This window comes from Micropterus salmoides, unplaced genomic scaffold, assembly GCF_014851395.1.
Source record: "Micropterus salmoides isolate LMB-PRFRI ecotype aquatic unplaced genomic scaffold, ASM1485139v1 Ms_hic_scaffold_9, whole genome shotgun sequence".
Lineage (NCBI taxonomy): Eukaryota > Metazoa > Chordata > Actinopteri > Centrarchiformes > Centrarchidae > Micropterus > Micropterus salmoides.
Window position 1 is genome coordinate 17270824 of NW_024044681.1, and position 72089 is coordinate 17342912.

The 72089-nt window shown below is 39.9% G+C and overlaps 1 protein-coding gene across 6 annotated transcripts; it reads left to right on the plus strand.

Moving 5' to 3' along the window:
• The first annotated feature begins 26019 nt into the window (after window positions 1-26019).
• Window positions 26020-56342, plus strand: gabra1 (gamma-aminobutyric acid type A receptor subunit alpha1). 6 transcript variants are annotated; one of them, XM_038709293.1, is made up of 10 exons: window positions 26020-26173; window positions 28478-28583; window positions 32497-32609; window positions 33677-33744; window positions 35798-36018; window positions 37682-37764; window positions 38918-39061; window positions 39826-39978; window positions 50445-50647; window positions 51237-56342. In XM_038709293.1, the coding sequence occupies exons 2-10, from the start codon at window positions 28504-28506 to the stop codon at window positions 51555-51557; spliced, it is 1386 nt and encodes a 461-aa protein (XP_038565221.1). In that variant the 5' UTR covers window positions 26020-26173; window positions 28478-28503; the 3' UTR covers window positions 51558-56342. The 6 variants fall into 6 exon arrangements, with proteins under 6 accessions (XP_038565221.1, XP_038565226.1, XP_038565225.1 ...); XM_038709298.1 differs by having other exon boundaries at window positions 26043-26173; window positions 28481-28583; XM_038709297.1 differs by lacking the exon at window positions 26020-26173 and adding an exon at window positions 26188-26227.
• The last annotated feature ends 15747 nt before the right edge of the window (window positions 56343-72089 follow it).

Genomic DNA, 72089 nt, shown 5'->3' on the forward strand with positions numbered 1-72089 from the left:
GAGCACCAGTTCATCTTCATTGATGAGGTTGGGTTCAACCTCACAAAAAAACGAAAGAGGGGAAGGAATGTCATCGGCCAGCGTGCCATTGTTGAAGTCCCTGGCCAGCGCGGAGCGAACATCACAAGGTGTGCAGCGATTACCCACCACGTCGTCATCCATCACCATGCTACCCTTGGCCCCTACAATACCGCCCATCTGATCACATTCCTGGACACCCTACACAACACACTCATTCCACCAGATCAGGTAGACGGCCCAGAGCAGCTGAGGTACGTTGTCATTTGGGACAACGTAAGTTTCCACAGGGCTGCTCTGGTTCGTAACTGGTTCACTGCCCACCCACACTTTTTAGTTGTTTATCTACCTCCATATTCTCCATTCCTCAATCCTATTGAGGAATTTTTTTCTGCCTGGAGGTGGAAAGTGTATGACCGAAATCCACAAACGCATACCTCTTCTCCAAGCTATGGAGGATGCATGTGGAGATATAGCAGCTGATGCTTTTTATGGCTGGAATCGCCATGCTAGGTGATATTTCCCCCGCCGCTTGGCCAGGGAAAACATTGCTTGTGATGTAGATGAGGTGCTGTGGCCAGACCGCAACAGAAGAGAGGATGCAGCATTGTTTGTTTTTAGGTTTTTCTTTTTACTGTAACTGTGTACAGTAAATTCTTCTGTTGTTGTATGTAGTGTATGTGCAACTTTGTGTTGGTTGGGAATGGGATGTACACTGTGTACATTGTTTTTGTGGGACAAAAAAATATATTTGTTACCGTGTATTTGTGTGGTCTAGTATAAAAACAATATTCATACAATATTTTACAACACACTTATGTATGTACTGTCTGTAGTAAGTGTAACACTGAACAAAAAAAAGGCCCAAGTCATTATGATGAATGGAGAAGTGTTTTCCATTGAGCACATCAGTGTTCAACTGGTTCTTATGAATGTCTATTCATATGACGGTTTGTGTGTGTCATTTGAAAACAAAATACCATTTTGAGAAGAAATAACCTTGTTTTGAATGTAAAGTTTCATTTTGCAGGAGAATTGAGGGGTTTTGCCCTTTGTGTGTTTTTTGATTTGTGTGTAGAGTTCTGAGAATATGAGGCATTCTTTCAGAAAATGTGTGTAAACAATCGAGGAAAAACTGTAAGTTAGATTAGTAAGTCATGTGACGTAACAAAGGTTATGATATGGTAACCCTAGTTCTATAAGCACAGGTGGAGCCCTCTACTGGACTACTCCTTCTACCACACGCACTTGCCCACTGAAATTTTTATTGTGCACGTAGCCGACCAATAGGATGTCGCTATCGATACGTGAATGATAAGCCAAAGTTTACCACACCCACCCAGTCGGCCACAGGCTGGCCAAAGCCCCGACCACCACACCACCTTAGTGACAGAATGGAGGACCACCACTGAGAAGGTCGCTGGACCGATAGGGGCTCGGCCTGACCATTAATACCTGGACTTCCCTGACTTCTCACCGGAACGTCAGGCACCGCCAGTGTATTTTTCCCCTCTACACCCAGCAATCACTGGATCCTAGGGTTGCCACCTTCAATAGAGAAAAATAAGGGACGCCTGCCGGAGCGGGGGCCACACCCCGCAGCGGTGGTATATCATAACATGAAACATGTTTTCAGGAAAGTATTAAGACTGTTATCAGTGGACATTATAATAAGCTATCTGCTATTGAAATCAGTGTGAACAGATGCACTCAGTCTCTCTCTATCACAACTTAACAGACTAGTGGTCATATTGTTATAGCTGAATACACGGCTATTTGTTTTGGTGTGGTGCAACTGAGTACAATGTTGGTTTCGGTTTCGATTGGCTTCCTCATTAACAAGCCTCCTCTGCGCACCCGTGGGTGAAAACGGTATCCCGGGTGAAAATCGCGAGTCCTGTGTCATTTCGGCCACTTTATAAAACAGCCCACTGCTGATGGAGAAAGTCAACAGGGCTGACAAATACAGGGAGAGAGAAACAGAAAGAGGTAGGGCAAGCTGCTGTGTTTGCAGAGATGTATGTTCCTTGCTTGTGTGGAAATACTAGAAGTGAAGGCAAGGAGAGCAGAATTAAGTAGGCTACTATCCTACTTAATTCTGCTCTCATAAATAAATAAATAAATGTGTGCATTAATGTTTTTATTCATGTGTATTCCAATGTTGAGAGCAGTGTGTGAGAAAACATTTTTCTGCAATGTTTAAATCGGCTACTGTGTTTATTAACATGAACAAAACAGGCTTACGTATGATGTATGAGTCCAAACATAGGTTAAATTCAACAAAAGGCATGGTAATACGATACAAGGGAACAATCCAGAAATCCAGGGAAACAGAGCACAAGGCAGAACACTCAACATACGAAGCTGACACCACAAAGGCTGAACACAACTGGGGGCAATATATACAGGGACACACACAAGCAGGCAGGTGAGACCATAGATATCCATAATAAAGGCTAGATGTCTTACGGCAGAGTCTCTATCGTCATCACCGGCGGCCATCTTGTCACAGGCAAGCTTTCTGGCGTTCTCTGTGGCAACCAATGTAAGGTGAGTGATCAGCACGAACACAAACACTCTTATCTCGTTTGAACGGTTTGGTTTCTTATAAACATTATTAACGTGGATATAATTCTGGATGCTTGAACATGTTGAAATTGCAGACTTTCTTTTCGAAAAACGACTTAATTGTGCAGAATAGTTGTTTATCTCGGCTACTTGCGCAAGTTATCATGGCTGAGACCACAATCGAGCTGTTCAATTATATAGGTTTTACTGACACCAATAATGATTTTATGACAACTAATCTTTTGTCTGAATTACAATCTTTGTGGTGTGGTTGTAGTTATTAGCTGGCTAATAACAAGAAGCTGTGAGTGTGGTTGTAGTTATTAGCCTAGCTGGCTAATAACAAGAAGCTTTGATTGAGACCTAGTAGTAGCTAACGTGCAAGCAAACCTTGTTGTGCTTGCAGAAAAAAAAAACAATATTCTAGCCTCTATAACTCTGTGCCAGTACTTCACACAATTATTCTGAAACTACAGGGTCTCAGCTTTCTAAAGAGGTCAGGCATTTGATGGTATGCAAAAATAGGAGGGAACAGTGATCTCTTAAGTAGGCATAGTGCAATGTCGGGGAGAAAAGCCTAGAAAATGGCCCAACCCTGAAAAAGTTACAATAAACATGTAATTCAAATTATTCATATTCATATTATAAAAGTGTGTATATATATATATATATATATATATATATATAATATATATATATTAATTAGGGCTGTTAAACGATTAATCGCATCCAAAATAAAAGTTTGTGTTTACATTATATATGTGTGTGTATTGTGTATAATTATTTTGTATATAAATGCACACATTTATTTATTTATGAAAAATGTGTTATTTTTATATAAAATGTTTATATTTATATAAAATAGACATATACATGCAATACATGCAAACATTTCTTAAATACACATGCATGTGTGTGTATTTATATATTAAAAATAATTATACACTGTACACCACATATATTATGTAAACACAAACTTTTTTTGGATGCGATTGGTAGAAAATTGAGGAAGTTAGGGTTATTTAAAAAGTACATGCACCATTAAAACAGAATGTTACGAGTGAGCGAGCTGCCTGTGACAAGATGGCCGCCATGTGCTGACGTCGCCCTCTATTGGCCAGCAGCGCAGACGAGACATCTAGCCTTTATTATGGATATCTATGGGTGAGACGCATTAAGAATCAAGGCAGACAGGAAGCAAAGCTAGACAAAAACACCAATCACCAAAACTACAAAATAAAACAGGAAGTAAAGCTACAGACAATACACATGGATAAATGTAACTAAGGCTGCGTCCGAAAAGTCTTTTTTGCTTAGGTTCCTAACTGAGTGAAGTGACCCGGAAGTATTTCAGTGGACGTTGCTGGAATCGGTACAGATAGAGACCCCCGGTCTTCTTGTAGGCTGAATGAAAATGCTTTGAGAAAGGTTTACTTGAACAATAAGAAACATGCGATGCAATTTGAATACACAAGAAACAAATGTGCGTTGTCCAAGAAAGTTACTTAAGCAAAAAAAAGCTACTGATCAATGCATTATATTCCATTTTATTGTTATATTTTGAATTGTCACCTGCTGAATTTTGTGCTGCCATTCATATAAATAAAGACATTTACTCCATAAATTGGTGCAGAAAATGTCTCTAGAATGCAGGAATTAAGAGATTAAATTCATCCCCCCTCTCATTTTATCATCGAATATTTCTTCAAAATAGTGTAAAATATCTTTCGTCTTATTCTCATGACCAAAGTCACACACCCCTAATCTCAGATCTCACCAACTCTTTACAACACAAAGTGACACTGTTCTGCCCTTCAGGTATTTAAGTCTTTTTGGAAATCATGGGACAAGAAATGTACAGAGACTCTACAAACAACTGGGTTGCCCCTCTCCCCTTTAGACTTCCCCGGCAATGTTTATTGAACAACCGTGAACAGGTGTTCACTCGCTTCACCTCCCAGGAGAAAACGCTGCCGAGGAAACCAGAGATGAGAGACCAGTTCCTGGAGTTCATGAAGAAAATGTTGGACAACAGACATGCAGAAGTTGCTCCACCACTAGAGGAGGATGAAAAGTGTTGGTACTTACCAACCTTCGGCATTTACCACCTGCAAAAGCCTGGAAACATCCGTGTGGTGTTTGACTCCAGTGCGAAGTACCTTGGCACATCTCTAAATGATGTTCTCTTACCAGGCCCAGACCTCAATAACTCACTTATTGGGGTGCTGGTCCGCTTTCACAAGAAACAGGCTGCAGTGATCGCCAATATACAGCAGATGTTCCACTGCTTTCTCGTCCGCACAGACCACAGGAACTACCTGAGGTTTTTGTGGTGCAGAGATAATGACATGTCTAAGGACATCATTGACTACAGGATGAGGATCCACGTTTTCGGCAACAGTCCATCCCCATGTGTGGCCATCTATGGACTAAGGAGAGCCATCCATGAGGGTGCACACAATATGGAGAAGACACAGTCCAGTTTGTCAAACGTCATTTTATTTAGATGATGGTCTCATCAGTGTGCCCACCAAAGCGCAAGCCATCAGTCTCCTGCAGATAACGCAGATGTCTCTCAGCGAATCAAACCTGAGGCTACACAAGTTTGCCTCCAACAGTGAAGCCACCCTGCAGGTGTTCCGACCAGAAGACAGAGCAGTCCTGAAAGACCTTGACCTTAGCGGAGAGGCTACACCAGTGCAACGCAGTTTGGGACTGTTGTGGGAGACAACAACAGACACTTTCACATTCGCAGCTTCAGAGAACAAGAAACTCTTCACGCACAGGGGGGTTCTGTCGACTGTGAACAGCATTTTCGATTCAGTAACCATTGAAGGCAAAAGTCTCTTGAGGGAACTCAGCGTTGACACATGCAACTGGGACGCTCCTCTTCCAGAACAAAAGCTGAAGCAATGGGAAGCGTGGTGAGAGTCACTGCACAATTTAAGCAAGCTTCACATCCCACATGCATACACCGCAATATCACTTTCCAATGCTTTATACACAGAGCTTTGTGTATTCTCTGACGTGTCCACGAAGGCCATTGGAGTTGTGACATATGTCAGGACCATTCAGGCTGAGGGGCAGGTCAAAGTAGGATTTGTCCTAGGGAAGGCTAAGCTGGCCCCACAATCTGAATTTACCATCCCTCGGTTGGAATTGTGTGCCGCAGTATTAGCTGTGGAAGTTGCTGAACTCATCCAAGATGAATTGGACATGAAGCTGGGCGCAATCAAGTTATATTGTATATCTATTGTATTATATTCACAATTAGACCAAATGCTTCTATGTCTATGTTCATAATCGAGTTCGACGAATTCGTCAGTCAACAAGACCTGACCAATGGTTTTACGTCAACACAGAGGGCAACCCAGCTGACCACGCATCCAGGTTAGTTCCTGCATCCCAACTGACACAGACTACGTGGTTCACTGGACCTGCTTTTCTGTACAAACCAAGAACACCCGACGAAAATACAAGTCAAACGTTTGAACTTGTAACCCCAGAATTAGACATGGAAATACGCCCTGAAGTGAGCAGTTTCCTGAATCAGACTCAAAACCAAGGCCTTACTGTTTCCTGCATTTTTCATCCATGTGCTCTCTCACCAGGGCAATTGCTCTACTCATCCACATAGACAGAGATTACAGACGTGACAGGTGCAGTGAATGTAAAGGCTAGCATCACTGTAACCTCTCACGTACTCCAGATGAGCTGGCCCAGGCGAGAGACATAATCATCAGAGCAGCGCAGGAAGAGGTCTTCGCAAAAGAGCTTACAGCTCTTGAGCACGCACAGGCTGTGACTAAAGACAGTTCCCTTCAGAAGCTCAGACCTGTTCTTGAAGGTGTCTTGATTTGCGATGGTGGCAGATTGAAACATGCTGACTTGAGCACTCTGGAAAAGAACCCTGTCATCTTGCCCAAGAACAGCCACGTTTCGCTGCTGCTGGTGCGGCAGTACCATGAAGAAGTCAAGCATCAAGGCCACCACTTCACTGAAGGGGCCCTGAGAGCGGCGGGTTTCTGGGTCATAGGTGGAAAAAGACTTCTTGTCTCAGTCTTGTACAAATGTGTTGTGTGCCGGAAATTGCGCAGAAGAACAGAGGAACAAGTTATGGCCGACTTACCCCTAGAACGTTTACTCACATACCCACCCTTCACCTACGTTGGAGTGGACATGTTTGGACACTGGCAAGTCATCTCCAGGCGCACGCAGGGTGGACAGGCCCAAATCAAGAGATGGGCAATACTTTTCTGTTGCATGAGCTCCCGAGGCGTGCACATCGAGATCATTGACTCCTTGGACACGTGCAGTTGCATTAATGCACGTTTCTTTGCCATACGGGGACCTGCGAAGCAGATAAGGTCGGACTGTGGCACAAACTACGTAGCTGCTGCAAAGCAACTAGGATTGAGTCAACAACAACCGGACTTCACAGTGCAGAACTTCTTGAGCCAGGAGGGGTGCTCATGGGTGTTCAACCCTCCTCATGTGTCCAATATAGGAGGTCTATCAAGACGGATCCTGGATGCAATCCTTCTTAAAGAGAACATTCAGCTGTCTTTCCTGGGAGAGACAGCAAGGTGAGGAAGGTGGAGCTCAGGACCTGAGATCAAGGTTCCACAAAGATGTTCATGAGACCAGTGTTGGAAGTAGTTCTTCTTCTGCCTGAAGACTGATGATTAAGAGATATATTTAATAGTTAATAGTGAACTTTAAGGTCAGACGGGGAGTGTTCTGCCCTTCAGGTATTTAAGTATAATTTTCATGCATTTATTTTGGTACAACTTAAGTTTCACATGCTTTTATTTTGGCATCTGTAATTTCGGCTAAAACAGGAAGTAGGAAGGAAAATCGATAGTAATCACGTTTGAAGCACGTTAGAAACGGCAGACTGGTTAACAATGCAGATGTTGATTACACCAGAGAAAGGACATCGTACCTGTTGATTCCTCAGCAGAAGCATCGCTTGTATGTATTTCATCTTTGTTCTAACTAAGTCAACTGATTAGTATGTTGATTTTATGTTGTAACAACGAAGTTATAAGGCTAAAAACAATGTGACGTTGTTAAAGACTATTGATGCTAATTTTAGCACAAGGAAATGTCAGCATTACAGCATTAGTTTACAAGTAATTTGCATAGTTTAAAGTAATGTTCATGAAACTAGGTGGCTAACTAATTGCAGTATTTGTTTTATTGTTTTTCTCCTAGTTTCACTCTCAATCTCCCTTTTGCTTATCAATGTGGATTCAGTACAATGTGAAGAGTGAAAATAAATCAACAAGAATTCTGGCATTATTCGTTCTTGAATATAAAGAGTTTAGCTCACTGTCTAGTTGGAGTTACCACACCTCAGCGAGGACAGTACAGATGCCCTTGCTGTTATATACAGTAGGCCTACTGCTTATATTATCTCACCATTTGTATACAAATGTAGCCTAAGTAGTGAATGCGTGTTCGTGGGGATGCGTGGTTAGGTGGGCTGGCGTGGCTACAGTGCCAGGGCTGAATTTTTGTCCCAGTCCGCCCCTGCATAGGCACTATAATTTGATAATTAAATGTGTATTAAACAGCCTGTATCTCTCTCTTATCTTTTATTAAATTAATGCTTATGTGTCTGACTGTATACCTCAATCTTAAAAAACAAATCATACCATAATGTTTGCATGTGCTTCATTTACATTGTCATAGTATTTCTTAACAAATAGGCAGCATATGAAATCCAGAGTAATCAATCAGAAAATTAGTAAGTTTTATTAAGTCATTACACTGCTTTGGCATGCTGTCACATGTCTGACAGGCCACCATGCACCACGCAGGACACTGGCCGACAAATTGTGTGGTTTGGCTTGATGCTCATCAGGTAGGCTATTTGATTTCTCCCACTCTCATCGTTGTCAGTACAGAGGTGATGTGGGGGTTTCTCAAGCTGCCACCGCTATTGTACCAACTTGACTCCTTGACTAGAGACCCGCCCTTAACTGACTACAATTGGCCCTGAACCTGACGGTTCCCTTGGATTGGACTCTGCCCTCTCTGTTGATGTACGCGCTGAAGGAAACACACACTAGAAACCACCATGCATCGCTTTTGCCTCTTGAGGTCCTGATGCAGGCTGGCAAACCAACATTGTAGCCGTCACATGTGCAGCAAGCCCAGAGGGACAATGTGATGGATTGCTGCCCTGAGGCCCAACAGCAGCATCACTGACAGTGATGTCACAACTTTCCCCTGCTGCAGCCTGTGGACCACCAGGGGAAGCGTCTGTCCAAACAGATACGCTTTCAGGGTGGTGGCGTTAAGCACAATCCCCTGATACTCCAGTTTCTTGATCGTCAGCATGTGGAAACGCCTTTTGTCCATTATGCTGGTTCAGGTGGCGGAGATCCAAGGTGGCTCAGAAGCCTCTCGTCTTTTTGGGGAACAAAAAGTACATGGAGTAAGACCTCTGTGCATGTTGGCTCACTGCTCCGTTGACGGCCCAATGTGCAACAGTGTCAGCGTCCCAGTTTGGCGTCATGCTGTGTGTATGTATGAAAATTGCATTACTTACTTAAAATCAGAAAGTAATGAAAATAGACTTATTAGTATGTTATATCCCATAGCATAACAACTTTTTCTCCCTCGGCTACTAAATCCCCCCCAAAAAGCACAATATTGGGACGGATAATAAACCAATAACCTTTTTTTTTATAATTAGCAATGTTTCCAAAGTCGAGGAATGCACATGTGCACACATACAAATAAACACACATCTGTTCTTTTGCTATGAGTCATGTACTGCTGCTATACACCCAAACACTAGAATTACCATTACCACAACCATATATTTAATTGCAATCAAAACACAGATTAATTGATTCTTATTTCCTAACCCTAATCTTGAAATTATCAGGCAGGCTGAGTAAAGTGGCAGCAGGAAGAGGTGTGGACCCAAAATGCAGACTGTGGCAAGGTGGATGCAGTTCAAAAAGGTTTATTAACATGAACAAAACAGGCTTACGTATGAGCACGAGGCAAGAGTCCAAACATTAAACATTAAATTCAACAAAAGCCAAGGTAATACGACACAAGGGAACAATCCAAAAATCCAGGGAAACCGAGCACAAGGCAGAACACTCAACATACGAAGATGACACCACAAAGGCTGAACACAACTGGGGGCAATATATACAGGGACACACACAAGCAGGCAGGTGAGACTATTAAGAGTCAAGGCAGACAGGAAGCAAAGCTAGACAAAAACACCAATCACCAAAATTACAAAATAAAACAGGAAGTAAAGCTACAGACAATACACATGGATAAATGTAACTAAGGCTGGGTCTTTTTTGCTAAGGAAGGTTCCTAACTGATTGAAGTGACCCGGAAGTATTTCAGTGGCAGCCATGATATAAATAACAAAATAACAAACAGCAGCAGGTGTAATATAACATTATTTGATGTTGATTTACCTATGAATTTTTGTGATGACATGGTGGCGAAATGCATTTTGACCACATTGAGGGGATGCAGTTTGGCACTGAGAAGTGATATGAAAATAGGCGAATAGAGCATTTATGTGAAGGAAGGGTTAGTGACATGTGAGGCCGCAACGGGGAGCTGGTGCGGTGGGAGGAGAAGAAGACTTAAGGGATGATGAGGGAGCTCGCGGTTTGGCGGGGCTCGGGTGTTACTGCGGACTCGTGCGGTCAGGGCTGTTGAGCCAGTTGTGTCTGAGCTGGAAGCCGGGTCCGAGCAAGGTGGTCTGCCGGAGTGTCGGAGCACGGCCTCCTTTAGAATCCTTCACCGGGCGGAAAAGATCAAGGTTGAGGAGGAAGGCCGCTGGGTTTGTTCTCTGGTGGGATCCCTAGCCACCCGTTCAGTGTCAGAGCTCTCAGCCGCTGGCGGGGAGGAGGCTGCAGGTTTGGCAGACGGTGCGGATGGGACTTGGCCTGGGGCAGGGGGATGCACAGGGGGTCAGCTGGATGGTCTGGGTTGGAAACAGCCAGTGGAGCATAGCGGTTGGAGAGGTTCAAGCAAGGGAGGGAGTCGGACCTTTCCGTACTTTTCTTATGGTCCTTGATCACCACCTCAGCCCATGTTGACCCTTGGTTTGGGGTTGAGCAGGAGGGCTGATGACTGGTGGATGGATACCATAGGATGATGTCCCGATTGGTTGAGCTCAGTTGTTTTTTTGAGTGCTCTGCTATCATTAAGCTGGAAAAGAGTGGGAGACGGGCCGAGAAGCTGGTCAGCACGGAGTCCTTCCTCTGCAGTTCATCTGGGAGCAGATGAATGTCCTCCTTAAGGTCAGAGATCTTTTTATTTGCCTTTCTCAGCAATTCGCTTTCCTGGCAGGTCACATTAGACATCATTGTCATGTCTTGTCTTCAGCAGATGTAGGTGGTAGCTGATGAACAGAGATAAGAGAAGGCCAGTACAGGGCGGAGGGAGGCAGTTGTAGAAAGGTGATCTATTTATTAGCTGTCGCTACAAAGCGAAGTGCATGGACACTTACAAACTGGAGCCCACTGTGCTGGTATGGCTTTGATGGGGGGTCGAAGAAAGTTGGATATAAAACTTACACGAAGTGGACCCGCTGTTTGGCTTTGTTTGATCCAGGCATCCAATTTTTAAAACAAGTGGACCGGAATGTGTTACTTTAAAACAAATCAGTAATAAAACTGTATCCTAAAACTATGGTGTAAGCTAAGTTAAAATCACTTTGGGAGAGGAGTAGTCAGTGCATAAACAAAATGCTGTGCTTCCGTAAGTTTCGCCGTTGTCCTGAAAAAATTATGATACCTGAATAAGACTCTCACAATTTCCTTCTTTCTTTTGGTTTGTTTTCTTTTGGCTTTGCTGTAACCTGATGCTGTTTCAACACCATTTTATGTTTCGGGTTGTTGAAATAAGCTAAAACGTGTTTTCTACAAGAATAAAAAAGAGAAATCATCGACCATGACGGATAAACGATGTTGATCACTATGTAGGTTACCATTGGCTATTAAGCCTTTTCTCTCTTATGCCATAACTCCCTTATATGCATATGTCTTGAACTGTCAGCAATAACTGAGACCCATGCGAGCTGTTACTAGTCTTGATAATGTTGCAGCATGTAGGTTCACGTTATGTATTTCCAGCCTTCAGCGATATATGATTAATTGATTTTACCTCAATCACAGATGCCGACAACCTTGCCTTAATAGAGGCAATGATCAAGCTGGATGACCTCTACAGTAAACGTAATGTATGATTTCAGTGTTTCCCACACAATGATTTGACGACCGTTTCTTAATATCAAAAATGGGCAGCGCATGTATTCGCACAGCACCTCCTCTCACTCAGTCGCCCCCTCTCTCTCTCTCTCCACAGTTATGCTGTCATTCTGTGGGATACATTGTGTTTACAAACAATAATTGGGATTCATGTTGATAAATATGGGTGGGCAGGAGGCTGAGTGTGAGCCAGCATTCTCAAGCAAGACACTTAACCCCTACTTGCTCCAGAGGCGTGCGACCTCTGACATATATAATTGTAAGTCACTTTGGATAAAAGGGTCAGTAAATGAATAAATGATTTAGATGGCCTGCATTAAAACAACACTGGATGCAGTGTCAGAGATGCACTTTTTGTAGTCCATCTTCAGAACATTATAGTTTCATCACAGCAGGTCACGTCAGTAACATCCGCCGTCGCATAATTACATTGCCTAGAAAAGAGCAGTCGGATTCTCTGAGCCCCGCGGTCCTCTTTTCCTAAGTCCTTATGGATTCTCCTTCATATCTTTTCTTGATCTCATGACGTTTTCCATCGAGGTCAAGGAAAGGTTGTTAGCAAAGGAGATTTTTGGACACAGCCCCAGTACAACAAAAAACAAGGATGCAACGCTCAACTAACAAAACATAAACAAGAACACAGAGCCAATGGGTAAAACAGAAAGGTTATTTAACAAAATAACACTCGAATCCAAGGTCGTGACAGAAACTGATAGTAAAACACATGTTTCTTGTGCTTGACTTAATCCTGAACAATGCCACTGCAGTAATCAAGTGATTTCATCTTTTACTGTTTACCAGTTCATTCACAATATCTTTGGCAAATATAAATAAAATATAAATATAAAATTTGACCTCTCAGTCTTAATAGTAGATTTTTTTAAAAACATCTACAAAAATGGGATTGCTTGGCCCAGGTGTTTAATATTTTGCCATTTTGCACACATACCCAGATATGTCAATACGGCCAGTTAGAATCTTGATGAAAATGGCTTTGATGATTTACATGGGCTGATAGATGTGACGAGATGTGAGGAGCTCTCTGAACACATTAAAGGCACAAGACTAACTCTCAAACTGCCATAAATGGTAAGGTCTTTTCAGCCAGAGCGCTTTATCCAAAATGGGATTGATGCTTAAGAGAATGTGAACCTACAGTACATTCTACTGTATGTGGCACTAATACATCCACTGCAGCCATCTCAACCACCATCCCACTTTATTACCTCTGTACGCTCCACCAGGCACCTCTCCCTCACCAATGTGGTCTAGTGACTTTCATCAATCATGGCCAACTAGATATAGAGGCTGAATGGAGGCTTGGTGGGGGTTTAAAAGCATCTGGGGCAAGTTAATGTTACCTAAACATAACATACACTGTAAGCACTGTTTACAGATTTATGACATCTGATCTGAATTTTTTTTAGTATTCGGTAGGGTGTAAAAACTCATAAGGGCTATATTACAAACGTTTGTCCATTCTCACTCAAGATTTTCCTCATGCATGTTTACACTCAAACACACACAAACACACGCTCAATGCCGCACAGCCAGTGCTGTCAATTTAGGTCCACATCACACTAACATCAATCTTCATTAAGCACTTGACCTTGAAATTGACCGGCAAAGTATAGATGGTATCACCTAGAACAAAGCAAGAGGGAAATTTTGCAGTTGGGTGTGTGTGTTGGTGAGGGTGTGTGTGTGTTAACACATTATTGTAGAAGTGTGTGAGTAAAGGAAGAGTCTAGATGCTGTTGTGTTCATGTGTGTTCATATAGAGTTTGAGCGTTTACTGTGCAGCACTGCATTTTTATGTCAACTTATTTCCATTTTATTTGCATCTTTCTTACAGAACAGCAAAAACAATAAAAAAAAAATCTAGTTTACAAGACTATTACGGTGGTAATGCATGTCAACACAGAAATAGGCGCTGCAGTGTGCGCATACAATCAGGAAATCATTCATAGCATTATGATGAGTTTTTGTGTGTTTATTTAACAGTCTCAATTTATTTTGGATTCCTCTATGTAACTGGTATAAGCAAACACATTTGTGCGGAGACTGGATGTTTGTATATTATGATCACATATGCCAGCCACTGGGTGGGCAGCAGGTCGACCCTGCGTTTCTCATAAATTCAAATTAGGGAGTGAATATTTCTATTTATATGCCAGCACTGGGTGTACAATCATCTCAATTATTACTTATTACAACTTTTCCTTTATGGAACACATGTACTTTAGTGTACCTCACAGTACACAGTACATTCCACAACACACACAGTTACATCACTCTTTCTCCTGCTCTTCAAAACAGTTGCATGGCTGAAGGTCATGGATGATGGCAGCTCTTTCTGACAGGAGGCGACGGGGCTCATGCTAATCTCTAAGGTTTTTGTCCACAAAATAAGCTAAGAGAGCTGGCTAAAAGTAAAAGTCTGAGTCCGATTTTCATTTCTCCTGAATTACAGGCTGCACTCTTTATTATTGATTCATGGACAGGGCCTGGTGAGCTGAGCCTTATCAACACTACAGCTTTTGATTTGTTAGTTATTGGACTTAAATCCTATCAAAACATTTCACCAGAGAAATTTTGTTGATGGTTTGTCCCATGCTGTAATGGAATCCCTGGTAAGTTTGTTCACCATCCAATGAGACATCTCACACTTACAGCAGTCTTTCTAAATCACAAGCGGGAAAGTCCAGTCTGGTCTGGTAAAGTGCTTCAGAATCCCAATTACAGGAACAGATTGCTATAGATGGGGCTGGATTCAGGCTACCTCATTGTGACTTAGACTTAGATCAACTTTTTGATCAACTATAGGGGCCAGTGTTAATCTCACTGTCAAACACATTGCATTTCCTGTGATTAATTCATAATAAAACTCAACTTGTGTCTCACCAGTTAAATACTTAGTTAAATGTGAATGTTCAATAGCAGTAACTTCATACAGCATTTTTTCCAGGAATGTTGCCACCAACACAGAGTTTGTAAAACTGCAAATACATAAATTTTGCAATACTTTCACCAAAGGCTCAATCACCATTGAGTTACCCCATTCAGTGATAGTGACTCAACATACATTTATTTAAATGAAAATCTTCAAGATTGTTAGTTTAATGTAAGTGGTGCTGCTATAGACCAGCAGCTGCATTTTACAGTGACAAGCTTAGAGGCAAACATACAAGCAGACACTTGTTTTGCTCTTACCCTTAATATGACCCTCTCTCTTTATCTTGTTTCTCTTTCACTTCCTCTGATGTATTCCGAGTGGCAGCAGCTTACCCTAAACGTGTGCTAAAAGAGCGAAGACAAAAATAGCCATCATGTCCACTTTTTTCCACTTCTGTTCCTGCAAGACTCTGATCAAGAGGGGGTAATTGTTGGTCATCTGTGTCTGTTTGATTTGCTCATACCTGCTACAAGAGTAACAATGTCTGTAATGTGGCAAAACAGAAGACAGAAAATAGATAATAAAGATTTCTGAAGTTTTGTGTTTGTGGACGTCTCATTCTATAGCTGCGTGACTCTCTTGCCCTTCATTTTCTTCACTATAACTCTGTGTTAACCCGGCCGTTGGATGTTTTTCAGGCCATTTGGTAACCGCTGTTCAACATCAGACAATAATAACTCAAAATGCCTTAAAGGTGTTTCTATTACAGTGCTGTTAATATGTCATTATACACCTTACAGTTTTCTTAATTTATATTGTAGGAAGGTTGTTACATTATCAGTTTTTATAAATGTTTTAATTATATTATCCACAGTTATTACATTATCAGTTATACATTTGCATAGTTATAAGTAGGTTTCTTTTTCTACAGAGACCTAATGGCAAGGGTAACTTCAAATCATAGTGCAATGCACAACAGCAAAAGCACCACCAGAGAGTCAATGAGGGAGGAAATCTGTGCTTGTTTCAAAGCAATGAAGCACAATACTTCAGGTCTTCAGAAAGAAGTACATAAGTTAATTTCAGAAATTAACATTTTTGCAGCTGCTTTCTCCATTTGATATAAGAGTGTGTACAGCAGGTCATTATTCGCATATCATACCATTTGACATGTTGAGGTATGCTAAGAACAACTCTTAAGGCATTAATCATAATGAAACGAGTCAAAAGAAATATCCTCAGTCGTGGCTGCATGGTGGGAATTGAAGAGTAACTTTTTGTGGCTGCAACCAAGAATAGCACCTCCGTGAAAATTCACAGTTTTGCTGAATGACTGAATGATGGGCTCTAATGAGGTAGGAGATGTGTGAAAAATCTTTCTTTTCCCTCCATTCCCTCCCTCTATGACTGTTTTTTTAGTCACCTTTTCTATTTCACACACATGCATGCACACATTGACACCATCGGTTTCTCTCTCCCTAACACGGACACATACAAATGCACACACATACACATGCATACACAAATACTCCTACACCTCCAGAAATAGAGGCAGCAACAGTCTCACTGAATCTCTCAGCCCACATGTTGATAATGTCACCTTTTCCGTGTTTCATTACCTTGTGCTAACAATCAGAGAATATCTCTCCTTCTCTCTCCTTTTTTCTCTCCCTATCCCTCTCTCTCCTGCTCTGTCTTTATTTTGGGATCAGTGGGATGTTTGAGAGGAACTGCCATTCCATATAATTGCCATAGCTACTGTAATGGTGCTACACTGCAATTTCTCCATCACATCTGGAGAGGGTAGAGAGTTTATGATTCATTAATGTCTGTACTTTAACTTGTTGTTGCTCAGAGGAAACCATCAGACAAAGGGAGGACGGTATGGCAGAGGTTGCGGATTTACAGATGTAGGGGACTACTCGACTACAACAATTGGTTAATATTCATAACACAAAAGACCACTGACATATCCACAGATTAGTTCTCAGAGAAGCACAATCCGATAGGACTGCAGCTGAAGCAGTAACGTTATAGTCGTGACACTTGCAACAGTTTGATTGCATGTCAGCTAAGTGTCACCTTATGTCTAAAAGAGACATAAAAAGGTAGATAAACTGAATGTCGATGGATTATCCCCTTGACTGTATCCCTGTCCACAATTTCTCATTGACCTCAGGAAGACAAATGGTCACTGAAGGGTCAGGTAACATTAGCAGAATTAAGGAACAATGTACAAAAATGAATTAGGTTGATGCTGGAACAGCATTTTACAAGATCTGCAGTTGTGTTTTGTTGTATTGCAGAGCTGGCTGGGATAACATTCACGGATCTTGAGAAATCTTTGGAGGAATATGGAGTGTAATAACTTGTCAGAATCTAATAAATATGTCCTGCTAAATGGAATTAATATGTAACTGTCACTGTAATAAATTACTAAATAATACCTGTTTACACATTAGCACAACACATTCCAACATTTGTGTTATGGTTTATGTTAACTACTAAGAGAAATTTTGTAAGATACAGGGATACAGATGTAGGAGCAAGCATTATAAAAGTATGCCAAATGCACTTATGAATGAAGAGAGGTGAAGAAGATTATCTAGTCTAATGAAAATGTGTCATCACAAGCTCTAATAATGATTACATACAAAAGGAAAATAACATACATATAAAGACAATATAAACTATTGAGTTTTTCCCATTCTCAAAATACATGACATACATCTGTCATCAATCAGTCAATCAGTCTGCAAGGCTGTACATTTAAATGGCCAACACTTTTTAAAATTTCCTGAAAGTTGGGACATTTTACTCTTGAAGTCAAAGCATTTATTCTTTTTATTTAATATCTCATTATCAACAACATGTAACTTTCTTATTGGTTTGTGAACACAAACCTGGTAATTGCAGGCGCACAGTAATGATAAGAGCAAGCTTTTTTTGGTCTCGTCAGCTCATAAAGTTCCTGATATATTGATTATCTGTCCTGCAAATCAACTTTTGATATTAAAAACAGTGATCCCTTTGTAGAACATTTCTTCCTTAGGTTATGTCAAAACTGCACTGATAGCTTGTGTCAAATCTGGTTTGCAAATTTCTTTCCATCCACATATATTTTCTTGAAAATGAAGTTGCTTTAATCTCTAAGACTAATAGATCTGCCCATAGCATAGTATGACAGTGTTAACATTGATAACTTACCAAGTGCATAAGAATAGAATAATTTTAAATGTGTAGCTACACATAAGATCAGGCCCACCATTAGGAATTATGGACAGGAGGACAGCATTTTTCAAACTGGGCCCCTCATCGACACCTACTCCACCACCATCTTAACCCACCCAACCTTAGTTCTAATATACACATGGGCAATTTCAAAGAAGCTCTTGTCCGTTAGCCTTATAGTGACACAGATGGAGTCCCTAACAGCCTTTTCCAAATTCAGTGTTTTAGACTCATGCTCGCATTCAATTACTCAACATAAAGCACAAAAGGTCAATACGGTTATTTTTAATCTTTCAAATTAGACTGTGACAATAATGTTCCTCCCTTTAACTTAAAACAAGACAAGGACAGAAAAAATGCCCTTTAATGCTGGAGTGATTAGAGAAAAGTAAAATCAAACTTTGAAAAATTTACTGCAAAGAATTAAATCATAAAATCAAATTATGAGAAAACAAATAAACATACTTCATCTATCATATTCAATCTTGAGAGCTAGATTAATCAAAGTATTGGTCAAATTGTGTGCAGAAATGAAATACTGTATAGCAAATATGGCTGAAATGAAGATAATGATAATATAAACAGAGGTTTACCACAAGTATAGCTTAATATACCATATTTGCAGCTGTGTCAGACTTGTGATGTGCTGCTGACTAGTGTTTACTGTACAATTTTCTTGAGTCTGTTACAGGGGAACTTGTGGGTGTTAGTAATCTTTAGAAGTTTGTAGTCGCTTCATGCCAAACACAGAACTTAACAGATTGATATATTAATATTTGAATACACATTAAATGTGTATTAAAATATTTTCTCATGTAATATCATCCCTGCTGAGTCAGCACACATTTAGTCTTCCTTCCTCTTTTGTCTTTGTCTAAAGTAACCTCTTATGACTGTGGCACCTTTTCTCTCTGCAATGATAAACAAATTCTGCCCATGTTCAAAACTTTCTGCACATTCAGAATCTCTCCAACATATCTGTGTTCTCTGGCATGTCCAGAAAAAAAAGCCATTATATAGTATTTCGAGAATAACATCATCATTTAATGAGAATTCATAATATTTTTAAACAGTCTACCTGCTCTATACCCTGCTGTGCATAAGCTTGCGTTGTTGCTCTGCTGATTTGGCCCCTCAGACCATCAGCAGACACGGAACCGTTTGTGACTGTACTACTGGATGAGAGGAGGTAGATAAACGAAACTAACTGAAAACACTTTTGATCAGGCAGAAATCTCACCACAAATGTTCACCTCAGCACCTCAGATAAAGTGCAGCTCACAGTCTCAAACAGAGGATGTTTGTGCTTCAGATTTTAGATGGTTATTTTGCAAAACTCTTTCAGTTATTTACCGCGACTGACAGCGCGAGACGCATCAGCTGGGTGACAGGCTATAGTGTTCACTTAAAGCGTCTTGCTTTAGCTACATTTGCGGATCCTGCACATCTGTATGGCCGAATGTTTCAACCATACCATCGACAACATCAGGGGGGTGGGTTATCAGATGACAAGTATGAAAGAGGTTTTAATGATAATACATTTATCGTGTAAATACATCTAAAAACGTTGGTATTCATATAAGACTGTAAAGTGTTGTACTTGATCACATTTAAGGGTCAAGGAGAAAATTTGAAAAACATGAGCAAAAACAAATCAGTCACTGCTCTCTGATGCTAGAGTGGCAGTAGGGTACAGTTCCACTGGGTTGAATCAGTGTCCAGGAAAAGTATTTGAAGGAAAGCAACTAAGCAGTCGAACAGATGGTCACTGAGATTTTAATGCCCAGGCCAAACTAAAATGTTGCGCGTCGGTTGACTAAATCTCAGGGTTATAATCAGTGTTATGTAAACTGACAAGTAAGAGTGCTGCTGCTGTGCAGTCTGCCTCTGCTCCGCGGCCCTACTCGCTCGCATCCACAGACATACACACAGACGGCACTGTTTTTGAAAGGGAAAGGGAGACATGAGCCAGTACGGACATAAACCAAGAAAGATGAGACAGAAAAACCAAGACAGAGGTTAAGGCCAATATACACTGAAAAATGCAGCATTCATTGGAGATCAAATACGTTTTCTATAGCAGAGCCATTTGAGTGACATCAACAAATCTAAAGAGGACGTCGGTTCATCACAGTATGCGGCAACCACCACAGCTGAATGCTGAAGCCAATGCGGGAATTTCCAGATGAAGTACTAAGGAAGTACTTCCTCTAGTGGCCACTAGAGGCTAGCTCCATTAAGTTGTATTGAAGTCACACGGAGAAATCCAACATATCTAAAGGTACAAAGCCACTGCACAGGAGAAAAGTTTATTTGGGGACAAAATGAAGGAATCCAAAATAAACCACAAAAACAGCTCTTTGAGAACTTAAATGAAATTAAAAAAGAAAGTGGGTCTAAACATGGGCGGGTTAAGAAACTATTGAATGTGGGGGCCAGACAGTTATAAAGAAGAGAGGTCCATTTTTAAAACGAGTAAAAATGTGTTTAACCCAGGTTCTTCTCAATGATAAACTATACATTACTAATAGTTAACCTGTTTATTTGCGTTTTAGATCTCTTTATGGTATTATGTGTAGAGATTGTTATTTGTCTCTGTGTGGTTGTTTTGTGTCTTGCCTTATGTCTCATTTTACATCTCTTTGTTGTCATTTTTCATCTATTGTTGTTTTGCCCCACTTTGTGGTCGTTGTGTGTTTCTTTGCAGTCGTTTGATTGACTTTTCAACAAGAACAGTCATTTTGCATAGTGGATTGGTCCAGGGGCCCTGGTCCTGTTCAGTAATCTTTGTACAACATAAAGAAGCAGTGTAATAGTTAACCTTGCTGGCATAGAAGACATAGAAAGTATTAGAAATTTAAAAAATGTATATAATATAAATATATATAAAATAAAAATATAATTAAAAAATATTTAGTTTTTTTAATTTGGATCCCTGTTAGTTTCTACAAAGTGGTTTATAGTCTCCATGGAGTCTAATTTCTGCTATTCCTCTACATGTAGCATGAGGTTATACATCACTGATATGAAAACCATACTCTTGGCAAAGATTTGGAATGTTAAGGTATACATAGTTTATAAAATAATTTGAAAATGTGTGACTGAAAATACTGAGGAAAAAGCAAGTAGTGTAAGTAAAGAGTGCTTACACACATGCATTCATACATACAGAAAATCAATGCTATATTGTACTGTATTTACTTGGTGGTACAAAGCTGCAGCAGAGAGGCCTCTGAATCCTGTATCTCAGGTTAGCACAAACCTGTTTTCTAAACATAGAGCTGAACAGTGTGCTTCTTTTGATAATCATTCACACGGTGTATATAAATCATGACAATACAATGGCAGTCATGGGTATTTGAATGTGAAAAATTCAACTGGTCGCATAGTCCAACTGACTTGAGATTGGCAGACTTAGTTACTTATTAGCTATAGCCCACAGTGACTAGGGAACCCTACCCATCAAGATTCAGGGTTACACTTAATTGTAAAACTTAACTCGTAATTGTGTGTATATATAATATGGATAGCCATGATACATTTGCATATGTGTGTCATATTTCGTGTTGGGCACATTACGCTGAAATTGTAATAAGTTACTTTTTACTTATTACTCATTAAAAAGTTTGGCTCTGTTGCATTTTGTTCAGTCCTCAGCACTGCTTCATACCCAGCAGGGATCTTTTCAGAAGTGGAGAAATTATGAATGCCTGGTTTAGTTAACTTGCTCACAGTTTGTTGATTTTGTCCTTGATTTTTGTTTTGAATTCTATCATGGGTACGTAGGTTACGTAGTTGAATGGTTTGTTTGTTTTTTGTCTGTTTTAATTGTGTTTATTGTTGATGTACAATTGGTAGTCTGCACAAGGTGTTTTATTTTGAATATTTATCAGATTATCTATGCAGTTTCTGTGTCTGCTGGTAGGTTGTAGCTCCTAATTCCTCATTTGTCTAAGAAAATCATCATACCTTGTTAAAATCTGTAACTTTTCTCACACTGGACCATGGAAAATAAAATAAATTGAATCTAACCGGTTTTTCAGCTATATTTACACATTATAACCCTCAACATCAACGTGAAACTAAAGCTTAAAAAATGTTAATTTTAAAATTAATAAAATACATGGTTTGGATAAGTGATCAGCTGCTTAGATCAGGCAAACTTTTCCAATCCTGTTATTCTAATTTTAAAAATTTTATTTATTCTGATATATATATATATATATATATATATATATATATATATATATATATATATATTACTTTAATGTTGAGGGTTATAACATGTAAATAAAGTGGAAAAACAAGAGGTAAGGATTATACCAGGGTATGATGATCTTCTTCAGTGTTCTTTAATTCTTTTAAAATGTTTTAAAATTAAGTTTCTAATCTAAAATTATCATTTACATTTAGCTGACTCTTTTATCCAAAGTGACTTACAATTGCTATATATGTCAGAGGTCGCACGCCTCTGGAGCAACTAGGGGTTAAGTGTCTTGCTCAGGGACACATTGGTGGATGCATCACAGTAAGGAGTTGAACCCGGGTCTCCCACACCAAATGCATGCATCATCACCACCCCAATTATCAATAACTATGCCAGTCCTTTCTTATGTGTTTTTATTTTGTAACATACCCATCATCATTTTGTGGCTGTGGCTCAGGAGGTAAATTTGGTTGCCTGCTAATCTTAAGATCAGCAGTCAATCCAGTTTGCATGTCGAAGTGTCCTTGGGCAAGATACTGAACCCCAAATTGCTCCCAATGGCTGTCCCATTGGTGTGTGAATGTTAATTCCTGTTCTGATGAACTGTTGGCACCATCGATATTGTAAGATCATCTATGTCAGTTTTACCCATCTGTATTTGTATACATATAAGACACATGTACAGTATGTTCAGATAAAATCATGTGTGCACATGGAGTCTCTATCTAATGAAAGGTTTTACTGTGTATGTATATACATGTGCATGTCGGCCTACATGACTAATGCAGATGAGTAGGAATACACATGAATGTGTGTAAAACTGTGCATGTGTCACACTGGACTTGGCCTGAATAGTGAGTCAGAGGAGCCAGTTTATGGTTGATTGCAGAGAGCAGCTCACAGAGGGGAAGCACTTTTTTGTCTTCAACAACAGCCTGGTTTATTCCTCAGGATCGCTGATTGAGGCAAGTCACTCTTAATGCTCTGCAGAAATGGAACTACAGGCTACAGCCACAGTGGCTGTGTATCTACCAGTAAATTTGCTAGAAGGGCAGGTACCCAGCAATTTGGCAGCAACAGCTTCTGACAGTGCATACTGTTCCATTTGGAAGCCAACCTTCCTTCATTCTTGTTTGTAGGAGGAGCTCTACAGTGACACTGGCTTTGATTTACTGTGAGTGTGTTTCTCCTCTTCTTGGCACCACACGTGGATGGCATCTCACAGAAAATATTTCAACTGATTCATTCACACCTGTGGAAAGTCTCAATTAGCCTGCTGCATCCAGATCAGATGGATAAGGGATAAAAGATGAAACCAGGAGCTGGGCAGGAAGGAAATGAGACAATGTTTAGCAGTAGACACCGAATCCGGGTTCAACAGGCAGACCAGTAGCAGAGTTTCAACCCACTGGCACTGTGAAATGCACAAGTCCAAAGTGTGCAAGAGGCAAGCACAAATCAAGCTTTACTGCAGTAATTGAACTGAAGCACTGCACTTGGGTTTCTCTCTCTCTCTCTCTCTCTCTCTCTCTCTCTCTCTCTCTGCTAGGGCCTCAGTTGCTCAGTTGGAGGCAGCCAGATGGGGGCCTTGCCTGCTGTTGCCTACTGGACAGAGAGCGGTCTTAAGTGACCTCTTCATAGAGGAGCAGCCCTGACCTATGCGGAGCCACAACATGCCGCTGACTAGAAGATTCCATGAGCAGAGAGACTCAGAGCCTCAGGAATTTCCCATTGAGTGACATCACATGCCAAATGAGGACATTCCCCCCTTGGGAAGAGTGCTCTGGTCCACTCAACAACAAAAAAAAATGCTGAAAAGGCCCTCTCCCACCTGTCCTGGTTTGATCCCTTTTTAAAATGCTTTACTGCCTACAGATAAACTACACTAAAACTGAGACGGCACCTGCTGGTGTCTGCATGTTTTGGACCAAGTCGGGCAAAGAATCTGGGGGTGTTAAGATTGTGCCACAGTCATTAAAAGGCAGGTGTTCTCTAAACTAAAAAAGAGGTCAGCAAAACCTTTCAGGATCATGAGTGTTCAAAGGGCCACTTTTCCCTTAAGAAACAACAATCCTGGTGCTTTAAGTGCAGGACAAAGGCTCCGTAGGACACCCCGAAGAGCAAATGGTTGTGCACGTATATGTGCATCCGTACACACAACAACACACATGGAAACACCGTGATAAACTACAGTGTGGATGACTTACCTTTAAAAGGTCAAATGGACAAAATGCTAAAACACACTGACATGTTCACCTGAGCAAAACATACAGCACACATTCAGAAACACACATGGGCACGGGCACAGCACATACACAGTCTCACAAATGTTAACTGCAAACTCACAATAGTGGCTGCAGGTTACTTTTTTGTGTTTGTGTTTTGTGACTCTGACACACATTGCTTGTGAATATAATTTTACTACAGTTTGTACTTGTGCCCAACGAAACAAAGTATTGCCACACGCAACACCATAATGGATGCACAGACAGAGAAGGGAGGGGGAGGGCGTAGTTTGTCAATATCCCTTCTTTTTAAATTCAAAAGCACTGAGAGTGATTATTTCCCCATAACCTGCACATATATTACCTAAATTACCGCCATCCATCTTTCTCCGTTTAGCCCCGCACACACACGCACACGCAAACACACACACAGACACACACAGATCCACACCTCACTTCACTATCCGTTTCCATCACCTGCCCAGAGATGGAGCTAAGCAAGTCGCCTTTGCTAGCCCTTGTTTCTTAGAGAGGCGTCGCTTGAAATTTGGCTTAATTGATCACTTGCAGTGTTTTGAAGAAGCTGCCTATTGTTGCCTGCAAAGAAATGATGCTCTCTGAAAGAACGGAAGGTTATTAAAACGTGACAGGCGGGCGGAGAACCGAGAGTCTTACTTTTCTCCTCTCCGCTATCCGTCTCGGGCTTGGGCGTGCGCGCCAACACAACACGCACGCGGGCACGTGTTGGTTATGCTTGCACGTGCACTTGCACTTGCACGCGCGCGCACAGGCAACTCGAGTCACATGCAGCGGTGGCGTCTGGCTTTGAGAGAAGGAAAGCAGCTTGAAATGATACCCCACTTGCATTACAATGGCATTAATTCTATGGAAGGAGCTCGGCGGGGTTGTGAGGGGGCTTTCTTATTACTTGTGTAAAAAAAAAATGCGCGTGCACCTGCAGCATCAGGTTATGAGGACAAGACATGAGCAGAGCGCAAGAAGGGGGAGAGATGGAGAAGTCCATGTCAAATATTTAGACGTTTAAATTTTGTGATATTTAGAGGATTTAAAAATGATTTAAAATGATGTACTTGTTACATGTATATCCTAAAACGTCGAACTGTGTGATTTTAGATAGATAGATAGATAGATAGATCTCTTATTGAATACAGAGAACACACAGGCATGTAAGCCCATGACATCCCTCATAACTACGCACATGCACTACTTTAACCACGCGTGAGGAGGCAACACACACACATACACACACGCGCTCACAGAGGAAACGTTGCACTGCAGACCAGACTGACGTGACTACACTGCCAGCTCACTCTGCCTGCTCTGATGAAAATAAACCTCCAGTCAGAACTGAAAGCGAAAAATGAGCTCCTATGTCAAAAGCATTCCAAAATCAACAGCTGGGATTTATAGGAGGCTTATGCAATTGTGAATTACGCTGATATGATAAAAACTGCCCATAAGAATGCCCTTGTTTTCCCTCTTATGCCTCCTGCTGTAGTCCTCGGTGATGAAAATGTCCTCTGATTTGTAGTTTAACTTGAAATACGCAGATGACTACAAAAATATACGCTGGGTATCATCAGCCCAATTTTTTTTTCCTCCCTTGCAGATGCACGCAGCTCAGCGCTCATCGCCGTTCTGAGCTCAGTCTTAAGTGGCGCGGCTGTAGCAGCAGAATATTTGGCTGTAAACAGTGACACGGTGCTGTTGTCTCGATGCGAAACGCAGGCTTTTAGGAGAGGTGAGTGATTCGAAGGGGATTTTATTACAAAGAGAGGCTCGCCTCATCAGTGCGGTGAGGGAACACGATTTTCTTAAGATTTTGGAGGTGTCTTTCCCTGCTTGTGTGCGCGCTTATCCGAGCCGTGTAATCGTGTTTAATTTCTTTCTTTTCTGGCTTCATCGTAAGTACTTGCTGACCGTTTTATGACTGTTGCTCTTGTCCATATGCGATGCCCTAGCTGTCCTGGTGGCGAGACGGTCTTTTGATAGACGTCAATTTTATCTCCTTGGAAATCATCACGTAGGAGTCAGGGAGCGAGACAGAAAGCGCGATGGGGAAAAAACAAGGGTTCCCAGTTGAAAATGTAAGAGGATTTTTATTTAGCAGCCACTGAAAAGAGATTAGGACGACAGCAGTGGAAGTTAAATTGTGCTGCATATAAAATGGGCGGGCTAGTTTTAATATTAGGTTGGTACAGCCTATTCTAAAATTAAATGGTCTGCGCTTGGACACAGTCTGTTCTCCGTGCACTTTATTTATAGGCACGATTGATGAACTAAAACGTCTATTTTGGACAGAGATCTCGGTACACAGGCCAAATTTGTTAGTTTAGTGGAACATTTTTTTGTTGTTGCTGACAGACTGAGATAGTTCAACTCACTACAGCACCACCAATGAACAGTGAGAGAGACCTGCGCATATCGTCAGCAGCCGCTTCTCCAGCCTCAAGCTAAAATTCGTCAGATCTGAGATCACAGAGGATTTTTCTCATTCAGTCCGGCTAGAAACGATATTCTCAAAAGTTTGAGGATATAGCCAGCGGACACTGAATATACCCCGACTCATCTGCTGTAAGTGATTTTCTCCATTTTTCTCGCCTTTTTATGAGGCAGAAGAAGGCGAGAGGGGAGTAACGCTCGGATTTAGAAAGGGATGGTTTGTGTTGCTGGACCCCATTAGAATCGAAGGCGAGTTTTATTGGGGAGAAGGGGGGAGTTTGCCGTCGAAATTGTGTCCGTTTAAGGGGTATTTTATGGCAAACAAGAGCCGTTTGATGTTTTTCACGGGAGGCAGCCTGGTTTCAGCACCGCGGACAGCGCTCCGAATAAACCAGCATCAACGCACATTTGCTTAATTACTCCGCCACGCACGAATTGGATCGCCATGCATCTATTTAGACCAACCTTGCAGGGATGCCAGTTGCATGCAACATTTCTATCCAGCTCGATTATATTCACATATCGTAGGCGAGAGGGTGACATTTCATCTGAATAACTTAGAAAGTGTGCTTTTGCGGGATTTTCTCCTCTATTCGTTAATCTGCATCATCCCCGCTTTGTCAAATCCTTGTCAACCAAAGGATTTATTTTATTTTTATGTCATTTTTAACAGAGCATTGTATGTACCCCGACTCCTATCCGCTCACAGTGCACCTTGGAACATCACAAGCAAGTAGCAGGGGTATTGTCTTCTGTGTGGACTGTGTTTCAGTGGCAGATTTTTGTGGTCTTTGGTGAAAGCTGGTTTAGTCTTTTCTATAAGTAAGTAATTGCTCCTGTTGTGGACACATCGACTGTGCCTTCAAAAATGGATCGTGTATCTGAGCATTGTGTTTTGCATGCACTATAGCGCATGCTAATTGCTTACATACTTTATGACCCGGCTGACATCATAGCTTAATGATTGGGGAGGAAGCAAATGCTCTTATTTCAGTGGGATTTGGTTTGATATTGCGGTACCGCCGCGTTTCTCATTGTAGGGCATTAGAGGGGGCTGTGTACAGGTGCTACAAGCTCATTCAGGGTGTTATGTGGTCGATTATGTGTTGCCTTGTTATTTCTTCTTAATCGTTATGCGCTACAGATACCGCCATACCGTATGCGTGTGTCTTGAGTGTCAGGTATGAAAGTCGTATTTTCAGATCATTAAAATGCTGAGCACTTATTTAAATTCGGTCTCCCACATAGTAAGGGTGCAGAATATGTCTCTGTCAGTGTGACAGATAACGATGATGTAAATATTTGAGGGGTGCGTGTGTCAAGTGGCATGTGATGGCCCAACGTATGTGGCAGGGCCATTTGCTTTGATTCATGTGCTGTCAGTGAATCTGTGAGAGATGTTAAGGGACCAGGACCAAAAACCTCACATAAAGCATCTCTATAGGAACAAGGGCTCCCTCACAGCCTCACAGCATGTTGTTGTTTTAGCACATCTACATGTTTGTGGACACTTAATGTGATGAAATGCATGGAGCTAATGGTGGACTACTGCCTCATATGACTTGGTAATGATTTTCATTCTCTCTCTCTCTTTGACCTCCAGCAGTGAAAGGTCCTCATATTGCAACTATGTGTGGACGGAGCAGGACGGCCTTTCTGTGTCTGTGGGCTTGCTTGCTTGTTGCCAAGAGCGTACTGGGTGGAAAAAGGTAAGAACAAACTTTAACTTACGAATGAATATGTGCCTGTGTTTTACATTGGAGCATTTGGATCGTTTGAATATATGACAGCCGCAAATAATCTGCAAATATCATACACACTGTTCATATGACGGTTTTGGAGCCTTATGCAGAGTTTGGGACAAACACTCAGCAGGGTCATTATTGTAGGTCTAAATATTGTTTACATGACTGAGATACTATTGGAAGATTGTTATTGCGCATAGTGACATTTTGGGGACAAACGGTGAAGACGACACTGCACTGGGCAAAATATTGAATGTAGTTATGTTGAAAAAGACAAACACCTTTTAATGCTCATCTCATTGCTTGTGGTCAACTGGATAGTAAATATGTTAATAAACCAGTCAGGCAGTCAGCCAGCCAAAAGGACTACCAGTGGTACACCTGCTGAGTTGATATTCTGTCTTCCTGCCTATTGCTTGGTTTATTGGGTTACACCCTTACATAGTATATCTGCTGTAGCTGTAACTGGGGCATCCCCACAGGACACCTCCATGCATACAATTGCATAGAAGTAAGAAGCAAACCAGAGAGAGGAGCTGTTACCATAGTGTTACACTTTTTTTTACTAGCCTTGTGGGCCAACATCTATATTTTCAGTTTTTAAAACCTTGTCTGTGTACTGTAGATGATGTGTGTTGCGTTGTGTTATCTGGCACAGATTTGTGCACATGTGTTTTTGACAGTGACTGTGGGGATAGTAGGGCCAATGTACAGACTCACTTCCCAATGTCAACACTGAGGTGTCGGATGTCGCCTAACCAGAAACAGGCAAACACAGAGAGAAAGAGAGAGAATGATTAGATAAGAGATGGCAGCAATAAGCTTCACTGTCATTTGACTGTGACTGCCTTAATTCCCACATGGTTCAAATAATGGGCAGCCATGTAGCATACCTTAAAACATAATAATCTGACGCCACTCTTTGGATTGCTGTGGATAGCTTTGACATTGCAACACTGCAGTAAATAAATCACGAAACCAGTTAAACATTCAGAGCTACAAATTAAAACCACAAGGTAGTTGTACAATTCATCAGCATCAACTGCATGGGATCTTTTCCCATTATGGTTCTTCTGGAGAATCCTGGAGAGACTGATGGGATCAGGCTTTTCTGCATGGTTGAATAATTCAGTATGACTGTCACAGTTGACTTGAATGGCAATGTCTTGAGATGGTCCAGCTTACTTCTCTCTCAGTTACAACAGCTATACCCCAAAGACACACATCCATACACTTACAATTAATGTTTCAACTTACACAACCTAGGCACATGCAAGACACGGATGGAATGTTTCCAATGTTAAACGTACAATGCACTGCAATACGTAATTATTGCACGCTGATTTGATCTAACTGACTAATCACGGCTGTAGCTTATGTTTCAGATGTACTGACTAGTAAATGGAGGGCCTGATTTACTGGGTTTGATGTGCTGTATGTCGAGCACATTAGTGAAAATGTAAAAGGACTGATTACTTCACTGAGGAACTGTCACCGCAAACTGCAAAGCAATTATCACCCAAAGATTTACTGTATAATCCAGTCCTCTTTTTGGAGTCAAATACGGAATCACACACTCACACATACACACACACCTTGGGGGATTTCAACAAGACACGGTAATCAGGAAGACCTAGCACTCTGCTACAGTATGTTGCCAACGAAAGAAATTGCCTCATAATTAGATATCTGAGTGACGAGAGACAGAGAGAGAAATACAGTTAAATGGAGAAAGGGAGAGTGAGAGAAAGACATTAGCAGAGTGTGAACGGCACTGTTGCTGTTCAGATGACCTGTAGATGGGGATGGTGTACAATGTTTTATGAGGTAGTGGCCCCTGGCTGATAAACATGTGTATTCTTCCACAGCACCCTTTTCTCTCCATTTTCTTTTCTATCCTTGACATACAACCCCAAACCCCCACCCCACCCCTGTTTCCCATATACACTGTAAAAAATGTCTATACATATTTTCTTTTTAAAGTCCCCTAACTATAGTGGGTTGAGGAAACAAATTTGACTAAAATTAAGCAGGCTATCATTCAAGAAATGGAAGGTCAAAAATGATTTCCACTGATTATTAACAGCTTGTAATGGTGGATTATTTCCTTGTATTTCCCCTGATAACGTGTTTTTTAAGTATTAGTGAACTTAAATGAGCTAAGGGACGTCCTGGCTTGTTTTCTGTGTTGGAGGGGACTGTGATAAGAGAACTGTAAGCCCTGGGGCTGACCAAAAACTGTTGGTGTGTTGCTCTGATTTGGTGAATTGAGAATGCCTAAATAAATGTAGAAAGCAAGAATATTAAGAAGGGAGAAGGTTTTATTTTAGCCTCAGCTGACGTCCCAGGGATGCAATTTATGCTTCCTGTATTTATACATAATTTGCTTCCCAGACCTGAACAAAACAGATTAATTGTTGTTTTGGATTAGAGTGTTTCAAAGCTGTTACCTCCAAGACCGACACAAAACAAAATTGCTCATCACAATTTCTACAGTTTTAATGCTGGCTTTGGTTTTCGGAGAGTTCTCTTTTTTTGGCAGATAGAGGGATGCTTGTGAATTAAGGGAAACTGGTGGCAGAGAGATGTACATTACCCTTTTTATACAAATCCGTGTGTGACGCGGATGGCGCATCCTTATTTAGAGAGAAAAATGTTTAGCTGTTAGAATTCAAAGCTGTGGGATCTGTCCACTCCCCAGTTTCACTGTACAGTATCCTCACCTTATCTCCAACTTTTCTACCTTTTATCTCTTTTTTCCTCCTCCCTCTTTTTTTACCTCCTCCTTCCTCCTTCCTTCTTTGTCTTTTCGTTTGAGCTTTTCTTACATGTTTCTCCAGACACCGCTCTCTCTCCCGCCATCCCTCCGACTTTTCCTTCCCTCTCATTGCGGGTCCCTGCTAACTAATCTTGATGACCTCTCCCTCTCCTTGGAGCTGTTTAGCTAGCAGAGCTTGTTTCCAAACACTCTTTTTTATTTAGCATGCAATCAAACCAAACGCTGTTAGCATAAAAAGAGGGAGAGGATGATTACTTAGAGGCGTACAATACATTGTTAAAGACTTTCATCTGATTATTATCTGCACTAATACACATGCAAACATATGCATGATATGCACACAAGCTTGCATCTGTGTACACACCCCAAGCCTACATACATTGATTCAGGTATGCAAACACACACATTCACCCAAATACTCCTGTCGCATTCTTCTGTTTATGATACGAAATGTAATTTGGGGCTGCTATTCCTGATTATGGATGTGTTGAAATATTTATGCATGGAGATGCTGCAAACTCACTCTCACAATTACTGATTATGGCTGTTTTCGGCATTGCTCTAAGCATTTTGTTTCATGTTGTTCAAAGAGCACATTCAGCAAGGGCTTTGTGGTCTAAAAGACCATATTAAGGTATAAATAATGTATTATGATTTCTCGATTCTCTCTCAGTGAGATTGTGCCTATGTGTGGGTGTATGTGCACATGTGCGCTCTGCCTGCCCAGTTTTACATCCCGCTGATGAAAACTTTAACACTTGCAGCCATGTCTTTCTTGATATACAGCTTTTCTAAAGGGATAATTGGGAGATTTTCCTGTCCTGCCCACCTCTGAACAATAATTAATTGCTCATTCATCTCACATCAATATGATCAAAAACCTCACAGTTTTCTGTCTTTATTTTCAATTTCCAATTTTTTACAATGTGATTCATGATGCATTCTGTGCTGCTCATGTACTTCAACAGAGCTGTCTTACTAACTAGAGCAAAGATCCCTTTTTTTGTTTTTGATATATGATTCATATTCAGAGTTTGTTTTTACTGTGGTTTTGGAATCTAGCTGTGATGACTTTAAATCTTCTTCTTTTCTTGCCAGCTCTGGGCAGAACGGCATGACAGATGAACAGAAAGATAACACTACAGTGTTCACCAAGATCTTAGACAGCCTTCTGGATGGCTATGACAATCGCCTCAGGCCAGGACTGGGAGGTCAGTAAGCCCAAGTCATTGAATGTATTTTCTCCCTTATGGTAACTGTTTGAATCATTGTATTTTATTTTTTGCAAATATGCAAATGGAATCCAAAAGACTCCAACAAATAGCTTACTTTCGACATGACTACACATAGAAATAGCCATGTGACTAAATCCTATGGAAGTGGGTTTGCTTTCTGTGTCAGATTGTGTGTGATAAAAAAAAGAAAAGAATTGGAGAGTAATTCGCCACCTGCTGCTTTTGTGAAACAGTGAATTGTCATAATGCCAGCACTTCTAATATAACACAGTGGATGTCATTTTATTATGTGGGCTCCTCTTCACTCTATTGTCAACTGTCCATTGTTAGAGAGAGAAACAAAATGGCAGGGAGACTCAGATACAAATCCAGAACTGGAAAATGAGAGAAACAGAGAAAAGGAATGAAACAGAAAGTAAAAGAGAAAAGAGGGAGAAATAATATGAGAATTGGGGTGTGAAGGACACTGAGGATCGCACAGTGTGATGCAGCAGGCATCTAACAGACAGGCGAATAAAACCAGGCCTGCTAGAAGTTCAGCAGCTGAGGGGAAGAAATTATGGATTATAATGGGTATCATTCATAAATCATGCTGTCATATTTCAGTTTCAGAATCACAATGAACACACACACACACAGACACACATCGCCACCTCTAAATGAATCCCCACTGGATCAGTATCATGGGACCAGAGTGCATATTTTCAGTAACACAACAATGCACAAATTTATTAAGAGATTGAACCACTGTCCGGCTAATGGACCTGACACTTAAACCAATACCAGCAGAAATGGTTATCGACATCCAAAATGGGCATTTTTCTGGTGGTGTTTTCTTTCCCATATGTGTGTGTGTGTGTGTGTGTGTGAAAGTGTGTGTGTGTGTGTGTGTGTGTGTGTGAAAGTGTGTTACTATTAAAAATAATGTTGAATAGATTGAATGGATCAGGGGCTATAGGCAGGTGGTCTTGTATTAACAGGTAGTTAGAAGCTAATGAATGCCACTGATAGTCACTCACTCTGGCAATTTCCTGCTTCAACAGAGCGTGTAACTGAAGTCAAGACTGACATTTTCGTGACTAGTATTGGGCCAGTTTCGGACCATGACATGGTAAGACTCTTTTCGCCTCTGTAAATGTCACCAGCTTCCCTGTGTCCCCGTCCTATCATCCACACCCCTCTTTTCTAACCTCTCTGGACGCAATGGTCTCTAAGCTGTAGAATAATTACTAATTTGCTGATTCATTCCATTAGCTCCTGATGTGTTAATAAAACTGTCACATGTGTGAAATGTATTTTCTGGTGCATGGTTCGTAATCCCACTTTACACAAATGCCACCCCTACTCATAAATATAACTGCATGTGACTTTTATCCTGTTTTATATTATTACTCTGATCCCAAACTGTGTTGATTTATTTTAAATTATTGAAAATAGACTCAAATATTCCATTTGCTTAGCTTGTAGAAGAAGTATTTATATTATTATATTTATATTTCAGAACTATCCATGAGCTCATCTGTCTTTACGGAGAGCTAAGAAATTTGAAAATATTGAGGATCAAGGACCTTAGTGTAACAAAAAGTCATCAGACAGTATTTGACTGGTACTGTAACAAATACATCATAGCTGCCTAGAAGTATCAGATTAAGGCGCTACTCTCTCTTTCGCTCCTGAAATTTGGTTAAATTGCAGAAAATGTGTCATGTGTTGCCATGATTAGGATGATCAAGCTGTTCTCAAATTTTGTTTTTGTTTATTTCAGAAACAGTTTTTGTTATATTTGTTGAAGTTTTCTTCAATTCGGTCTGAATAAAATGATTGGCTGGCCTACCTTCCTGCCTACCTACCTGCGTACCTACCTACCTCCATGCACTCTGCCTGTGCACTCACTGCGCATGAAAATGTGTTTTGGGGGAGTGGCTTTGGAAGGAGGACTGAAAGAAAGAAGGGGTGGTATTTTTTCAGTTGGATACTTTCAAGATGTAGTTATCTCTTGCTACTTCTCCAATGATGCCCACCCCGGCTTTAAAATGCAACATAAAAATATGAATCATCATCTTTTATGATTTCCTTAGTCTTCTTCAATATGCTCCCTAAAAGAAAGCCGTGGGCTGTTCATACATGAACATCTGATCTTGGCTCAGTGCACCGGAAACCAATTAATCTCATCCAAATGTCTCACTGCCTCTCCATTAACACTTGAAAAAAAATGCTCCTGTTATATGCATGTGAAGTGTGCGTACTCTATTTGACATAATCTCTTTTAATTGCACTGTGTGACATGCGGGCCAAAACTATTTTTCTGCTATGTTAAGGCCAGAAGGAAGCTGAAGAACATTTTCTCCATCTCCAGCCTTTCCCTATCCTCCTCTATTACCTTGAAGCCCTGTTTCAACTTAAACTAATTATCTTATGCGGGCCAAGTGGAATGGGGAGGGGAGGAAAAAACAGGCAGCACTGTAATTTTTTGAGGTTCCCTTTACTCTGCTGGACAGTCACATGGAACCATTAAAATCTGCTCTGAGCTACAGTCAATAGGTGTCTTCAAATTGAAATTTCCTCCCTAATTTTGTGTCCAGTGCTTCATTTTTGTGTCCAGTGTAATTTAGATTACTGAGCAAAGAAGTTTCCCCAAAAATAAATGCTAACAAAGATCATTTTGGGCACTTACCCTACAACACAATACTAGATGATCCGTCCATTTGCATAATATGTATTAAACTGACCAGACCATAATTATGTAAATAATAAATTGAAAGAAAAAAGAAAAGCAACCACCCATATTACTATGTGACATAGGGAACAATTACTAAAACAATTGGAGGCATTTTTTTAGAAAAGATAGTGGCCAGAAACCCATGCACTTCACTCCACTAGATCCTCCCTATGTTTGCCAAAGCCTACAACATGAAGAGAAAGGTACCAGCAGGGAATCTAGGCAAAGGCTACTATAAGAAAGTCAAAGTGACATGAAGAAGAGAAAAGAAAAAAAGTGAGAACATTAAAAGGTGTAAAAAGGAAATATAAGGTTGGATTACTCATCTTCTTTCCCAAGCCAGCTGTAGTAAGTGGAGATAGAAAGTTAACAGCTACAAGGTGGAGTTTTTTTCTCCTTCTTTGTTGACTTCTATTTTTCTGTACCTCTCACCAACCACCTGTAGGAGTACACCATTGATGTCTTCTTCAGACAGAGCTGGAAGGATGAAAGGTTAAAGTTCAAAGGCCCCATGGCGGTACTGCGTCTCAACAACCTGATGGCCAGCAAGATCTGGACTCCCGATACCTTCTTTCACAATGGCAAGAAGTCGGTGGCCCACAACATGACCATGCCAAACAAGCTGCTGCGGATTACAGAGGAAGGCACGCTGCTGTATACCATGAGGTAGGCTGAAATGCTCTACTACACTGCTACAATAAAGCATTTTAGAAGGAGCCAGAGAATAAAATGTTATTGCTCTTGCAGAAAAAGCAGAGACTTTGTCAGTGCACATTCAATGTGCTGAAGAGAAAGGAGGGATTAGAGCACACCTAATCTATATTATCTACAATGAAACGAGGGTGATTGATGTGATTTTATGAACACACTGTTAATAAATCATGAAAACATGGCTGGCGACAGTTTCAGTGATTTCAGCTCAAAGGATAATGGTGGCCTTATTCCATATTTTCCGGCAAATCCCATCAAACAACCAAAACCGACGTGTTAGCCTGTCTCTCAACACTTTCTGACTTTCCTACGCTCTCTTTTGCACCATTTGACATTTAGCAGTAAATAGTGCAACTGTTGGGGAGCATTTTCAGCTATGGATTAATACACATTTGGTGCACTTGCAAGCATTATGGCACCTGAAAAGTGTATGTGGGATTAACTCATGATAAATTACAGCGTCCAACAGTGTGCACCAAGTCCAACAGTGTGCTTTACTAATATGTTTTTAGTAGTTTTTGGATAGAAATGATGGAGATCTGTGACTTAGAAGAATAAGCTAGATCAGGCTTTAGCTACACTGACAATACTTGATTTTTGTTTTGGTCTTGGTTTTGGTGAAGAATGTTGTTGTCAAAAGGAATAAAATAGAAAATAATCATCATTGTCTTTTAATATAATGAAATGACACACTTTCTGGGTAACTTTTCTGAGGTGTATTGATTCTACCGTGTTTAATTGTGAATGCTCATTATACTCCACTTTATAGTCTTGTTCATGTGGTTCAAGATGAGTCACTGTGCCACTAAATTTCTATTTCTATATCTTTTTTATGTTTTTTATTTGTTGTTCTTTAGAGATTATGGTGAGAGATTTATATGTTCTGGGTGCCACATACATTATCATCACGATTTGTCATTTTCCTATTGTGGTGTTCACCAGGAAAAATAAAATAGTTTTATCTTGTCATGATTTATCACTTTGGGGATGCTACTTGACAGTTGCGAGCAGGAAGATCAGGTGTATGACCAGCTGAGCTGAGTTTAGAACCACACGTGGCACCTCAGCATATGCAGGCTAAATAAAAGCCTTAAAGACAATACAAACCTTGTTGCACACCATAGAGCGATGCTAATTTGAGATGTCTAAGGCAAGAGTCATAAAACATTTGTTTTAGCATGTTTACTAGCTGGGGGAAGTGGGTAGAGGCGGAGCCCATATTGCTGTCACAGATGAGCGAGATGAGGGATGGATGGGAGATTAGTGTGTCACGGGTGGCCTGACATGCTGTTTTTCACCAAGCTGTCAGGAAATAGAAACCCACAGCTCAGAGAACTGGAGCGTTTCTGTTGTTTGGGGAAAAGTAGCTGCAGTTTGACAGTTTTTGGTGCTGAAAGACTGGTGGAAGAAACTGCACACCACATGTTCCCGGTGCCTCACTGTACTGAAATGTCATTCTTGTGCTTTAATTCTTCCTGTCCTCTTCCTCACACCTCCACCAGCACTGTCACCATGCTGCCTTTTCCCTGGCTTTGGAACATGCTTTGCTTTTCTTTACTTGCTTTGCTAATATTTTTTTCTAATTCTCTACATGTCATGTCTGTATGAATCTCTCTAGGCTTACAGTGAGAGCAGAATGTCCCATGCACCTGGAAGACTTCCCTATGGATGCCCATGCATGCCCACTGAAGTTTGGCAGCTGTAAGTGGCCTCTGTGCTCACACACAACCTTACATACATGATACATGGACGTAAAATTACATGAACACACCGCACAAATTCACACATGCCTCTCTGACACAGTATCAACTTCCAACTGGAAGCACGACCACGGCACCAGTCCCTGATAAGGGATGACAGTGTGGTAACAGCTGTTGTCCCAGAGGAACTATCCCCCTATTCAACCCTGTTAGGCCCTGCAAGACCCTGCAAGACCCTGGAAGGCGTACAGCGCACAGACCTGTGTTTATCCAAGGCAGCACTCTGTAATATATCCACAGCTTAATGCCAGCTGCTCACCGCTGACAGCTACCCCCACCCTGCATCATCCTTGAGAAGACATAACAAGAGATAGACTGATGGAGGATGGTGACAAATATAGTGAATGAGAGAAAAACAACAGGGGAGAATAATATAGGGTGGAGAAAGAAAGAAAACTACAGCAAAATTGAAACAGATAGAGAAGTGAACATCGCACTGTCTCCTTGCCATTCTTGAGACAGCTGTACAGCGTGAGTGAGAGGACAGAGCCTCAGCCCCCTTTAAATTGAACTCACTCCCTAAATATTTCAGTGATGAGCTCTCTTCCGTATGCTGCAGTCTGCAGTCAAGCCATCCTTTCCTCTGCAGTGGCCGAGCCACACTGCAGCTTTGACAGGTTGGGTGGCCGGAGGAAAGAAAAGACTGACTTAGCTGTTTTATGGACATGATGTCCTGTTGGGATGTTGTTTGTTTGTTTTCTTATAAGTTGAGGGATGAAATGACGTGACATGACACGATGTGACACAACATCACATCACGTGATAAAATGTTTAAGAAGCGATTACAAAATACGAGACAGGATGTAGCTTAGATAGTAAAAAAAAATCAGATAAAATAGTGGAGATGAGGTTACAGGATAATTATGCTTAATAAACAAATGAGACAAGACAGGAAGAAGTGAGATAAGAGCAGACTAGACAAGATGAGGTAAAACAAGGATTTCAGTGGGAGACCTCATTTGAGATTCCTCTTTTTTTTTCTCCACCTGGCATCCCTAGCAGCTCCAAAAATATAACCTGCAAGGCAACATGTGATGACAGACGAGCAGCAGCAAAATAATTTATGACGTTTTCACTCTGTTCTTCCTTGCCAGATGCCTACACTCGAGCAGAGGTGGTGTATGTGTGGACCAGAGGGGCTGCCCAGTCTGTGGTGGTTGCAGAAGATGGGTCCAGATTAAACCAGTACGATCTGATGGGGCAGAGTGTGGATTCTGGTGTGGTGCAGTCCAGCACAGGTAGGTTTCAGTTAGGTTTCAATGTGCTCTTAATTATACAGTTTACCATGAAAAACAGAAATATTCTGCTGAGAAAAGATTCAAGCTTAATACATCTACAGTTACAGTTAGTCGTTTTCATCGCTCTCTAAAAATCTGCAAATTTTGCATCTTCCATTGACATCAGGTTGTCACACTAGGTATGACAGGCCATGTCCCAGATTCATAATTTCCCTACTGGCCATCTTTAGTCTTTTTTCCACATCCTCTTTCCTCCATTGATACAGGCAAAAATTAGTGACAGTATAAAATGGGTGACCTGTTTGCAGTGACGCTAGCTGCAGGCAGAACGTAATGCTTAAGACAGTCCTATCCCCCAAGCCACGCTTTGCTTTAATAGCAACAAGCCCCCAAGTGACTGTATCTACCAAGCTTCACTGAATAAGCTATGTTGATAATATCTAAAAATGCATTCTATTTTTATCTGTTCCAGTTATTTATGTGTCTGGAAAACCTCAAAATCAACAAATTGTTAAACCCCAGTGCTGTTCCTGTGACTCTTTTATTCTTTCTGCGGCTGGGTTCGAATGCACTAATGAAATGGATTGCGCCTGTGTATTAAGTTTGTTGACAAATGACACCTATAACTGTGTCAATAGAAAACCCACATTGGACTATAGCGAAGGGTGCAATAGATGCCATAAATTTATATTTTCAAAGTAAAGTAAAATGTTTATCTGGGCATTCTTTCTGACCTTTGCATGTCTTTTGTCTGCTGACCACAGGAGAGTATGTTGTGATGACAACCCACTTCCACCTGAAGAGGAAAATTGGTTACTTTGTCATTCAGACATATCTACCCTGTATCATGACAGTCATCCTCTCCCAAGTGTCTTTCTGGCTCAACAGAGAGTCCGTACCTGCCAGGACTGTCTTTGGTGAGTTGTTGGCTCTGCTCTCTTCTAAACATCTGTGGGTACAAAAATGAGCCCATCACCAGAAGGTTTGAAATCAGTTCTCGGAAAATCAATGTGGCACTGCTGTTAAGCAAGCCACTAAACCACAGGGCTGCTTAAAGATGTGATAAAATGTACTTAATGGGAAAAATACATAATATGCAATAATATTTTTAAAAATGGAATAAAATAGCCAATGATAAAGTTGTATAAAGTTAAAACGTGTTACATAAAAATTATGTGTTAACCATTATTAAATAATTATCATTGGTGCAGGAATTTATTGTATCAGCAATATATGACATTGTTTGAAAGGTTTACCTTAGAACTCACTACCTTTACTTTAACTTCCATTTTTGTAAAACGTATTTGGATTAGGATCAAAAGATTATTGACTGTAATTTTAAAACGGAATACTTCTGCCATTTGGCTTTGGACTGAATAGAAGCAACTGTGAGACACACAGCTTTTCCACATAAAGCGATCAATGACCCTGGAGTGCAACTTTATTTCTTTGCACCAAGACTGAAAAAAATGTTTTTGCTGTCAGTTTTTTCTACCAACCGGGTCTCACTCCCAAGTTGTCAAATACTGCAGTTTGGTCAGTGGCCCTCCGCTTCAAAATATGATGCTATTGGTACCTCCCTGGCGTTATTTATGGATGCGCCTGCCATCACTGTCAGGTGACCAAGTATAAAGAACGAGAAAGTCCACATGTGTATGAGGTGGTGTGGTTGGACGGGACAAACAAACAGAGGATTTTAACCCATTAGGCCGCTGTTCATTTTTTAAGTAACAAACCTAAGTGGACTTACGCAATGTACTTAAGTTACGTCGGGTTCGTAATGTAACTTACAATATTTGCTAAATCTAACCAAGTAGTTTTTGTGCTTAAATCCAATCAAAGTGTGTTACGTTATCCAATCAAGCTTTGTTTTGAAAGTCTAACACAAGGTTGCATTTTATTGCTAACTTGATCGGACGTAGCATTTTTATTGCAAATTTGACCCTGCACGTTGAGAAATGATGTAAGAGGGATACCTGCAGCGACAAATTTTGAAATATGAGTATTTCACCAGTTAGGAGTGATTACGTGCCGCTTCCACAGTTTGAACTAGAAGAGTGCACTAAGTACAATGCAGATGTCTGCCAAGCTTGGTATCACCAAATGGCCTATGAATAACAGGCCAATGTCAAGTTAAATCTTTTTTTTTTGCTGTTTGTGTGTCATTTCACGGCATTTAGTCTTTACTGACTTGCATTGTGCCAAGACGGAGTGTCATTTAAAGCATGAATGTCATAGAGTGCAATATACAATGACATAAATGGGCTCTATTTATCTAAAAAATACTCGGCAGGGTCCAGTAGTATGCAAGGTTAGCCGCAGACAGACACACACACAACCAAAACACATGATCCCCTCCAGGTTTATGCCTGGCAGAGATATTTCCACATCTTAATACAAGACAAGACCTCAGTGTGAGGAAGGCTGCTTCCAAAAAAAACAGGATGGGGTCCTCGACCAATTGCCTCATGATAAAGCAGCATTTCAACTGAGTTTTATGGCTGTATGATTAACAAAGTAAAGCAAAGAGTGTGATCACTAGAGAAAGATTCTCTGATATGGGCAAAAATCATTTATTTAAAGGAATAGTTCAACATTTTGGGAAATGTTTTTGCTTTTTTGGTGAGAGTTAAATGAGCGCTGGAAACAGAAGGTGATTAGCCTAGCATAGAAAATATCCTAGAAGCAGGGGTCAAAGGCTAGACTTTGACTCTGTCAATTAAAGAATACCTCTGAAGGTCACAAATTTACATATTGTTTGTATAATCTGGACACAAACCGAAATGGAAAAAAAGGAGGACATGTTGTAACAATTTCTTGGCTAAAAGCAGTGACCTCCTGGTGTTTCTGCTGGTTGCCTGGCAACCTCATAGTGATGCTGTAGTGGTACCAAGTTCGTCTAATTCTCTGCAAGAAAGCTACTAAGCGTTGCCAAATGTCAAACTATTTCTTTAAAGGATATTAAATGTTTAAAGGACTGATTGAACTAATATGTATTGAGTCCAAACTTCATTGTTCAATATTTCTATTCTATTCTATTCTGTCTCTGCACCAATGAGGTGAACAAGAGCTATAATCAGGTGTGGCTGGCTGCAGTAGAATTTCAAGCACAAGGCTCAGTGTGAATTTGGATTTACGTGCTCTGAATATGTCTACAAGTGTGTGTGTGTGCGCTTGTGCTTGCGTATGTGTGATGTAAGTGTTCGTCAGTGTCAGTGTGTGTGTGTTTGCGTGCATGCACTGATTGGCCCATGTGTGTCTGGGCATGCGTACGTGAGTGTTTGTATGTGTCTGTGTGTGTGTATGTGGTGTGTATCTGTCTGTCTGTCACACTAAGGTCTTACATAATACTGCCCAAAAGGAAAGCTCTTGCTAGTCTGCAGCATGCTCTGTAGCAGCAAAGCACAGCAGCAAGCAGAATGTCCTTGAGTTACCTCACCTCATACTTTTTCTTCTTCTCTTTCTTCTTCTTCTTCTCTCTCTCTCTCTCTCTTTCTCTCATGGATGTCAGTGTCTCCCTTGGTCCACTACTTAAAGAGCTTTCACAGAAACATTATACATGCACCAGCAGGTTTTTCTACTCTTCCTGCAAGGTTTTGGTGTCTGTTTGTGTGAGCTGTGAGCATTTTCATATGTGAATGCGTGTGCCACAGCTAGCTAGCTACCTGCGGTGCTTGTCACGTGTCGAGGGGAAATGAGGATGGCCTAGATTAGATTCAAACAACTATCTGGGGCATGTGTGTGTCCCTCATACTATCATTACTGGTTCTGCGTCATGAGATTACACGCATGCAGCATGTGCACACATGCGTGTGTGCAGACGCACACATAGACACACATAGTTAAATAAACTCATGTGCATGCTTTCAGGAAGACACTTACCAGTGCAGCATCCTAGTATATTAGACAGGCCATTCATGGGATTACTATGCATCATCTGAGACAGCAGATTAATGAGCCTGTTCTTCAAAGAGGTTACAATGTCAATATCACTCTAAATGAACATTAAAAAGACATAGTAGACAATGAAGATCTTACATTGCCATCTCAATCCTTTGGCTATCATCTAAGTCAAAGATTTATGTGGTGTATCAAACCATTGTGCACATGTCTAGTGCTATTAGGGTGAAAGAGTACACTGAGCTGTCTTTACACAGAAGCTTTTATATTGTTTATATACAGTATATCTTTATTGTGGGAAATCATATGCAAATGTCAACCTAAATAATAGGCTACCTGAAATATTCAGTGTTTCTAATATTTTTACAGCAGAAGAAATAACTAAACTGCACAAATGCCCTTCCTCCTGCAGACACCTATTCATAGCTTGATTTCTCTTTGTTTACATTTCAGAAAAGGATCATAATTTATCAAATGCTGCACCGATACCAGGAATAAACAAATAACTACTGTAATACTAGATGTGTTCTCTTATTACTACAGATGTGATGAGATTTATGTTTCCAATACAGATGTCCAAAGCTGACACAGAAGCCCCATTAACATGAACAAATGCTGCATGGAAAACACTGTTTAAATTACATTGTGTCTATGAAACCCAGTCTCTGCACTAAATCTTTTCTCCTAAAGCCTGCCCTGTAGATGAATAGGCAATTTAAAAACACAGCAGTGGGTAGAGTTATCTTATTTTTCATTGTGCCGATTAAGAGGCTGATTAGTTTAGAGCTAGGTCGGTGTAGTGGAAAACTGTTTTTGTTTATTTGCTGTCCAAATGAAAACCAAAAGGAAACAGCCACTGATCGTGCTGATATGGTGTGCTCTCTCCCTCTCTCTCTCTCTCTCTCTCTCTGTCTCTAAGCTGTCAGTGACAGAAGTGCTCATAAGATTAGCTTGCTTCCTTCTCCGCTCTTTAAGAGCGATTGGCTGGGTATTTACTGGTTGTCCCATGTTGGTGTTTAACGTATCTGCTCATTAAGGTATAACTCCTTGTGTGTTTGTGTGTGTGCATTGTAGTTTTAGTCAATGCATGTGTTTCTTTGCTATATGTGCACATGCTGGTTGTGTGCCTGTGAGAGCTTATAAATTCTAGCTGACAACATTGTATTCTGCTATGTACTGTACATGTATGTGTGTCTTTGTGTGTGTGTGTGTGTGTGTGCGCGTGTGTGTTTGGCACAGTTCCCACAGCTGTGGAGCTGGCACAGTCATTTAACTCACCCGCCAATCAACATGTCAATTTATTTCTTTATTTATGTAAATCAGAGGTGACGTAGTGATGCTGAATTTAATGTGTTTCTGAGTCAGGCCCCCCTGAGGCCTCAGTTATAGATAGGGCATGAATAAATGAGTAGCTGCAGCTTAGTGGAGATGTTGATAGACATCCAACAAAGACAGCTTCACTCCTGGGAATGGCTGAGGAATATAAAAAGTTGTTTGACAACTCCTTTACAACAATCATGTTCATTCATCAACAGCCTTTATAAGTTATACAACTGTGGCACCCTCACTAATTTATTAGTAGATCCAACTGATCAACAGCATGTTCCCATAAGAGCAAACATTACGCACAACCCTGTTTTTTAAAAATTAGTTTGTAAATACAACTTATTAACATCAGCATATATTTTTTTTTCGAAATCTCGACTTTTATTTTCAACACAATGAGGAAACATTTATATTGATCTCGAACTGTTCATTGCCACAATGTTCATAGGGAATATAACTACAAAATGCTGTACCATAGTTAATTTAATCTAACTACAATGTAAACTACGAACTGACAACTAATTAATGTTTTTATTACGTTTATGCAGCTAAAAGCACTTGGTTAAGGTTTGGCATAGGGAAAAACTGTGGTCATGGTTAAACACTAATAAAGTCAACGTTGGCTTGAAGCTCAAGATGGGACTTATTGACATTCAACATTTCAATATCTCTTCAATATCAATCCCTAACCTCAACCAAGTGTTTTTTTCTTATGTCATCGTCCTGTGGCCGTACACCTAACCTTCCACCCTCATGTCCTCCCTATTACGTGTAGTGAAAGCATGTCACATGAACACAGTGCAGAAACATATCAGCGATATGGTTGATGCAGGAAAGAAAACCAGTTTCACTAGAGGCTAAAACCTTACAGAAAGGCTTAAGCATAAAACAGTATTAGCATCTTTGCAAATTTGTGACGGAAGTCCTTGTTCAGGTGAAGATTTATGTGGCAATTAGCAGTTTGTAAAGCAACTTTATAGCAAGGGCCCTGTTTAGCACCTGGACCAGGATATAGAATTTAAGTCACACATAAATGACTATGTATTCTTTGAGTGAGAAGGCAGCCCACTTCATAACGACCCTGTCCCATATTTTGATTGTCATGTTTGATTGGCTGCCTACTAAGTCAAAACATTGTTCGAGGCAATTTTCTGCTTGGGACGAGGGAGCATGAGAGAGAGAGAGAGAGATTTTCCTGAAGGCTCACTCTCCCCCACAGAGATTTGAGCTCTGTAGCTTGGCTGTGATTCAATGGCTGAGCAGTACATTTTACTCACTGACTTGAGATTGGTCAGATTAGCTCGAACCTGTCATTCAAGGGTTGTCAATCAAGTGGTAAAGTTGGAACCAACAGAGCAAACAATAAATTTTCACCAAGATTAATAATAATAAACAATAAACAATAACTTTGCACCTTATACTGAAAAATAGTTTGACCTTAAGGGGCAAACAAAGTTGAGCTCAAATAGCCTATTAATTTATTTTTAGCCATGCCTAGAGCAATTCATTTTCTAATCTGCAGCATCTTACAGGCAGTCGAGCACTGAAAGTCTGTCAGTCTGATTACTCTGATAGACATTAAATCAAAATTCTATAAGCTTTAACTTGTTCTGTCAGAAACCTATTAACCAAGTGGACATTATCTGCCCAACATTTTCCAAAAATTCACATTTGGACCACTTGCCTGCATGTAGTCATTTTAAACTTTTCCTTGCCTGTGGGAGAAGTGATAGCTTTCCCACCTTGCCTCATCTTGTCATTCATCACCTTAAATCTCTAATTTAGTTTCCCCAATTTTGCTTTCTCGCACCATCTTTCTCTATATGTTGACATTTTTCCTGTGTGTGTGTTTGTGTGTGTGTGAGTGTTTGAGAGTGAGTATGCAAACAGATTGCAAAAAAATTGTTAGAAGATATGTATCATATAAATCAAGTGTCACTGCTTGGGCACACTGAGCTAAATTGAGTGGAAGGGACTCTCAAGAATTGAGTTACACCACTATTAATCCAGTTAGAACTTTCCAGATCAGCGACTTTGTTCATTAACAGCCTTCAAAGCCTTAAGTCTATTAGTTACAACATGTCAAATGGAGTCATTTAAAACCAGCTCTGGAGTCACGTTCTAATGAATCAACTTACTAGTGTTCTAAATTATTCCTTAGTAGACCTATCACTAAACAGGAGGTGCGAAACGCATATCTGTCCACCTCATTAGCACAATGACACACACACATGCATACATGTAGACCATAGAAACAAAGACACACTTGCAAGCCTCAAACACATCAGTGTGTGCAAGCAACAAAGCAAGCCAAGACTTAATGATTCACGTATTATATTTAACAAACAGATTTTAACACCAAATGCTTTTCTATTTTTCTTTTGTTTTTCTTTTTCTCTCGTGGTATTAAGACACTGGAGGAGTTGGGATACTTGTTTCCATGACAACAGAGCTTGTCAAACACAGTAAAGTATATATGATTCCAAGCATCAGGGTGCTTTTGTGAGGACTTGTGTAATACCCAGTGGTGCTGCCTTCATCCGCCCCCAGAAAATTAACTGATTTACTGGCAAACAAAATACCTAAAGATTAAAATCATTCTGGTGCCACCCAGCTCTCCATCCGCCTTCCCTTACCTGCCTTGATCCCTTCCTACTCCTTTACCTTACATATCTCTAGATATGCATGTAGGCCTTCATTCTCCACCCACACATATATTTGGGTTATCTAGTTGCTAATTTTCACTTGATCTCACCTACTTAGTAGCTCTCGGAACAAAAGCAGTGGATATAAGGTGCTGCGCTTATGTGCTCCATCGCCCGCTGAGGCCATACGTTCACATGACTGCTGGCAAAAATCACTTTGCACTTGCTGTTCTCCGGTGTTCTGGCACTCACCTGCTGTGACACCTTGATTGTAGAGTAACGTTCCACTGGAAATCTCAAGGCGGCTGTTCCCAAACTTAACATCATTTAGTGGCACTTCCAGTCAAATTACACCTTTATGCATTGTATGTGTTGATTATAGAAGTTACATTTGCAACTAATTTGCAGCAGCAAGCTTAGTGAAAAGTTGCAGAGAGGGGATTTTGCAAAGCTTCATCCCGTTAATTAAGCATTCACTTGTAATTTATCATAACCAACATTACAGTTATTTGCTAACACTGAGCAAGGGTTTAGAGTTGCCTTAACATAACCATTACTTCCTCAGTCAAGCTTAATTGAGCAGGTACTTTAGGGAAAATAAATAAATGTGAACCGCACCAAAAATGCTTAACTATGAAATCAGGTCCACCACGTGATTTCCCTTTTTGTATGTTTTTGCTACGTTTTTGTGTGTGTTTTTGTTTTTTTTGTTCCTGGAGGAAAAACAAATGACAAATGTGGTCAGTGAACATTTGCAGCTAAGTTTAATATGAATGCTTCTAAAGAATGGAGCATGTAGTCCCCCAAAATGCAAAAATTTTGCTAATACAAATAAGCTGCATATGAACAAAATTCTGGGTTGAGATAGAAGGGTATGAAAATCTGGTATGAATACATGACAATGCATCACTTGATATTTTCATATCTCCTGCTGCCATGCATTCCCATAACAATATATCAACAAATCATTCAATGCCCTACTTAGCAGTGGGTGCAGGTCAGATGTGGTCATGTGTGGATTTAATTACAGCACATAACTGTATTAATACACTTACTGTATCATAAAAATTACTTTCATAATTCACATCTCAGTGTATTTAAATGTGGATACCTTTGTTCTCCATGTTATCCATTTTTGTGTACATCACTAATGTGGACACCTGAGATGTTTCCTTACATCAAATTGGGATTAAATATTGCCACTTTCATGCAAAGCTATTATTTGTTTTTTGTTTGTTCAAGTTGTGCTCAAGCATAGCATGTGTGATGATAAGGCAGGTGTTACTCTTGATTATTCCTGTATGTCCTTTTTCATCTATTTAAACCAACCATCAGTCTGGGATGTTTGATATAAGAACATGCTATTAAAATCTCAGAAACAAATTACAACAATAAATGACATCAGAATAATCAGAATACTTTGACCTAATTATTTGTTATTCCCTTTGGAGCCATAATGAACATCAGAAATGTATGACCACACACCGTGTGTGTACCTACATCATCATAAATCCGTCAGAGGTGTCTTATTCAGTTGTGGCTAACGACCAATCGTTTATCTTGGCTCTGACTAATGAGAACATAATAATCACCATTTATGCTTCATGTCACTGCACCAAGTCAGCAATGCCAAAAGCATTTGAAAAGAGAGTGGGATGATGAGGAATCTATGATTCATCGCTTAACACTTCAACAAAAACAAGGAGGAGGAAGAAGAAACAGAAACATTATAAGACACGTGTAATAACTTCTTTTGCTGCTTGGAGGTGCTTGACACAATAACAGGAAGACTGTTAAATATATTGTAATTCAACTGCTAACTTGATGAAACTTGTTTCATTTAGACTGTGTAAGAAAGAAGTTAATTAATCTGTCATTTTTGAAGCTATGGTTGGTGATTTTGTGGAGCGAAGATTATAGGGTCATTCTTTACTGCTAATGGAGGTCCCCTTTCTTTGGCATATGTCATCGTGAACTTACTATCACTCATTTATTTGTAACTTTGTAAAGAATAATGACCTGTAAATCACAAAGGCAGCTATAGTTAAATTTATTTTTTATTTTTTTATTTTTTTACAGGCCAGTATCACAAATCAATATTTGAAATTACACTGGCAAAGAGAAGAGTGATGACAAATTGATCCTTACCAGTACTGGTTGAAAGATGCTTAGCTGTGTTGCAAAAGAAGAACTATAAGCTCATTGCCAGTCATATAGTTAAACAAGTCTCTGACTATTCTTTGTAAATACTGATGACTATTGACTTCACAGTGGTAGGTAGGTACCCGCTATAGGGTGGCTTAATTTTTCTTAAATTTTTATCAAAAGAATATTTTCTTTGACTTTCCATAGTATTAGTTTGAATTTGTTTGTCTGGATAACACATGTTTTATTTTGATTGTTTTTTTCTGTAGTGATGAAAAGTCATGAAAACAAATTATATATTTCAAAGGTGCAGAAGTTTTCTCAAAAGCTATTCAGACAAGATTCATTTTTTTTAAGTTTAAAATACAGAGGCTTTTAAGAAGTGGATGGTAGTGCATTTTTGTACATGAAAGTGTGTATGTCGGGGTATCGTGTGCATGTGTGTTTTTACGTAAACATCTCTCTCCACATGTGTGGGAGGATCCTCTCTACATGTTTTCTAATGCCTGTATAAGCCAGCTGTTCAGCTCCTTTCATGATTGCCCAGGCTGCATTGGTGGATTGTTTGCTGCTTGGCCTGATGTTATTTGGTGTGTAAACATCTGCAGTAGCCTGTTCTGTGATGAGCACTGCATCATATCGTTATATATGATCTGAGTTCCTCTCCCTCTCATCTCAGCTTTCGGTGTCTGATGTTATAGTTTAGCAATTTGGTTCTCCAGGGTTGATATGCACCCCTCAGTATTTGACTTGGTTAAAAAAATGCATCAACTGTTTTAATTTATGATTTTTTTCATTCATTTTACCGTAACTCCTTGTGTATTGGTGTGCAGTTCAAATTTGGAGAGAGAGCCTCTTTTGCCTGCTATTAGTCAGCTGCAGTATGTTGGAGGCCAACTGCATCTTCCAGCTGCATCTCTGGAAATCTCTGTCCTTCTTAGTCTATTAAAAGAACAAGCTACAAGACTTTATCAGCTGCTCACATAGATTAATGTGAAATAACTGCTTGCTCATTTGATTTAAGAAAAGACAACATACCCTACAAAGTCCATATATGATGGCACTTTAAGATTGCACCATTCTGTCAGATAGTCCTTAGAATTTACCGGTTCCTGCACAATGTCGTGTCAATAAATTCACCTTCATGCCACAGCACTTCTGCTCTGGAAATTTCTGATTTAATAAATGAATTACAGTGTTTTTTTCCAGTAACTTATATTGTAGTGTTTCTATTTGACATAATTTATAATACCAAAATGCTTTACATATTTTCTTTTCAGACACGGATTTTACACAAATGAGTAATGGTAGCAACTGAGATTTGATCCGATTTCACATATCCATCTTGTCTGTTTATCTCCCTGCAGGAGTGACCACTGTCCTGACCATGACCACACTCAGTATCAGCGCCAGGAACTCTCTCCCTAAAGTGGCCTATGCCACAGCTATGGACTGGTTTATCGCTGTCTGCTATGCCTTTGTCTTCTCGGCCCTCATTGAGTTTGCCACAGTGAACTACTTCACCAAGAGGGGTTACGCCTGGGATGGAAAAAGTGTGGTGCCAGAGAAGGTATTTGAAACCCCTTTTTATATTACTTGCACTCCTGAGGGATCCTTGATGATAAACTGACAGAAAATGGGTTGTTAGGCGATGATATGGCACATGTCTGCATTCATTATCCCCATTTCTTCAGTTTTTACCAAAACAACAGTCAAAAAATGCCTCCTGGCAAAATGAGGGCAAATCAGTGTATTTAGACAAGCAAGGACCTGTCATCAGAGTCATTTTTGCACCAGGGCAGTTATCCGCTGAGGGAGCAAGGTCAGGCAGGAACATTTACTTCTCTGCAGTTCATCTCATAGAAAATGCTATTTAAGTAACATGACATGAACATTAATAGTTTAGTGTTCATCTTGTGCTTTCTGCTCCACTTGTCTTTATGCTGCTTTTAGCAGCACCGTACTCTGTAATATCCAGCTGTTTTTGAAAACAAAATCAAAGAGCCCAATATTAATTGCTGAGTTTAATGCATCTATTTGGAAATATGTAGATGTGGAAAATAAATATTTTTCAATGTTCATATTTTAACTGAATGTTCACCAGGCTGACATCTGTCCATTTTACTTTTCCCAATGCTTTCCCCAACAAACACAATCAGCAAAAGAAGAAGAAGGAGTCCCTCCTCAAGAAGAACAACACTACAGCCTACCCAGCTGCCACTGCTACAGCCTTCGCCCCCAATATTGCCAGGGACCCTGGATTGGCCACTATTGCCAAAAGCGCCCCACCACCCCCAACTGAGCCCAAGGAGGAGCCAAAGCCCAAGCCTCCAGAGGCCAAGAAGACCTTTAACAGTGTGAGCAAGATAGACAGGATTGCCAGAATAGCCTTCCCTCTGCTCTTTGGAACCTTTAACTTGGTCTACTGGGCAACCTACTTGAATAAGAAGCCCAAATTGCAGGGGATGAATCCACACTAATCCATGTTTCATTCCTTTAAAATTCTACCTGTAATTCTTTTTTTTTCCACTTTTTTTTTTCTTAATCCTCCTAAAACAGGTGTTGATTTTCAGACAAACATGGTGTCCATGCTGGTTTGAATTCCCAGTTGTTGCATTGCTTCTATGTTTACCTAAAGTTTGAAGATTTTGAAAAAACAAAATAGTGAAAAAAAAAGAATGATAACGATACAGACTTTTGAAAGGGTGTTGTTCAGGTCTCAGATGATGCTACTAAGAAAATGCTACTATAAATATATAGCCAAGAGAATGCTATTCTACAACTGCACATAGCCCAAACATGTTAAGGGGCTTTTGTTTCTATGTTTGTTTTCTTATTTTTCAATGTTTTCTATTTTGTTAAAACATGGAATCACGGACATGGTAAAAGGCACTTGTGTATATGCATGGGAAGGACATCTTGTTATTTATGTTTATGTATTCAAAATACAGATCAACATCAACTGATAGCTTAGTTTATTTGATATCAGCAGCAAAATTCTACGGTCAGTCTCTGTCAAAATATCTTCAATTCTCTGTAGATGTTTTATGAGATGAACTATGCCATTCTTCAAAATATGTTAGGGTTTCTGCAATAGCAATAAAACATGTCTCAGTGGACACACCATTTATTTAGGGATAAAAAACAAAAATTCAATCATCTCTGTGCTCACCATTGAAAATATTATTAATTTCCTTTCACAGCGTTGTAAATATTATCAAATGTTAGAGATGTCAATATTATGTTTAAGCTTGGCAAAGTGTAACTAAAGGGTATGTTTATTGAATACATGGAAAAGTAGACTTTTTATTTAATTTATTTTTGTTTCTGTTCATGATACTTTCTACAAAAAGAGTATATACTGGTCTAATTCACGCTTAAGTGACTGTTCCTCACCAAGTTAGTGTTGCATTCAAAGCTGCTTTCACACTGAAGTAAAATATTATTCGACTGTCTGTTTGTGTACACACAGACGGCAACAACAGCAACAACAATGGCAACGGTGTAATCTGAGATTGGGTAGTTATGAGAAAGAATGTAAAAATCATAGAATACTGGAGTGCATTTTACATTTAGAATTAAAACACTCATTATTTACTTGTTTTGTTTGTTTTATTTATGGTGTGGCCTCATTTGCCAAAACACCATTTATAGTAAAGTACAGTCAGCATTGCTTGAAGAGGGGCGAGGGCATGTTAAGAAGGGGGAGTGTATTTCCATTTTCAGAGTTGAAGCTGTGATGGCTAATACTTTGTTGACTGATGGCACGTCTGTATTTTCCATCCCACTGTGTACCCTGACCCTGTTTGCCACAGTCCCCATTTCCTTTCAGTTGAAAATTGAGACATAACACTCAGAAAGTACCAGCTACACTGCCTTCAGTATCACATGCCCGTTTGGACTCATTTGTTGCTGCTTGTTGGTGAGCAACAGCGAGAGACAGGGACAGAGACAGAAAGAGACAAAGTGAGAAAGGAGACATTGAGTTGAAGTGGCACTGTAATCTTGCTTTAGCCGGCGCTGTGTTTCGCACAGAGGACTTGTCCTGTAGTTCTACGATAGTGATGAAGATGAATATATTTTTGTAGCATGATGTCAATCCCTCTTCCGAGAAAAACCAACAGAAACTAACGCAAATGTGAAAAGAATGCTTTTGTTTTTGTCTTGAACATTGCTTGCTCTTCTTTCTTTTAACTTATAAAAAAAACACATACTTAAGGAAATGCTTCTTCACTGATGTGGCACGTCGAGGTTTCTGAACAGTCCATTTTAAATTATGTTAATGTAGCAATATTAATTAGCAAGGGCTTTTCTTAGGACCTGAACCTGACACTCAGTCTGGGGGTAATATCCATTGTAGCTTTACATTGACCCCTCTGTACTTGTAGTTTCATCTTTATACTATACATGGAAATTTAGGATTTATTTAGATTTGGTCAAAGATAACAAAATTGTGTGTCCATCTTGCGTTCTGAAGCCTTTGGTTCCCACTCTAATCTTGTTTCACACAAGCTCCACATTTCTTGCCAGGGAGTGGGCGTGCATTGCATTGCTTTATCGGTTCTGGGTGTGCTTTTCGGAATATGTTGTACAGGGCACTGAACAGGCCAAAAGGCTTGTTATAGACCCTTGAATTCTCTGTGTGTTTGTGTACCGTGGTGAAGAGATCACGCTATTGCCAGAGGGAAACAAAAAAGAGATTGTGGTTGTTGCTATTGTTATTATTTGCATTATCATTATGACCAATACTGAACCTATCCCCTAATGGCAGACATCTGCGAGCATTATGCAAGCAGTCTACCGCTAACAGCCACTTAACCTACAAGCAGAGGGTCAAGGAACTGCAAGGAAGTTCAGGGTGAAGAGTTGTATAAAGATATTTGAATTCTAAACTATTGTATGTATGTTTATTATCATGAAGAAAATATATATATACATATGTAAAATACATAATGCATACAGTATTTGATTCTATTATTGAAGATATTAGCTAAGATGATGATGAATATTGTTTGTATTATCAACCTATTGTTATGCATTTTGCACATTTAGAAAACAATAACATTACATTTATGTAGTCAGCTTCGTGCTATGCAAGGACAGCTTTCAACCACATCACTGACCTTCTCTCCCTGACCATTGTGTTTCAGATTTACAAGCTATTATAAAAAAAAAAGAAAAAAAGCTTAGCTTTTATATCAGCTGTGCACCATTGGCTTTTTTTTTCTTTCAACCATGGCTATACAGGGTGACATCAAAGAAAACAGTGGATTATCTCTTTTGCGCTTTGGATTTGTCAGTTGTTGAAGGGAAAATGGCTTTCATTGTTGATTGCACTTTTTCTCCAGAGACATGCAATAAAGTGATTGAACTGAAAAAACAGGAGCAAAACTGTAACAAGATCACCTTGTTTATAATATTTCTGTTCATTGCTTGAGCTTGTTTGTCATTACAAAATTGGAGGCAGGTGAAAATGTTACTTTGCTAAATGGATCATTTTGTTTATCTTTTGCTTTCCAAAGCTCAATGATATTACAGGGAGCGCCAGAGAGTTTTGACTTTGAGTAAAAGTGAATTGTGGACACTTTTCTGTTGGAAATTTCCTTGCTAAGTCCATTTCTTGTACTCCAAGCAGGATCAAACAAATGCTATAGATCATTTACAAATATTCTTGAGCCAGGTCTGGTTTTCCTACATTTAATGCTCCAGAGAGAGAATATATAATATGAGGTACAGTGCAGTCATGAGCTTCCAACTTTTACCTTCACACTCATATGCAGCGCATACATGTAAATATCACATTTGTAGGCACATCAGTCATGTATTTCATTATGTTTGATGCGAACATGGTCTATTGCAGTTCTCAGCAGCACTTGCTTTTCAACATTGAGTCTTTGGTTATTCCTAGATACCTACTGGAGTTTTTTCTTGTATTTTTATCCAGCAAACTATGTTCTGATTTTCACTGAAATGTAAAAAAACAACTAATTTTCTAAAGCACAAAAGTTGATTAGGGTAAGATAAACCAGAGTGAGACTGTATACATGTGGACATTGACAAACACACACTCTCTAGACGCACACAAACACACATACCCAAATACAGTACACTGTGTTGAAGTTCAATGATACTGACAAAGAGTTCTGATGGGTAGATGAAATGGTGAACCTTCTGTAAATGTTTTCTTTTGTTTCTTTTGGTTATGGTATGGCCCTGTAGAATCTGATTCTCTGCATTAGTCTTTAAATAAAAAGAAAACAAAAATGAAAGTCGGCTACACCTCTGTCCTTGTGCTACGGATTACCAGACAAAGACACATACTGTAAATCTCTGCTGAATCAGATAATAGTTTTGTGCACTGTTTACATAACAAGTAGTAAAAGTATAAATCATATGGTGTATGCCTTTAAAATTTTCAATCAGCACATTGAATTTAATATGCAATGTGGGTTAATTTCACTGAATAGATGAAGGAATATAAAAATTCAACGGGTTCTCATCTCAGTGCGTCATTACCGATGCTTTCAGACAGAGTGACAAAGCATAATTATTTGCTGCTAAAGGTACCCTTCGGCATCCGTATGAAACGCCACCATTTGCTACATCGCAGCAACACAAAGGAGGATAACTCTCCCTGCTAGTACACCGGCTGTGAGGCCAGTTTGCACAGCTGTAGGGTTAACTGGTCAACATGCATAAAGTCAGTGACTTAGGTTTAGGCACTAACATTTCTGATGGTTATGTTAAGGGTAGGGGACTTCGTGGGGGCTGTCAACACCTTTAACACATACGTAGCTAGCTAGCTAGCTAGTGCTAGGCATAGCTTTAATCACACAAAACAGTGGTACCATTTGAGATAGGAAGAATCTTGAAAGACTCAGGGGGCCCAGAACCCTGAACCCAGAGCAGGGTTTAGATGTGTACCCAAGTTAGCAGCAGCCCTGACACGAGGTCTTATATTCAACTCGTTATTCAGCCAGTCAGCCAGTCCACAACTTTGGTCCAGACTGAAATCTCTCAGCAACTCTTAGATGGTTTGCCATAAAGTTTTGGACAGGCATTTAGTGCCCAGAGATGGAATCCTTCTGACTTTGGTGATCCCCTGACTTTCCTTACCACTAGCAGGTCAAAGTTTTCACTTATGATGTGAAACATTTCAACATCTACTTTATGGATTGCATGAAATATTTAGGTCAACATTTTCAAATGTTTAATACTTTGATTTTTGACTGAATACGTTTATAACAATAAAACTCTCATCAGCCTGTGCTGTATTTTGTGTATCTTACTAATTAGCAAATGTTAGCATGCTAAATTAAAATGGTGAACATGGTCAATGTTATATCTGCTTAACATCACCATGTTAAAATTGTAAAATGTAAGCCTACTGATGTTAGTATTTCAACTCAAAGAACCTCTGTGCAAAGGTACAACTTCATATAGCCCGAGCACAGCTAGTTTTGTTTTCCCAGTAGGCACTGAGTTTGGTATACTGCACATGTCAGAGCCTTTGTTTATGATACAATTGTCCTGTCTTCTATTCACTAACCCCATACCCCTAAACCTTGTAGCATTTTCCCCTAAAGTCCTAAGTTCCCTAACCATTCAACCAACCAACTTTTAAATTATCACGGTGCATCAGTATTTTATACTGCAAATCAGCCACAATCAAATCAGTCACTTTATCTTGAACTGTTTTATTCTTCTAAATGTAGGTACTTCTCCTTCTAAATATTAAAGTGGTTGAAACTTGTTCCATGGGTTACTTTGCAGTCCAACAGCATTGCAAGGCCCCTGAAAGGCCCTTTTCCTTTAATATTATAACAATGAATACGGATGTTGGTTTATTAATTGAGGTCTATTTCAAACAAACTGCTTTTGCGGTTTCACTGTTGCAGGCGTGAATAATAAAACATATATTTCCTTCCTATATCTCAATTTATAACCAATAAGATTTTCAATACAAAGCATTCATAAAAGCAAAGGTAGAACTATTATTATTATTATTATTATTTTTATTATTATTATTGTTAGTAGTAGTAGTAGTAGTAACAGTATAGTGGCGTTAGTAGTTGTAATAGATGTCTGTCTTCAAGCCACCCAAAAAGGCAGCTGCCTCTGATCTCTAAGCCTCCACCTCATACCCATCTTCTTCCACCATGCCATGAGATTTCAGGTGCAGGGGAACGTGTGCTTCTTCCTTAAAAGCATGTGAGCTGCCAAGCCCCGAGACTGTTATGTAATAAAGCTGCTTCTCGCTGGCAAAGGAGGCTTTTTCTCTTTCTTTCTGCGTTGTTATCCTCCTCCTCCCACTCTCTCTGTATGTCACTTCCCTCATTTGATAATTTTGGGGAGTGTGTCCCACTCGGTCTTAGACACAGGATGACTTGTACTCCTATTGTTCAGCCTCAAATGCATGTGCTGTATTTTTCCCTTGAACTGTACTTTTAGACACATTTGAATTTCACTAAAGCACTGTGTGGAAGGCTATTGTCACAGACACAAACTTCCCTTTCCCCTTTAAGAAAAGATGGTACGTCTCTTCATCTCCTATTTACCTAGGAACTCCATTCAGAGAGGCATTGAACTGCCTGTCCATGGATCGTTTTTGCTGAAATGAATATAAGGTCAACCAATCCCTACATTATACATAAGAACTTTCAATTCTGTCAAAATAGCAATAGCTGCACAAAAGAAAGGCAAATCAGAAACATGCTTACCAGTGATCACCCTTCTGAACATAAAATAATCCAACTCAGAACCACTTTGCTTTGACTCTCAGTGGCCATTTGAATCTATTGATAAGTTCGGCAAAGGAGGAAGCTGCAAACTTTTCATAGCCACCTTTCAGTATGTGATACTCAACGGATGGGTTTTTGGTGGAGTATTTATGCTCATCAGGTTCATAATTTTTATTTAGGGGTTGTACCAGGACAGTTTTACATGGTTTAATTTTCAAGAAACACCATATTTTTGTCATACTGCACATTGCTGCAGCACCTCTTGTTTGTTGAATGCTCCATTTTAGCTATGGAGTGAAGCATCTCACTTCTATTTGATTTTTGTTGGGAGTTGCACATGTGCAATATCTAGTGTAAGGACTACTAGCCAATCAGAAGCAGAGTAGGGTGGGTCCTGACAAGCCAGGAACCAAGGCTTTGGTTCAGCTGTACATATTCCTTAAGCAGCTTCACAACTAAGACTGGAACAAGGTGTTTCTCAGTCTATGTTTTTGTCTGTACTTGTGTTCTTGTGGACTTGTGAAACGTAATCAGTCACAGCCCAAGTACTGTTCCAATTCAAAAGTCTGCATCTAGCCAAGTACAGTCAAATACCTGGATGTGTTCTTGCTCCATCCGTCTTACAGAGCTTGCATCGGTGGTGACTTGTGTGGACTTCACATAGCCAAGTATCCCAGAATGCACTTTGCGCCAAAAAACAGATATGTCGTCAGAGAAGACTCACAACTGTAAGTTATAATAATGCTGTTCTTGTGTCACGGAATGCAGTTCTTTATGCGGGAATATAGTTGCTAACAAGTCCGGCCGTCATCAAGTCCGCTGCTATTCCAATTGCTGAATGACTCCCGTGCCTGGGAGTTTGTACTAAAGAGCCAAACTTACCAAGCCTGAGCTTTAAAGTACAGAAGTCCAAACTTTGCAAACTCGGTATTGAGAAACAGCCAGAGTTTCAGAGTGGTAAGTTATTAATTTGTAAGGAAAACCATAATTTGACCTGTTTAATTAAGAGAGAAAAATAGTGTCATAAATGTGAGATATCCCATGTATAACTCTTTTTTCTCAGACGTTAACATCCTCCATATGGGCATGGTGGAGGCTCCAGATCAGCCTAAAGCGAATAAGGAGTCACTGTGTCTTTCTCACATACATCCAAAGAACCTTGTGGCATGCCCAATTCTCCAAGCTCTAAATTCTCATGCAGTAGCCACAACAGGGACTCACATCCCCTGAGATTTCTATTACTTCGCTCCCTGCCTCATTTTTCTGTCCCTTCACTTCAGCATCTCACTCTCTTCCATTGCCCGCTGTCTTTCCCAATTATCCTTTGGAAGACTCTACACATTACTTGGCCAGGTGTCTGGATCTTTGATTTGTTTTTCCCTCTCGATTGAAATGAATAAATGAATTCACAAACAGCAAGGAAAACGCAATTGGCGCAAAAGGTAATTACTTTACGTTCTGCACCAACTAAAAGTAAATGCTGCCGTTATAAAGGTTTTGTGCCCAAGGTATATTCCATCTGTACATGTGTTGCACATTGTTTATGTACAATAGAAACTCCTTACACCCAAATTAATTTTTTCCAAGGCGATTTTATAAAAATTCAAATCAGTCAATTAGTTTTCTCATCAGGGCTGAAGGAGTCAGTATTGTATTCTCTTCAACACTGCCATTTTCATTGTGAATTCCATCCATTGTCGAAAGCATTTCCTGAATAGAAGCTATGAATGTCCAGTCCATAACAACAAAATGTTAGGTAGTAATGTGAGGTAGTATTATAACACAAAGTGCCTACCTTTTTACAGTGACTCAGTGAGATTATTAGAATTATTAGGGTGCTTTGGTAGTCCTACTACTCCTTTTGTTTTATTCTACACACACTAGATCAACTATAATTTGGTGATGACTTCTATATTTTAACATGAGGGCATTTTTTTATTAATAAATTACTATTACTATTATTTACTTTTTAAATTGAGGTATATATTTTTGCCACGTCTTTATAATACATGCTTTTTTTAAATACTAGAGCATATGGCACCCAAATAAATGCATTTCTTCATTGCTGCACTGACAATAAATTGCCATCCCTGACTCTACTCCACGGGGTTGACAGACTTTTGGCTGGTGTTACTATAAAAACAACTACTTCACCAAAGAAAAGCAACGGTTCTTACCACATCCATCAGCCAAATTGGCCTCCTGTGCTGTGTTTTCTGTCCATGACATTCAACCCCAAACTGAAGCTCCAGAACAGTGCTTTGTACATCTCATTCTCATTGGATGACGGCATTTCAGTTTCCCTCAGGGGCTCTGCCACACTGCATGAGATTTCCACAAATTACCAAGACACAAAGCAGCCCCATATAACAACAGTATCAACCTCAAATGTGCTTAGATGCAAATACTACAAAAAAATAGTTCCTCTTTGGGGATGTTAACATTTGCAGCCATAATGTTGCAGAGAACACAAAAAATGACTTGTTAACTTGGCCATGCCAGCCCGTGGAAGCAGAGAGATGCAGACTTCAGCCCACAAGCTGTTCTTTTGCAATAAGGATAATGTTAGTCATATAACACGAAATTTGCAGAGCCACCACAGTGACAGGTTTATCTAAATGAGCTAGTCGTTAAGTCTTGTTTGAATGCTGCTGAACACTGGGCATCAGCTAATGACGGTGGAAGCAGCCGAAGGCGAGACTCGTCAGTCCAGAGGAAAGACAGGCTGATGGTAGGGACGAGAATGGGACATATTCTCTAGGCCATCATGATATCATCAGCATAGTGTCTTTCCTCCTGCAGCTCTCATTAGAACACAAATGTCTTCTTTAGTCTTCTCCCTTTCTATAATTCACATGCATTTTCTAGGACTAGAGCGATGCTTATACATTGTCTCCACAATTTTGTATTTCTGTGTTTTTTCTCTCTCCTTGTCTTTTTTATTGTTTTGAAGTTGACATCCAGGGTCAGCCAACAATTGGTCTTCTATTCAACCATCCCATCAGTTTTGACTGCAGTTGATGTTTTTTTATTTTTGCTCTGTTCTTCAGGAGAAGTGAACTTATGTCAAGACTGGAATTGGGTACGGCAGACGGAGAGCACAAGTAACTAAATGTGAAATGAGAGAATATTGAGAATAGGAGCTGGATGGAAGGGTGTGCGAAGAAAGTGCTTGTAAGATGATACAGGAGATTAAGGGAAAGGAGGAAGATGATCAGCAAATATGAGTGAGGGTATGGAGGCAGAACAAGTCAGAGGAGGAAGTAAGAATGAGGAAAAGGCAAAGTAAATAAAACAAGGGTAAATTGGGAATTGTGGAAGGGAATATAGTGATTTGGGAAGAGGTGGTAGAGAAAAAAGGATAAAAACATTACATTGAGCCCAGGAACAATCGGGGGTTGGAGAACAGAGAGCAGGGATGTAGTAGAGCGTAACTACTTGTAGAGAATGATACCACAGTAAAGTACATGAAAATAAAACAATCAAATAATTATGCAATTATTGATGGTTGATTATATTCTGAGCTAGTCTCTACTCAGATTTGCCCTTTTGAAATTTCTCTTTCCCGTTCATCTCACCTTCCTCACCTTTTTTTTCCTCATCCTCCTATTTCATATTTTTCAGCTGTTAGAATTACACATCTGCCTCCTCCAAATCACAAACCACATCCTCCTTCACAACCACAAGTATGCTGGACTTTGGCAAGACAAAAACTGCTTTGTCATCTACAAAATTGCTTTCCTTTTTTGTGGAATACACATTCAATTTGTCTGTAGCATTGCCTTATATAATGGCAGTTACATAACATAATTAAAAGTTGCTGTTTTACTATCATTGGATTACATTTGTGTGCTTTCCACTTTCCAGCCAAGCATCCTGAATCAAGAGAGGTCTTAAGCCTGTTGCAATCCGTGGTTATATTTAATACCAGACAACAGAGGGGTAATTTATTTGGCTTACATCACCAAATGCATCCCGTTCCATTAAATTGCAAGTGAGGGCTTTCATGTGGCATTAACTAGTTTTCTGGCTGCTTACAGAAACACCACTTCAACCCCACCAGTTAATAAGAGTCACAGACATAGCACATTATAGAGGCACATGGAGAACCATGTTATTTTGGGACCACTGCTAAAACACAATTAGTTTTGCTGTTATGAAATAATCGAGCCTTAATAATTACATCTGATAACTTTGTCTGCAGAATCTTTCAAGTTGCACCAACTAAATAGGTGCACTCATTAAAATTATGTGTATGACTTCTGTTTGCGGTGCACTTTCCACTTTTGTACAGCAGTGAGGTGGTGCTCGTGGATTCAGTGACCATATCTGCAGCATACAATCCACTCTTTGTATTATTACAACTGGATTTATGTGGAACAAATTCGACCCGTTTGCGGTTTTGAATTCTTTTTTTCCAAACAATGGCCCTGGCTTCAGTTTTGCTGCAGTAAGCTAGTTGGCTACACAGTCAGTAAACACTGCCTAATTCTTGAAGGTCAAAGCATAAATACTCTTGGATCCAACATGGACAATATGTTTGCATGGTTCAGTGCGGGGCTATTTGGAACATTTTTTTGTTTGGAAATGACTTTTTTTTTTACAGGGTATTATCAGAATGTGTGTGCTGTCAGCTGTCTTGTATTAATGTAAGCTCCAGTATGCTTGTTCAGTATTGACCCGATGCAGCTACAGTCCTGCTGCACCTGTCACAGCCAGGCCTGATAGGCCTGTTGAGCATCAGGCACACACACATTTGCCCATAAGTAGGTATAAAGTTGATACATAACAGATTTATAGCTTCACCTTGGCAAGTTACATGGTGTGACTTTGTATCTATGTTGAGTGTTTTCTGTGTGGGTGTGCCTGTGTGTACATACAATGTTCATATTACATGCGCATAGTGTATCTGTGTGAATTTGCGTGGGCGTGTGTGTCCTGCCTAGAGCTGTGTTTCTCACCTTTTCACTCCCATAAATCAAAGCGTAAACCTGCATTTACCATGGTCAGCGCAAGCGTCACATGGTTATGGCTCGTCTTGTGCCCCATTCAGCCTGCACTGTTTCCCCCTTCAGGGATTTAGAAGGGCTCACTCGTTTTCATTCTTTTCTTGTAATATTATTTTACCCTCCCTCTTTCTTTTCCTTTCTTTCCATCTGTTCCCATCCCTCGCCTCAATTGTCGTGCTCTCTCCAAGGCCTCCTGGATGTTCTTTGTCAAAACTAATAGTTACCATGCATATCACTAACAAGCTCTGTAGTTCAAAAAGCCTATGAAGCTCACTTCTGCTCATCCACACATTGCCATTCAATCATATCTTGTTACCATGACATACTCCTTTGAAACCACATAGTCTGGGAGGAAAAATAACTAGTCAAAGGGCACAAGTTGTATTGAATTTAATCACAAGAGCATAATCATTTTTTTTACTTCCTAACACATTTTCTTATTCCAGATAATTGCACCATGGACTTTCAGAAAGAGCTTTGTCCTGTATCCCACTAGGGATTACCTTACAAAACTGACTTCCTGAAAGTATGACACAGTGTCAGCTGTAACCTTAATAAATGTATTGGCTTGTACAGGTACAATATATGATTTCCTCTGGAGGCCAGTGCTCAGTCTCAAGAGCATAAATCAATAAAGAACTTACAGGATAACACGGTGTGCGACCAAGGAAGCACAGTGTGAAACATTAATTGGATGTATGGTTAAGATAGCCTACATTGTACTTTTGCAACGCAGTTATGAGGGGAATCATCTCAAGAAAAGGAGGCCATGCTACTACACTTCAGTTTCTGGTGTCATATTATCACATATTGCCACACAGTGTCAGAACCCCTCTTCATCAACCTGGCTGGTTCAAAGCCTTGTCTTTAGATGTCTGGTTTGGCTTTCAATCTGCTGTTCTGCACATACTACAGTGTGTTGAACCATTAATCAAGCCTCGATAGAGTGTGTACACTAAATCGACACATATCTCACAACACCTCTCTAGGGATGTAGGTGATGCTAAAGCATCCATCATCAGTTAGCAGGTTAAATGCAAATAGTGGGGAAGGGAAATAGATCCTGATCAGACTAAAAACAAATCAAAACACATGGTCCTCTCTTCCAGCATGCCTCTTAACAGGCCGAGTAGCTGTTGTTACTCAAAAGATATTGTGTGCAGGGCAAATATTGCAGCTTGTTACCAGGGACATGACATGGCTAAAAATGAAAAACTTTAGTCAGTACGTTTACTACAACGCAGAGCTGCAGGCTTGAGACTTGTCCACTCGACTTGACAGAAGACCTAAAAGGAAAAACACCTGTCACATGTTTTGAACAACAATATTTAATATTTTTTACTTATGCCTTAAAGGGGCATTATGGAGTTTTCAGCGGCCACTGCTGTTGCTGTTCTAAGATTGTAACCAGGTGTATGCTCATACGCATGCGAGCTTGAACTCATGAGCAAGCATAATCCAAAACACAACCGCTTTCATACAGAAATCCCACAATAAACGCGGAAACACCAGCAGACCGGGAGACAGCTTCACACAACATGCTGGAAACTCAGGTAAACTCAAACTGCAACGTTACAGTAATAGTTTTATCAGTTTGAGGTTGAAGTAATCCATGCTCATTACATGATAATGTTACATTTACTGCCTTTAGCCGACATGCTACATCAGCTTTATCTCGCCTGCTGCTTTTCAGAAACTAACATTACTATCTGTGTATCTTTCACTGGAGGCTCAGCAATGTCAACACAGCTAAATGTACTGGATGATAACAAAACAGTTAGTGACTGAATATTATAATGAGATTGTTGCTACACTTTATAACAGTATGACCACAGTAAGTAAGATAACTGTAACGTCAATGGATGGGTCTTCCTCAGTGTTGTTGTCACCGTTTTGTTGGAGTAGCCTATTGTATATTAAGTGGGTCATGTTAGTTACAGCAACTGAGTTGAACATTACGAAGCAAACAGCGGCAGGTCTGACCTAATTAACCTTAGCTGGTTGCCCTGCCCTGCATCACTATAGGCTAGTAAACAAATCGCTCTATATTTGCTTTTTACCGTTACATCCTTTCTTGCATGCTAAATCAACACTTTGACATAATACCAGTGGTACACAGGATAATAATATGGGTTGCATTAGCTGGTGAATTTATGTGGAAAGTGATACAACTTTGCACCCTATAACGTTGGCAACTGCCGTTCGCTAGCGAGCTAACGTGACTATCTCCGTGACTTTCTGATGTGACTGTTTTCGCCAACATCATCTGAATCTTGTTTGGTCTAACAGGATTCATCACATAAACCTTTATTGTTGTTTTTATCCTTATGTGGAGTTTATGTTGGAGTTTGTTTTGTGCTGGGAGCCGTGTTAGTAGACTGCATGTCGTTGCGGTGTTGTTGCTGCTGTAGACAGTTGCTGCTGTAGTCGGAGAGAGGCTCGGGAGCGAGCACAGGGCTACATCCGACCCGGTGTCCTCACATTAAGAGCAGAATAGTGGCTGTTCCAAGCAACAGAGAAAACAGGGTGCTTCATTTCTAAGTCAGGTTAGTGCCTATTGAAAATAAAACAGTGAAAATTTGATTTGTTAATAAGTGATTTCACTGAAAAACTACATATAACACCTTTAAATGTGCAACAAGGTTTATTTATATAGAAAGAGATATAGAAAATATATACATGCAGCCACAATATTCACAAGGAAATACAAAAGTATAGTGGTATTATATAGTGGTAAGTGGTAGCGGTACAGACAGAAAATTAATGGCACAATGGTAGTACCATTCATTTTATGATACTAATAATCATAATTGTAGCAGGAACATGGGGGCAGCAGGAAGCCCCCAACCACAGATCCAGACTCTACAGCTCCGGAGGCAAAAACACCGTTACACAGAAAGCGATAGAAGGAGAGAGATGTGAAAGCACAAAACTATGGGAGAGGGAAGAAGTCAATTTAATAACATACATTAATGAGACAAGATTGCATGTAGATGCAGAGGGAGTGCAGAAGTGAGGAACTGAGTGCATTATGGGAAGTCCCCTGGTAGGCCTACAATAGCATAAGTAAGGGATGGATGAGCCCTAACTATAAGCTTTAGAGGAAGGTCTTAAGCCTACTCTTAAATGTGGAGATGGTGTCTACCTCCCAAACCCAAACTGGAACCTGATTCCATGGGAGAGGAGTTTGATAGCTGAAGGCTCTTTCTCCAGTTCTACTTTTAGAGACTCTAGGAAACCACAAGTAACCCCCCGACCATTAAGTGTTTTGTATGTGAGTTGAAGGATTTAAAAATCTTTTTTGGATTTTACAGGGAGCCCGTGCAGAAGCTAAAACAGGAAAATACGAAATCTTTTCCTGACTATTAGAAATAACACAAAGCCATATTGGCAGTTAGTTAGTGCCCCAGCCACAATTGTCTGCCACCAATAATGGTCTTAGCTGTGTAAAAACACTTCTTGCCACTGCCTTGAAAGGAAAACGTGTAAATGGCATGTCTTTAAAAAAAAAAAAAATCTGAAATTGCAACTTGCGATTTGCTTGAAGACTTCACTTGCACTTGCCCTCAAGGATTAGAGACTTGACCTTAAATATCTTTAAACAACTGTGCTATAAATAGTAACACTGATTACATGAAACAATTGGGAAATGTCAAACATGCCCTCATAGCTAAACATCAAAAAAAGGTTGTTTATCAATGCCTCCCAATTGGACACATATGAGCGTTTCCTGTCCAGCGGCAGGTGTACCAGACCTTAACTACGTTACGTATGTCACATAACGTTAAGTCATGTGGTTTACTTTAACCCAAACCATGATGTTTTCCAAAACATAACCAAGTGTTGTTGTCTGAACCTAACTAAGGAGTTTTGTTGGCTAAACCAAACTGCAACCGTTTAACCACGTGTTTAACTTAACTCAATAGACATAATTCACTAACGCTACTTAACTTAAAACTCTAAATAACTTAACATTAACTTGGTTTCACATGGGACACGAACACTGGTTTCCTGTGTGAAAGTCTTGAGTTTGACCCATTCATCCACCAACTTACGCAGATTTTCTCGCACTACTGTCATACGGCCACTAGAGATCTCCGCCACAATAAACATAAATATTTGTTGTAATAAGCTGCTTGAACAAACGACCTGTATGGCCATTTTTCTTGTGGGATAGGCTGACAATGTCTAAAGATTTTTAGTCATCCACGTCATAGTTATCCAAGGAGGGTTGAATCTAGGGCAACTGTGCTTGGTTGAAGATACCTGAAGACATTCAGCCTCTCATGCAAGCGTCTTTCAGATCGAACTGACTGGCAGGGAGTCCCAGGTAAATACATTTTTTATACAAATGAGAGAAAATCGTTTATCAGTGTGTAAACTGAATAATGTACTATTCAGTTCTGTAACTTATGTTGGCCAAAGCATCAAACTTTACAAAGAGCACGAAGACTTTGCTCTTTTGTAGCATGGTGCCATGTCACTGCTTCATCTGATTCTCTTTTTTTATCGACTCTCCTGGGCAATTGCTCTTTGAAGTTCTTCCGAAATTTAGAGATTTCAAGATACATCGGGCAATAGAGGGAAAAACTGAAAAAACATGTCGCTCCGTCATAAAATACAGATGTACAACTGTTGTTTTTTGGCAGCATTTGTGCCTGAGGCTCGCTGCAGATTTCCTCCTCAAACACGAGACAGCACCCATAACAAATTGCGCCTTCTGTGTGCATGCTGTGCACATACTGTATAGGGACCCATATGCCTTATACACACACATATAGTCACCTTGAGGACAAATGAAAATTATCTAGTATATAATTGTGTGGCTGGTTTCCATAAACACTGCCACATATTTCAGAATCCTTAAGGGACATCCATTGAAATGAACACACACTCACACTCACACACACACACACACACACACACACACACACAGCTATAATGCTGATGTAATTTGTTAATGTTGACATTTGTTCCACCCTCAGGAAATGCATTTTCCCTCTTCATCCACCCCTCATTGTTTCATATTGTATCATCTGGCATTCCGACCCCGCCCACCATACAAACAACAACAGGGAACTGGATAGATAGATAGATAGATAGATAGATAGATAGATAGATAGATAGATAGATAGATAGATAGATAGATAGATAGATAGATAGATAGCTTCAGAGGGTAAGAATAAGAATAAACGAATGAGAGAGATAAAGGGAGAGATAAAAGAAAGAGCCTCCATTATTCATCTGCTCATCTCACTGCAGTAGATCCAGCAGGGGGAGGTGTTGCAATATTTGGTTGGTTACTGGCTGTCTGTTGCAAAAGCCCAACTACATACATAATCAAATTCAGACTTACATATAAATGCATGCAACTTCTTTCTCCACACTGGAGAAGCTCCCTCTAAATACAGGCACACAAAACTGCAGTCATTTGATATAACATGTGCATTTTTGTCTGTCTGTTTATATATCTACGCATATTATGGGTATTTCTCTCTTTCTTTCTCCCCTCTTTTTGTCCTCAGGATTAACTCACTTTGAATTAAATTCAATTTTATATTTACAGTGCCGACTCATAACCAAAGATATCTGTTCTGCTGTCATTAAAAATGTGTTTTGCAAGCTCCCTGCAACTTTTACATTTAACCATTTGGCAGAGGCTTTTGTCCAAAGCAAAATACACAGTACAAACCAAGGAGAAGTAACTTATTGTTACTTTAACTGTAAAATTAGTCACATATAACTAGCTTGATTGATGATTTCAACCTGCAGCAATGACAAGATGCTCTCTCCAAATAATGGATTTAAACTTCTCCCGACCTTCATCATTTGAGACAGGCATGTTGTAGGGCTGTGTAACATTGTGAAATGTTTGACACTGATTGGCCAGTTGCTGCTCCGGTACACAGTTTTTTTTAATACTTCATTTCTGCTTATGTAGGGTAAGAATCTGATAAATAACAACACACAAACATACACACACACACAACACAACACATCTTGTCAAGAAACAGCACCAATAGCTAATTATTTAATGAATAACATGTTATTCTTGCTTTTTCAAAATCATAACAAACAAGAACCAGAGCATTCCTTACTGGTGGCAATTTTGAGGCGATGTGAAGTCTCATTTTCTGCTACATTATTAACACATTGCCCAGGCACAAGCATAACCAGGCCATGATGTGACTTTGGGGGCCAGCTATTATTCATTCTGAGACTGGCAACATGTACGACTTTGATTTTTTAGCACTAAATAAATAACTGTAGTATTCCAAACCTGACCACTCTCTCTCTAACCCTTATTTTTGCCTCCAGCCCTTCACTGCCTTTTCTGTTCCAAATTATGCCTAAAAGCCAAACTCATAAGAGTCTTGCATTTTAATTTTTCACAAGTTAGTGTTTTGTTCTGAGAGGAAATGCTCCCTCTGACTGAAATTAAATTAGGTAAACGGAGCAAATTGTGTTTCATAAATATGCTGGGCTACCAATGTCTAAACAGATGTGTGTATGCCAACATAATCACATTTTTATTAGTTTATTAAGTGCCAGTGAACATCCATTGAAGTCAACAATTTCAGTTTATGAACCATATATATTTTTTTCTTTATCTGTTTGAGTTTCTTTAACTTTCTCAAGTCAATTTAGAACTTACTTTATTATTTGCTGCAAATGTTTGACAAGATGAAAAAAGGCTCCCTATGGTAAATTGTGGGAACAGGCAATACATTACTTTAAAAGTAAAAACAATTGAAACGAGTGTTTATTTAAAATGATTACTCTTTTAACCCATAACCATATTTCCTGTCATGGTAGTTGTTACAAACAAAACGCCGCTTCTGAAAATGGGGAAATATAAGCAAACACTTTGTGTTCCCATTTGCAAAACAATAAATGCTCCAAAATGTTTTATGTTCTCAAAACTAAAGGGTTCTAAAGGTGTCTACATAGAATAATGATACAAAAAAATTCTTCTTCAAGACAGGAAAAAAGACAAACAACCTTTTTAACACGGACCATCACATCACTTCACACCTGCAGTGATTTATAAAACTGAAAATACTGTCAAATGTATTATTTTGATGAGTCTGTTTACTACTCATATTGCTTATCATTTTCATCAGCTCATAGATTTTCATAGAAATTGCACCTACTGTAATATAATATACTCCCTGGTCAGGCACATTACACATACTGTAAAATAGTTTGCATGGCAAATCCAACCTTGGCATGCCTCCAGTAGTGTGTTACAGATGAAGTCCATGACTTCAGTGAATGTGGCCTGGACATGATATTGTGTTTGTAAACTTCCCTTCACCACACAGAATTTTTTTTTATGAGAAGATCGACAGTTTATATTGTTGGATGGACTTAAAAACGCAGCTCCACTGTCATATTGAACCTCGTATTGTCTGATATGGCACTGTAACAAAGCTGGAAATAAAACAAATATTATTCCTTCATTGATTTCTCCCTACTTTTATTCACACACCCCTACAGCATAACTGTATTTCCCAGGTTGGTCTTCTAGTTCGACCACAGAAGCATTTTTCGAGGAACAAGAATGGCAATATTGTGAGCAGAACTCACTCTGCACTCATTGCCACTTGTGCAAATGGTCTGCAAACCTCTTGATGTGAAAGTTGTGTGAAAAGTAACAAGAATTACATGAAGAGAATCACAAATCACAAATATTTGATCCCTATGATCACTGTGTTGCTGCATTTTCCAAATCAATGGAGAAAAAAAACTGTAATATCTCCTTAAGTATGCCCTTGAGGTATTGTTCTCTGCCAAATTGTTGTGCCACCCCAGCTGTAGTGGTCCAGTCCTCTGGCCAAGTTATTCCTGCAGGCCTTTTTGGACTTTTTGCGTCCCTACTTTTTCTCCTTTAGACTTGGTGCCTGTTGTGACTGTGTGCCTGTCATTGAACTGAATTTCATTGAGTCCACAACCTGTTTTATTGAGCTGTTATATAACCAAAATATTTTTCACATAGATGAAGGGGAAAAAATCTACTTGAATTTAAACACAGAAAACACACTGAAACAAATTCAAGCTGAAAAAAATATCTATTTTATTCTATTCTGAAGGTAGAATACTTTATTCACTGAATTTCAAGTGACGGTCAACAGTCAGTTAGCATGTGATTGACAGAGCATCAGATATACCACTGGCAGGGCATAGCGAGACCACCGTTATCTCACATACCCTTTCTTTCTTCCTCTCTTGTGACACTTCCACGCTGTCTTGCAGCCGTCCATGCGAGTTTCACATTCAACCCAACTGCCACCACAAGAGCAGATGCAGCAAAGGAAGCAGGGGTTGAGGGCAGGAAAGAGAGGCAGAGGGTGAGAAATGATGCAGGTAATGTGGGGGTTGGGGTTGGGAGTGGGGGGGAAATCCAATTGAGGTTTTGAATGCTCTCCAGAAAAGGCATTAAGAAGTTACTTATCTAAATCCATTATGCTTCACAGGATGTGCCTGCCTTTCTGCTCTAAATCAAATTATGTGTCCAGGTAATTGTTCTCACATTAGAAAAACTACATCCTACTTCCATCACCTGATTCCTGCCCTATCCATCTGAGTTGAGTGATGGGTAAGGGCCAGGTATGAAGTCTGAATCAAATAATGATGGTTATAATGTTGATGAAGCAATAAACACAATGAGGACGTGTCACCAAGATTGTGTTGATGAGGTTAAATTAAATATAATGAAGCAGAAACACAAATAACGATGACAGTGGTCGTGGTGATAATGATGATGATGTTGATGATGATGATGATGATGATGAGGCAGCACGATTTATTTATTGTGCCTGTGATTTTTCTGCAGTACAGTTTCTCAATTGCACAGTTGTACATGGAAGCTCTTTAATATAACGCCATTATTCTGCTGAGTAGCGCCAGTGGCATCTGTGAAGGATAAGTACCTTTTTCAAAGTAAGCATTATATGTGTTTTTGAAGGACATTGAAAATGAAAACAGCGAAATGTTTAATAAATAGAAAATGTCATTGACTAAATATACTAGGGTCAAGTTTTTAAAGCAACTGTGGAAAATATCTTCATTGACAACTCCTTCAGTCTCAGGACATCTGAAAAGAACAGTACTCTTCATAAGATAGCAAAACATCACACTCCTTTGCGTGCTGTGCAGGCATTCATTTTAATTATTATGTGAAAAAGACAAATGCTAAAATATTTAAGGTCTATTTACTAGCTTTTTCTAGAGTTTTCAACTGTATCTCAGCAGAAGGCGT

Excerpts from the sequence above, each read along its gene's own strand:
- gabra1 (XM_038709293.1), top strand. The coding sequence starts at position 28,504 with ATGTGTGGACGGAGCAGGACGGCCTTTCTGTGTCTGTGGGCTTGCTTG. Across the intron at positions 37,765-38,917 it reads CCCACTGAAGTTTGGCAGCT|ATGCCTACACTCGAGCAGAG; the intron begins GTAAGTGGCCTC and ends CTTCCTTGCCAG. Across the intron at positions 39,062-39,825 it reads TGTGGTGCAGTCCAGCACAG|GAGAGTATGTTGTGATGACA; the intron begins GTAGGTTTCAGT and ends TGCTGACCACAG.